The 71620-nt window shown below is 43.3% G+C and overlaps 1 protein-coding gene and 1 long non-coding RNA gene across 17 annotated transcripts; both read left to right on the top strand.

The window, feature by feature from the left end:
* Positions 1-13767: 13767 nt before the first annotated feature.
* On the top strand, positions 13768-18732 carry LOC102121644 (uncharacterized). Its single transcript, XR_001488116.3, has 3 exons — positions 13768-13892; positions 16903-17003; positions 18532-18732. It is a non-coding gene; the product is annotated as an uncharacterized lncRNA (long non-coding RNA).
* Positions 18733-23588: 4856 nt separating this feature from the next.
* Positions 23589-60009, top strand: HEATR6 (HEAT repeat containing 6). 16 transcript variants are annotated; one of them, XR_012426423.1, is made up of 22 exons: positions 23589-23820; positions 26303-26410; positions 28593-28733; positions 29325-29440; positions 30273-30387; positions 32081-32182; positions 33031-33168; positions 35130-35428; positions 36174-36351; positions 43079-43285; positions 43665-43764; positions 45787-46142; positions 46951-47073; positions 47447-47533; positions 52198-52332; positions 53473-53595; positions 54746-54851; positions 55704-55800; positions 56891-57095; positions 57515-57642; positions 57802-58369; positions 59064-60009. XR_012426423.1 is itself a non-coding variant. In XM_074021154.1 (21 exons), exons 4-21 carry the CDS (start codon positions 28674-28676, stop codon positions 59633-59635), a joined length of 3138 nt encoding a protein of 1045 aa, XP_073877255.1. In that variant the 5' UTR covers positions 23589-23820; positions 26303-26410; positions 28320-28517; positions 28593-28673; the 3' UTR covers positions 59636-60009. The 16 variants fall into 16 exon arrangements, 4 of the variants coding, with proteins under 4 accessions (XP_073877255.1, XP_045231070.2, XP_073877256.1 ...); XR_012426420.1 differs by having other exon boundaries at positions 54727-54851; XR_012426421.1 differs by lacking the exon at positions 57802-58369 and adding an exon at positions 28320-28517 and having other exon boundaries at positions 54727-54851.
* Positions 60010-71620: the final 11611 nt, after the last annotated feature.

The following is a 71620-nucleotide window of genomic DNA, read 5'->3' as shown; positions in this document are numbered from 1 at the left end:
TCTCAGGCCTCTCCAGCACACCCTTGGCCCAGCCAAAGAAGAGACTCAGGCTGTGCTTCTGTGCTGTCAGAATAACATAGGTATCTAGTCCATGACCCTGCGACTTTTAACAGTTTCCTCCTGTGGCTCAGTTCTACAGCTCCAGTGACACAAGGTGGCTTTTGCTCAAAATAGCCTTTGATAGGTTAAGTTACTCCTCTGTCACTCTAAGTCTGTGTGGAACAGTTCTATGTAAGAGACATTTATTCCTCTGATCCCAAGGAAGGAACGAAAAGGCAATGACATTAACCATGTGTTGGACTTCAGCCACTGGAAAACCCTGGTGTTGGCTGCTGCCAATGCAACCTGAGATAGTGTCGCAAACATCCAGTGATGCCAGGAGGCCCTGCATCATTCAGGGAGCAGGGAGTCGGGATAGTCATGCATACCTGTTCTTATTCAGCAGAGACACTTCCTCTTTATTTCTGGGTGAAAACCAGCACCATTTCCCTGGTGACAGGGGCCCCAGCTAGGAACCATATAGGGTAGGGGGCTACCCTATATGGTTTGAAATGTCATGCTGGAGTTTGAAATGTTCATATTGGACTGCACCACCTTGTGGGTCCTCAAATGATTATGAGTTTCTGCCCTCAGGCTCATAAGGCCCCAGCAGAAGCAACCTGAGAGTGGACCTGAAACGGCATGGGTATGTGTGTCTGCTGGGGAATCCTAGAGAAGGTTTCTATTCAATATGAACCTTAGAGCCAAGTTAGCCTGACTCCAATCCCAGCACCGCAACTCACAAGCCTTGACTGTGAGCAAGTCACTTATATTCTTTGAGTTCCAGCTCCCTTGTTTCTCTAATGGGAACTGGACATCTCACTATAACCCTGCTTTTGTGCAACTGGCACACATGAGTTGCTTGCTAAATGTGAAAATCCCTCTTCTCCTTCTGTTTCCCTGCTGATCAACAGATGTGGCCAAAAGCTGACTTTAGCCAAAAGCTAAATTTTTGCAAAAATTTAATATAAATTTATATTAAATATAGAAATAGAAACAAAAGGGCTAAATCTGCCTATGTTACAGGATCTTGGTTAATGTTAAGAGCTCAAATGACCTGAGTCAATTACATAGTCTCTTTCTCTGCCAAGCCGATTAAACAGCCCCTAAAATAAAGGCTATGGGTCTTGGGTTCTCCCAAAACTTTGAGAAATAAGAGGGGGCCTCTATGCTGGTTTGTGTGAATTGCACCTCTCACCTGACAGTGGCTTGTGGTGTCCCTGGAGTCTAAAAGCTACATGATGCTCCCTGGGAAGTGGCTGCTTTCTGACTGGTATGCTTGGATCTTTGCAATGGACACTCACTGGTGGCCCAGAAATCTTTACTTATTTCAGGCTGGTCCAACTCCAAAAAAAAAAAAAAAAAAAAAAAAGTGTCCAATCCACCATTTTTCTCCTCTTCTCCCTTTCTCAGTTTCATGCTGAAACCCCAAGACTCACAAGTATTACCTTCTCCTATGCCAACAAAATGCACAATGATGTAACCCCAAAGTCTTCCAGCCCCAGCAGCCTATAGGAAGGAATGAAATTACATCTGAAATACAGCATGAGCTGGCACTTCCTAAATGTAATATGATTATAGTACTCCACAACTATAACAATGCCATTTTCTCAGAAAAACTTTATAGTTGTTCCATGGTGGGCAAATTTATGTAAGCCTACCCCCAAAGTACAAGGAAGCTGAAAGACTGAAGAAAGAGGCTGACAAATCCTATCTCTTAAAAGGTAATGTTTAATAGGGACTTTACAAACAGAAGCCATGTCTGTGTCTCTGGTGGTGGAGAGATGAGATGGTGGATCCCTGCACCACTAACCCACAGACCCAGGGCTGATATACCACAGGGAAAGGGTATACATGATTCAGAAGTGATGTGTAGGACAAAGTATGATAACATCAAAGTTGTTTTGACCTAAGAGCAGAATTTACAGTAAGTATGTGCTCTTACACACAGAATAATTGACAAACTGGAAATCTTAATGGTCTTCCCAGAGCAGAGGTTAATCTGAAGGCAACATGGCAGATTAGCATCTAACATGGAGTTGCTTTGGCCTCCACATGGTGACTTCAAGAAATTAAGAATCCCCAAAAGTAGCCACTCTCTTTAGGAGTATAGAGGAGGGTGGCAGCAATGGTGGTAGTGATGGTGTTGGTAGAAGAAAGAGGTTAGGCTGACTTGTCAAAGTCAGCCATTCTAACTAATGAGAATCTGCACTGTCTTAATTAGCTGCTGCAACAAAAGTAAATTGTCCCAAAGCTCAGTGGCTTGAAATAACGATCATTCTCTGTTGTGGGAAATCAGGGACCCCGAACAGAGGGACCGGCTGGAGCTGCGGCAGAGGAACATAAATTTGAAGATTTCATGGACATTTATCAGTTCCCAAATAATACTTTTATAATTTCTTATGCCTGTCATACTTTAATCTCTTATTCCTGGTATCTTCGTAAGCTGAGGATGTATGTCACCTCAGGACCACTGTGATAATTGTGTTAACTGTACAAATTGATTGTGAAACATGTGTGTTTGAACAATATGAAATCAGTGCACCTTGAAAAAGAACAGAATAACAGCGATTTTTAGGGAACAAGTGAAGACAACCATAAGGTCTTACTGCCTGCGGGATCAGGCAAAAAGAGCCATATTTTTCTTCTTGCAGAGAGCCTATAAGCAGACGTGCAAGTAGGAAAGATATGCTAAATTCTTTTTCTAGCAAGGAATATTAATATTAATACTCTGAGAAAGGAATGCATTCCTCGGGGGAGGTCTATAAACAGCCGCTCTGGGACTTTCTGTCCTATGCAGTTGAGATAAGGACTGAAATACGCCCTGGTCTCCTGCAGTACCCTCAGGGTGGGAAAAAACCCAGCCCTGGTAAATTTGTGGTCAGACCGGTTCTCTGCTCTCGAGCCCTGTTTTCTGTTGTTTGTTTATCAAGACAGTACATGCACTGCTGAACACAGACCCTTATCAGGAGTTCCACTTTTGCCCCTGTCCTGTTTCCTCAGAAGCATGTGATCTTTGTTCTGCTTTTTGCCCTTTAAAGCATGTGATCTTTGTACCTACTCCCTGTTCGTACACCCCCTCCCCTTTTGAAATCCTTAATAAAAACTTGCTGGTTTTGAGGCTTGGGGGGCATCACGGTCCTACCAATATGTGATGTCACCCCTGGCCACCCAGCTGTAAAATTCCTCTCTTTGTACACTTTCTCTTTATTTCTCAGCTGGCTGACACTTATGGAAAATAGAAAGAACCTACATTGAACTATTGGGGGCGGGTTCTGCTGATATCTGGCGTGCCAATGTGGTTTTCTATTTCCTAAGTGCATGTGGGAACCCGATTCCCTTTGGAAGGTGCAGAGAAACGTTCATCCATCCAGTCCACAGAAACGCTTGTTTGGCTCCCTGACGATTGGTGAGTTGTCTGTGTATTGTCTGGGGTAACTATGGGTCACGCGGAGTGTAAACATTATGCTTATCTCTGCTATATTAAACTCCTGTTAAAACAGGGTGGAGTTCGGGTGCCTTTGGAAAATATCGTCACCCTATTCAGGGTGGTGGAAGAGCACTGTCCTTGGTTTCCTGAAAAGGGAACATTAGATATGGAACCATGGGTCATGTTGGTGCAAAATTCCGGGAACTGGTCCTGACAGGAAATGATGTTACCATCACTGTTTGGAGTGATTGGGCCTTGGCACGTGCCATCCTAGTGACATACCAATCCTGTGACCCCCTGCAGTTACCACAAAAAAATTGCACTGTGAAAAACTTAAAAGCGGCCAAGCCAGCTCAACAAACATGGCCAAATCCTCCTGCTACTGTTTGCCCTCATTGTCGTAAAGGTAAACACTGGGCAAGTACTTGCCACTCTAAGTCTGATATAGATGGAAATCCCTTGCCACAGAACCAGGGAAATGGGAAGCGGGGCCAGTCTCAGGCCCCAATATCAAATGGGACACCTCAGACTCAGACCAATGTTGCATTTCCACTTCAAGCCATCCCAACACAGCCCCCAGCGCAAATAAATTTACCTACAGCCAACCCAGATAGGCCCCAGCCTCTTCTTCTGTCTCAGTACAATGCTTGTCTACCTCCACAGTAGGGGGCAGGGCGGTCGATCTCTGTAGTACTATTCCTCTAAGTTTACTACCTAATTCTTTGCCTTTAATTGTCCCCACGGGGGTCACTGGCCCTTTACCTCAAGGTTCGGTGGGCCTGGTGTTAGGTAGGGCATCCACCTCTGCTAAAGGAATCACTGTTCATACTGGTCTCATTAATTTTGATTCCTCTGATGAGATTAAACTTATGGTGTCTGCCAAGGTTCCTGTTTCCATTCCAGCCGGTGAGTCAATTGCTCAATTACTTTTACTACCTAATATTGTTTTAAACAAAGGAGATAAGACATAGAGCCCTGGGATGGGCTCCGGTGGTGAAAAAGCTGCTTATTGGATTAACGTAATTTCTAAACAATGGCCCACCTGCACTATACACATTCAAGGAAAAAAGTTTGAGGGCCTAACAGATACTGGGGCTGATGCTTCTATTATTTCCTCTGATTTATGGCCTTCCTCCTGGCTTAAACGTCCTGCTAACATGGGACTAGTAGGTGTTGGAAAAGCTGATGAAGTTCACCAGAGCACATTTATCTTGCCTTGCACTGGCCCTGATAGTCAAAAGGGTACAATTCAGCCTTGTATCATGCCAATCCCCATTAATCTTTGGGGTAGAGATTTGCTGGCACAATGGGGGGGCTGAAATTAATATTCCACATAACTCTTATAGTGCTCCCAGTCAACATATAATGGAAAACATGAGGTTTGTTCCCAGACTCGGTCTCGGTCCAAAACATGAAGGAATTACTAAACCTCTTCAAGTTACTGTAAAAGAAGACAAGGCTGGTTTAAAAGCATAATTCAACCACTCCCCACTCCCAATTACATTTAGCTTTGTTTACTTTAAACTTTCTAAATTTTCCTAAAGACAATACTCTGACTGCAGCTGAACACCATTATACAGGTGAAAAATTCTCCCTAAATGAAGGCAAGCCAGTGTTATGGAAAAACTCCCAGACCAATACCTGGGAACCTGGAACAATTTTAATGTGGGGAAGAGGGTAGGTTTGCGTTTCACCAGATCATCAATTCCCTGTCTGGGTGCCCACTAGAAGACTTAAACTTCATGTGAATACTGAAAATGAAAACTACCAGGAAAAGACATCGGCGTCAGAGACTGCCTTCATACCTGGTGAGATCTGTGCTGACTCCTCAGAAACTGGCAGGCTGAATCAAAATGTGTCTGGTGGCCGGGCGCGGTGGCTCACGCCTGTAATCCCAGCACTTTGGGAGGCCGAGGCGGGCGGATCACAAGGTCAGGAGATGGAGACCACGGTGAAACCCCGTCTCTACTAAAAATACAAAAAATTAGCCGGGCGTGGTTGTGGGCGCCTGTAGTCCCAGCTACTCGGGAGGCTGAGGCAGGAGAATGGCGTGAACCCGGGAGGCGGAGCTTGCAGTGAGCCGAGATCGCGCCACTGCACTCCAGCCTGGGCGACAGAGCGAGACTCCGTCTCAAAAAAAAAAAAAAAAAAAAAAAAAAAAAAAAAATGCGTCTGGTTCAATCCTCCCTAATGGCATGGATACCCCTCTAACTAATCCCACTTCTCCTAATTCCCTTTTTCTCCTTATGAACCTAAAAATCTCACCATTTCTGTTAGCCTGAAAATAACATCCCTCTCTTCTTCTCTTCCTCTTTCAGCACTGGATCTCACTTACAATAGGTTTTATTTAATCATTCTCCTCCTTATACTTTCTGTCTCACTAGTTTCCCCTCAAACGGATTTACCTGCTACACAAAATTATTATTAGGCTTCTGTGCCTTTTCCTCCACTTATTCAACCTCTTACCTGGATGGCTGCTCTGCAGAAATCTACTAATGATAGTGTGTTGTTGCCTGGAGCTATAGATGACCGTTGCCCCACTCAACCAGGAGAAGAAGGCCCTGCATTTAATGTTACTATGGGTTATAAATACCCTCCTCTGTGCCTGGGACATGCACCTGGTTGTATCCATCTAGAAACTCAAGTCTGGGCTGCTTATCTTCTGGACAGATTAGCTACAGGATAATGGGGACATTTGGTCTCCGGCCTCTCCCTTTCTCCTTTAGGACAAATGAAAAGGGGAGTAATAGGAGATACCCCATACTTTCAATATAAACCTGTAGGAAACCCATGTCCTAAAAATTTTGAGGGCCCATCTAAAACTTTAATTTGGGAAGATTGTGTTAACTCACATGCAGTAGTATTAAAAAACGACTCATATGGTTTAGTAGTAGACTGGGCACCAAAGGGGCTATTTAAAAAACAATTGCTCCTCTGGGGGAAAGGAATGCCTGGAGGCTACTCATTTTATTTCTTATTGGGAAGACAAGGATCTTCATCCTACTTGGCATAGGAGGTTCAGCTCATTCTTTCCCTTAAAAATGGGAAGATAAGGGCATTACCCCCCTCCCCCGCCACGGCCTCATATGATATTCGCCATTTGGAAATTGGCTATTGCCATGTCTGGACAGCGAGTATGGGAAGGGGAAACTTTTCTGTCTGTTGTCCCCACTACCGCCATGATAAATCCCCTTTGGACCCTTTTCCTCTTTTTGATTCCCCTTTATGGGACTCCAATTGGCATTATGATAATTCTTCTCAACCCAGGTATGCCCCTCTACCTCTTCAGCATCCCTGGTCACCTCGGATTGCTTCTTTATGGTGGAGATAATCTGGTGTGACCACCACCGCTTCTCTCCCTCAGTATCAACATGGATTCAAACATTCTGCTTTGTTTACCTCCAACCTAACTATTCCTATGCAGAGCTGTGTTAAGCCTGCTGTTAGTGGGAAGTATCAAAATTTGGACAATCAAACTGTCCAATGCATTAATTGTCACTTATACACTTGTATTAACTCCCGTTTTGACTCCAGGAAAAGTGTAACATTGGTTCGAGCTCGAGAAGGAATCTAGATACCTGCAACTTTACTTAGACCTTGGGAATCTTCCCCCTCAGTACATTTAATTAATGAAGTATTACAACTAATTCTCAAAAGAGCTAAGAGATTTGTTTTCACTTTAATTGCTGTGATCATGGGCCTAATTACAGTCACTGCACTGGCCACCACTCCCAGAGTGGCATTACACCAATCTATTCAAACAGCTCATTTTGTTAATGATTGGCCAACCAATTCCACCCAAATGTGGAATTCTCAACAAGGCATTGATCAAAAATTAGCTAATCAAATTAATGATTTAAGACAGTCTGTTATTTGGCTTGGGGATCGGCTAATAAGTCTCAAACATCACATGCAAATGCAGAGTGACTAGAATACCTCTGATTTCTGTATCACCCTGTATTCCTATAACGAGACTGATCATTCATGGGAAATGGTCAAAGGACACCTGGGTAGGGAACATAATTTATCATTGGACATAACTAAAGAAACAAATTTTTGAAGCCTCTTAAGCTCATTTATCCATTGTGCCTGGAGCCGAGGCATTAGATCAGGTGGCAGAAAATATGGGTTAAACCCCACGACTTGGATTAAGTCTATTGGGGGCTCCACTGTAGTAAATTTTGGAATTATGTTTTTCTGTTTAATCAGCTTGTCTTTAGTGTGCTGGACCAGTCAAAGAATCCTGTGTCAAAACTGAGAGAATGAACAAGCCTTCATCGCCATGGCACATTTATATAAAAAGAAAGAGAGTGTTGCAGGAAGTCAGGACCCCAAGCAGAGGGACTGGCTGGAGCCACAGCAGAGGAACATAAATTTGAAGATTTCATGGACATTTATCAGTTCCCAAATAATACTTTTATAATTTCTTATGCCTGTCATACTTTAATCTCTTATTCTTGGTATCTTTGTAAGCTGAGGATGTATGTCACCACAGGACCACTGTGATAACTGTGTTAACTGTACAAATTGATTGTGAAACATGTGTGTTTGAACAATATGAAATCAGTGCACCTTGAAAAAGAACAGAATAACAGGGATTTTTAGGGAACAAGTGAAGACAACCATAAAGTCTTACTGCCTGCGGGGTCGGGCAAAAAGAGCTATATTTTTCTTCTTGCAGGGAGCCTATAAACGGACGTGCAAGTAGGAAGGATATCACTAAATTCTTTTTCTAGCAAGGAATATTAATATTAATACTCTGGGAAAGGAATGCATTCCTGGGGGGAGGTCTATAAACAGCCACCCTGGGACTATCTGTCCTATGCGGTTGAGATAAGGACTGAAATACGCCCTGGTCTCCTGCAGTACCCTCAGGCTTACTAAGGTGGGGAAAAACCCAGCCCTGGTAAATTTGTGATCAGACCAGTTCTCGGCTCTCAAACCCTGTTTTCTCTTAAGATGTTCATCAAGACATTACGTGCACCGCTGAACATAAACCCTTGTCAGGAGTTCTTTTGCCCTTGTCCTGTTTCCTCAGAAGCATGTGATCTTTGTTCTGCTTTTTGCCCTTTAAAGCATGTGATCTTTGTGCCTACTCCCTGTTTATACACCCCCTCCCCTTTTGAAATTCTTAATAAAAACTTGCTGGTTTTGAGGGTCAGGTGAGCATCATGGTCCTACCGATATGTGATGTCACCCCTGGCAGCCCAGCAGTAACATTCCTCTCTTTGTACTCTTTATTTCTCAGCTGGCCGACACTTATGGAAAATAGAACCTACGTTGAAATACTGGGGGCGGGTTCCCCCAATAGTTTTCATGAATCTGTCAGTCAGCTACGGGATCAGAAGGGGGTCAGCTGATCTGCTGGTCAGCTAGTGGGTCAGAAACCCAAATCTTACTGGTTTAACTTGTTATCCCGGCTGGGCGCGGTGGCTCAAGCCTGTAATCCCAGCACTTTGGGAGGCCAAGACGGGCGGATCACAAGGTCAGGAGATCGAGACCATCCTGGTTAACACGGTGAAACCCCGTCTCTACTAAAAAATACAAAAAACTAGCCAGGCGAGGTGGCAGGCGCCTGTAGTCCCAGCTACTCGGGAGGCTGAGCCAGGAGAATGGCCTAAACCCGGGAGGCGGAGCTTGCAGTGAGCTGAGATATGGCCACTGCACTCCAGCCTGGGCAACAGAGCTAGACACCGACTCAGGAAAAAAAACAAAACAAAACAAAACAAACAAAAAAAAAACTTGTTATCCCTTACTGGTTATCCCTTCCCGTGTGAAATCCAAAACTGGTGTACTTGAGCAGCAAGCAGCTTTCCTCCTCCAAGTGGTGATTCCGGGACCAGGCTCCTTCCATCTTGTAGTCTTCACTAGCTTCAACACGTGGCTTCCAAGACAGCTTGCTTATGTGCTTCATGCCAGCAATAGGAAGGAGAGAGTGGAAGGCTGTGCATGGGGAGCAGGGGAGTTCGGGGGCTCACCCTGGAAGTGGGGTGCATCACTTCTGCTTATATTCCATTAGCTAGAACTCAATTGCTTGGCCGTAGCAAACCAATGGCAAAGAAAGCTAGGAAATGTAAGCTACTGTGTCCTCAGAAAGAAAAAATGAGTCTGCTAAACAGTCAGCCAGCCTCTGCCACTCATATAGAGGCTTGCCTCCCCAGCTGCGGCTAAAGTGAAAAAGATTGACCACCTAGTTACCAAACTTAGTGATCAAGCACTCCATGGAGTCATCCTCGTAACATGAATGTTCTTCTGAACATTCAGAGCCTATGGAGCAGCAGGGCTGAATTTGGAGCAGCTTTTGCAATAGGAGAAAAAAAACACAAAACTTAGATACAAAAGATGGATCAACATTTCTGAGAACCTGTAATACAAGAAGACTTAAGTTTTCTTCAAGTTGGAAAGAAGAAAATGTTATCATAATCAAATGGGATTTTCCCTACATCTGAACATGCCAAGAGGCTTTTTACCCTAGGAAGTCTCTACTTGTTAACATTTCAGATACTGTGATTGAATGAGGAATTCCAGATAGTTCTGTGAGGATTGGGGGAAGAAGAAAAGAGGATGCCAGTCCTTGTTCCTAGGCCAAGACCTGAGCCCTGTAATATTAATATTTGGATCTAAAATCTGGTAAATGGGAGTGTGTAAAGAAGAGTCATAAACAGTGTCATGTGAAGGAGAGAGGCTGGGATTTGAAATCAGAAAAACTTGGGGAATTAAGTTGTGTAAACCTGGGCAAGCTACTCTCTCTTCCGGTGTGAAATGAAAACAACCTCTGACAATGTTTTTGATCTTTAAAAGTTGGGGGGTAAAATCTAGCACATAGAAGGAATTGGCCCAGTATATGCCAGTTCCTTTCTCCCTGCCCCGTTTGTCTCTGTCATTCAAAGTGGCTACCATTCCTTAGAAGTCTTAATTATTAGGCGGAAGAAGGTGTTTCCCTTGGCTTAGAAAGCTTGTTTGAAAATACTTAATGCTAAACACAGGTCTATAGAATCCAGAATTGTCAGCTTCCTATTGTGGCTTAAGCTTCCAAATACCTGTGTCATGAGCCAGGACGCACATGCTGGGAGGGAAGACGTAAATCTCAGCCCATCTCTGCCCATCTGTGTTGTCATCAAAGGAAACTTCCCCCAGCAACATGATGTTGGGGTTAACTTGTCCTCGGTCATGCAGCTACTAAGATGGAGTCAGGATCTGAGTCCAGGTGATCTGGCTCCTGAGCTCAGATTCTTAGGCTTACCTGCTACACTATCTAGATCTGGTACAAGATGAAGAGGTGTAGGTGGAAGGATGCATACTTACTGTGGTGTCTAGCTATCTCTTGCAGGCCCCTCCCAGAAACTCAGGTCTTGGTCTCATGCTCTAGTTTCAGAGCATAAGGAGCAGTGGAACTGATATTTGGAAGAGCTGAGTACTCACAAGCCATTGCTGATAATGACCCTCTCATGTTGTAAAGGCTCTCACTGGGAGCAGAAGCCCTTTGGGTGGTGACAGTCCCCTGTAGATAATTGCTATGCTCTTTGTCACCTTGTGAGGAAATTATGTAAGACTGTGATTTTTTTGACCCTCCCCTGGCTAATCACTCTATAGGCAGAATTGGTCACATACGAAGCTTCCTGATTTCCATATGGAAATCATGAGCCCACACAGAGCTATGGAAGTGACAGTAATACTAGCTTCAGCCTTGGAGTCTCTTCATGGTTCAGTTTACAATATCCAGCAGAATAAAATAGGGACAGGTTCTGAGTTTTATCTTGAGATATTTCCTTAATGAAATGATACAGTTTGCATGAGCTGTCTGTAGGTGCCCCGCTCTAGGGAATAGAAAGACATGCATCCCCTTTCACAGAAATCCACAAGAATAGTAGCTGCTAGTGTTGAGGGCTCTGCGCCAGGAGTATGTACGTGTACATATATGGTAATTTGGTCTGTCCAACATTGAAGTAGGAATTATACTCCCCACTTTACAGAAAAGAGAAGTGAGGCTCAGAAAGGGAAGTTAATTTTCCCAAGGTCAAACAGCGCAAGTAGTGGAGCCAGATGCAAACCAGACCTGTCACACTCCGGGGTCCTCACTCTCAGCCACTGTGCTGTACTTGGATCAGGCTTCTTTTCACAAGCTCGAAACGGCTTTAGTAAACAGCCAGCAATAAGGGCCACATGCTGTTCCTCAACTCACTGAAATCCAAAGTAACAGTTTTGGGTGGATGGCACCTATTTTTAATCTGATTGAGCACTCAGAAGCCTCTAGAGCGAGTTGCTTTGCTCAAAGCAGTTATTCTACGCTAATGAAATCGTGATGATGAGTGCCACACTCGATACAGCAGAATTCTCTGACCTCAAAAGCTCATTTATCTGTACCCAGAGATGAGTCCAAATTATTTTCTCAGAATTTGGATGTAGCCTGACAGTCATGTGGACTAGTTTAGACCACTGTCTTTGGAGTTTGATTGTGGTTCTGCATTTAACTATTATTTCGGGCTACTAAAACTCTCCGTGGCTTAGTCTCCTCAACTGTAACATGGCAATAATAATGCCTATCTGTATGGAAAGCCATGTGAGTGTCTTCCTAATTACAACGGCTCTCTGAATTCTCCTCATCCTCCCAAAACACACATTATTGAGGGCAATAAGTGCCCATGATTGAGCGCTGAGGACGAAAGATCAGTAAGACCCCATGCTAGCCATCAAGATACAGGAGAGAAATGTAAAATCATCATAATAATTAATTAAAATAGAGTCTGATAAGCCCTATGACAAGATAAGTACTAAGAGAATGTTACTCTCCTAGGGGTGGAGGTTGTGTAAAGTTTTGGAGGTGACATTTAGGCTGGGTCTTGTTAGATAAGAAGGATTTGCAGAAAAGGTCAGCTGTTTGCCCAAAGGACCTCTAACTAATAGCATTTCAGGAACTGTGATACATGAAGTAGGACAGAGGGGGTCTCTTCCTGTAGCCTCAGAATTAGGAACCAGAAGTGAAACAGCAACTACTTTAGACTTACAAGTGAAGTCTAAAGTTGACTTCACTTTAGAAAGTGGCCCAGGGGGACTATCACAAGGTTGCAAACTTATCCCACTACCCTCTACCAGCCCAGGTATCCTCCTTGTCTCACATTATATATCTTTTGGGACACAGGACACATGGCCAAAGGTTATACATGTCTCCAGCTTCCTTGCCATTGGAGAGGGAAGAGGGCATATTTCTCCCTACCCGACACCACCCCCACTCCCTCCAAAAAAAAAAAAACCACAAGGGTAGTGTGTTTAAGAAAATCATTCGTCTAGATTAGGAGTGCTACAAGGAGGGGGAAATGAAACCTCACTCCCCAGCAGGTTGGTTACTATGGTCCCACCCCCACTCCCACCCCAGAACTGCAGGATGAGAGATATCCTAGAAGAGTTTAATATGCATAACTTGAGTTTGGGTTCTCAGAAATGAAGCTGGATGAGAGGAAGCAGAGCTTTATCTCAAGAAAATTACATAGCTCCTATAGGCAAAGACCATCACTGCCTAGGTGCCCAGAAGCAGAGAGAATCAGACCAAGGCAGTGGGAGACTGAGGTCACCTCTGTACCACCAGCAGGTGATAAGGAACATCCCTGCCTGTACTGTACTGCTTTTCCCTACCCTCATTTCCAGAGGTGCTAACCAGACCTGTCACACTCCGGGGTCCTCATTCTCAGCCACTGTGCTGTACTTGGATCAGGCCTGGAAGTTGGGGGTGGGTGGGTCGGGGGAAGAAGGGAAAGAGCAGACTGCACCCTTGCTACTTGGCACCTAGCTCTCAGACTGTAATTTCTCTTTGGGATGCTCTCATGCCGAGCCCATGTCTGGCCCATAGCAGACATTCAATACTTATGTTCAATACTTATGCCAGCCCTTTTCTCAGTCACTCACAGCTTTTTTGATTTAGGAATCTTTTTATTTAATTTTTTTTTTTTTTAAATTTTGTAGAGACAGGGTCTTGCTCTTGTAACCCAGGCTGGTCTTGAACTCCTGGGTTCAAGTGAACCTCCTGCTCCGGCCTCCCAAAGTGCTGGGATTACAGATGTGAGCCACTGCACCCGGCCTGGTGTAGTAGTCCTATCTGTCTGTCAGAGGAGGGTGTTACCTTGGCTCAGAGCCTTGCTTAGGTAACGTGGAAGGACCCAGGGTACACAAGGTAGGTGGCTGTTCTCCGGAAATGTCAGTTTCTGGGCAGGGCTTAGGTGTCTGCAGTCCCTAGTCCCACCCCTGGCCTTGCATTCCAGCTCAGCAGGTGGAAGGTATAAATTTCAGCTGCTCTCAGCCCTGCTGTGATTTCTAAAGCCTTCTAACAGCAACATGAAGTTGGCAGCCTTCCTCCTCCTTGTGATCCTCATCATCTTCAGCCTAGAGGTACAAGGGCTTCAGGCTGCAGTGAGACCGTTGCGACTTTTGGGTAAGTCCAGGCAAAAAGTAGCCCAGTTCATTTTTCCTTGAATGAGGGGGCCAGAAAGTAGGACATCAGGGACCAGTGTGTGCTGGGAAGGAGAGGGGAAGAAAGGAGAGAGGAAAAGGTCTTAAAGGGCTACTGCAGGGACCCTCCAGTGCTACTCAGCTCCCCAGAGCAGAATCTCTTTTCTTCTACCTCCACTTTCCCCCACTCCTTTCCCTGGGTCACCGCTCCATTTGGACTCTCTGTACCTCCCCTCTTACCCCCTCATCAGCCACCCTCTGACTCCTGCCATCTCCCTCTCCATAAGCTTCTTCCTCTCTTGCTATGAATAAATTGGATCACCTAGAGAAAATATTTTCTTAATCATGTTAAACATTAATCATCTCAATCTCTTCTTTTCCTTTTACCAACATTCTCGAAGGAGTAATCTTAGTTCTCTGTCCTTACTTCCCAATAAGTCATTCCTTGACCCCTTGAAGATGGCCTACAGCCTCCAGCCCTGCCCCATCACTCTCTTGAAACTTCTCTTCCAGATTCTGTGGACAAATCTCATGACTCCTCAGTCGCCAAGTCTTTAACCTCTGTAGTGTCTGACACTGCTTGCTACCTCCTCAGTTCTCAAACTTTCTTTTCTCCTGCATTATCCTTCATGGTATTTTATTCTTCTCTCTAAACATTATTGGATTCAGTTATTACTTTCTTTTCTTCTTCGCTCTCCTTCCCTCAACATTAAACTGGTTGCCAAATACTGTCCATTCTCTGAAAGTGTCTCTTGCATATGTTCTTTCGTTCCCCTGCCATCTCCCCTTGTCACGCAGTATTTCCAGCCCCGATGATCTCATGTCTGGGCCATGCCAGGAGCTTCCTAACAGCTCTCCCTGCCCCTGTCTTTCTGCTGCAGTTTGCTTGCTTGTTGCATTCTGTTCCATTCTAGGCTCTCCTACCAGAATAATCTTCCTAATTAAACATCAATCACATCCCTGTCTTGATCTATCAAATGAAATCCAAACTCCTAAGGCCCTCAAGATCTGCACCCCCCACACCCCGTAACTTTATCGATACCCTACTTACTTTTCCTGCTTCATTTCCAGCTATTCCCTAACACTTACCCAGCCCTCCATTTGCCACTCCTCCTGTGTTCCTTGTATTTCAGGGTGAGGAGTGAAGTGGATGAGGTACCCAGGGTGCAAACATTAAACGGGTACTCACCGCCAGCATTGTGCAAGGGCCTCCTGGAATCGCATGCCCTAGGCACCTCACTTGCCTCACCCTAATCCTGGCCCTGCATTTCCCCTTGTGAATTGTTGTTAGTAATTCTTTTTTCTTCTCACAACACTCCACCCATGCCCCTCAGTTCTGACTTAAAAAGATTCCTGCACTTCAAAACTCACCTTTTCTGATTAATCTAATTGGAAGTAATGTCATATTCTCTGAGCCTTTTTTTTTTTTTTTTTTTTTTTGGCAGGATCTTGCTTTGCTTTGTTGCCCAGACCAGAGTGCAGTGGCACAATCATGGCTTACTGCAGCCTAAATCTCCTGGGCTCAAGTGATCCTCCTATCTCAGTCCCCCAAGTAGCTAGGACCACAGGCATGTGCCACTAAGCCCGGCTAATTAAAAAAAAAATCAAAAACTGTAGAGACTGGGTCTCAAACTTCTGTGCTCAAGCGATCCTCCCACTTCAGCCTCCCAAAGTGCAGGGATTACAGGCATGAGCAACCACGCCCAGCTGAGACTCTTCAATTCTTCAAATATACCACTCTTAGGACACTTGTTACATATTGCTTTGTTTTTAGTACTTTGAATATGTCTTATCCATATTGTTAGACTCTAAGCTGTTTGTCTTACATCTTTGTATTTGCTGAATAATTTCCTCTGTTTTATACATAGTAAGAAATCAACAGATATATACTTAATAAGTAGATATTATTGATTTAATAAGTCAAACTGCTGTGAGTGGTGAAGAGGGATCTTCAGCCTGCTCACCACAAATCAACAAAAGCTACGGGAAGCATGGGGGGATGGTATTGATTTTCTCTGAGGTCTACAACTACATTGAAGATATCCCACCAGGTCCCCTTCTTACACCCCTCAGATACTGCTAATCAGTCCTAGCACTCATTCTCTTTGAACCTGGACAAGGTGTCTGACCCTTCTCAAAACAGCATCAGACAGCCACCTCCATTGACTGAAGTTGACAATGGAGAATAAAACTCATTACCCCTGCTGACTCCAGGGGCCTCTTTTTACAGATGAGAAAAGTCCCAGAAAGATCCAGAGACATAATCAGGTAAAGAAATTCCTGCTAACAGCTGAGTAGCCAATCAAAGTACAGTACATATTCATCCAGAGTTCTGAGTATGTTTTCCTAGAAGCCTGTGCGATCCTAACCAACTCTTTGAACCTACTTCATTGGTCCTCAAAGAGCTTGATGTTCTGGGAACTTGGGAGCCTCCAATCAGGTCCGGAATGACTCCTTGAAATTTGGAGATATGTACTTATGTCAGGATGAGCTTCACCATGTGGGATAGCAGAAGGTGCTCAGACCGAGGAGCCAGGCAAATTTCAGTTGAATCTCACTTCTGTACCCACTGGCTAGCAAGTCACCTCTTTGAGCCCCAACTGCCACACCTGTAAAGTGGGCCTAGTAAGACTCACTGCATGGGGTGACTGCAAGGGACTCCCGATGACACGTGGTAAGTGTGAGTCTCTTCTTCTCCACTCTATTCCCTGCAGAGTGGGGAGTGAAGACGTTTAAGTGGGCTTCTTTGCACTTCCCCTCCACAAACACAATTATCCCCATCTCTAAAGTAGACCTTACTTTTTTGAGATCATGTGAATGCATTGCCTTTAACTGGAATGTATAAGATGTTAATGATATTATTCTGCAAGTAATAAATCATATTGCATAATGAATGAAAAGAAAAATGTAGAACTGACTTCTTAATCAAGGACTGTTCTTGTCGCATCTGTCTCAAAAGTATGGTGGTTTTCAGCACATCTGTTCTTCCATAGGTACCTGCGTCGAGCTCTGCACAGGTGACTGGGACTGCAATCCCGGAGAGCACTGTGTCAGCAATGGGTGTGGTCATGAGTGTGTTGCAGAGTAAGGACAGGTAAAAACACCCGGCCCTCTCTGCTTTCCCAAACGTTGTTCAGTCTAGGTAGGTTGTGCACTTAGCCTCAGTGGGACTTTCCAGAAATGAGTAGGACAGAAACCTGTCTCCCTCTTCCCCCAACCTTCCCAAGAAAAAGATGCATCCATCACAAGATGGTGGTTTCCAGACCTTTAAAATAATTCCCTAACCCAGTATGTCCTGGAGCAAAATCAGACTATTTATTTAAGCAAAATGATAAAAATCACACATAATCCCCCACCTCAAAACAACGTCTGCTTAACACTTTGGTGCATATTTTAAACATACACAAATATATAATATTTATATAAAAATGAGATAATCTTGTGCCTTTTTTTTTGAGACGGAGTCTTGCTCTGTCACCCCAGGCTGGAGTGCAGTGGCATGATCTCAGCTCACTGCAAGCTCTGCCTCCTGAGTTCACGCCATTCTCCAGCCTCAGCCTCCTGAGTAGCTGGGACTACAGGCGCCAGCCACAGTGCCCGGCTAATATTTTTGTATTTTTAGTAGAGACGGGGTTTCACTGTGGTCTTGATCTCCTGACCTCATGATCCGCCCACCTCGGCCTCCTAAAGTGCTGGGATTACAGGCCTGAGCCACCGTGCCCAGCCTCAAACAACTTTAATGTCAATACTAATGCTTCTATCCCATCATCTTTGATAGAAGTTCATCATCTATGCTCAGATACTTAGCAACCTTTAGTAATACATGTTTAAGATATTTCTTATTTTGATATTATGAATAGGACTGTAACAAGTACTAAACTGTATACATATTTGTCTTGGGACAAATTCTAAGATGTAAAATTGATGACTAAAGAGTATGTTCATTGGCCGGGTGCGGTGGCTCATGCCTGTAATCCCAGCACTTTGGGAGGCTGAGGCGGGAGGATCACGAGGTCAGGAGATGAGACCATCCTGGCTAACACGGTGAAAACCTGCCTCTACTAAAAATACGAAAAAATAAATAAATAAATTAGCCGGGCATGGTGGCGGGCACCTGTAGTCTCAGCTACTCAGGAGACTGAGGCCGGAGAATGGTGTGAACCCGGGAGGCGGAGCTTGCAGTGAGCCGAGATTGCACCACTGCACTCCATCCTAGAAAAGTATGTTCATTTTAACCCTGTGATGTACACTGCCATGTTGACTTATGAGAACCCCTTTTCTGTGAAAATGTCTCGGGGGCCTCACAGGATAATTTATTTGTTTTCAGTAGCCATTAGTTGAAAAATGCGTAATAAAAAGCTACCATAATTCAGTTTTGATTATAAACTAAGTTGCACTAAACACAAAAGAATCAGCACACACTTTAAATAAAAACCCTTTGTGTTCAGAATGTATTATTTGGCCAATCCACCTGCAATCCTTGGGGTGCTTAGGGCCTGGCTGGCTCTTTGCAGGTGTGATTGATTTCCCAAATCAGGAACTGTTGCCTCTTGATTGTATTCTGTGGACCCAGGTCCCCAAACCAGCAGGTCTAGGGCATAATTTTTTTGTCTTTTTCTCAGATGAAGAGTTATCTTAAGGATCATCTTTCTCTAAGATAAGCATCCCTTCTTGGAGTTCCTATCTTCCAAGATGTGACTGTTTGGAGTACCTTGACTAAGAAGATGGATGAAAATGGCGAGCCTGTGGATAGGGACTACAGGGGATATGGGAGGCAGGGAAGAGGGGTTGTTTCTTTTAATAAATCATCACTGTTAAAAGCACTCATACTATTTGAGTTATTTGGTTAAAGGTGAGGAGGAGGGGGGAGAAGGACAGATGAAATTTGTTGCGTACTGACTATCAACAAGGACCATGTTAAATTCTCCCTAGACATTATCTAAGTATCCTTAACAATCTTTTGACTGCACTTCTTTTTTTTTTTTTTTTTTTTTGAGACGGAGTCTGGCTCTGCCGCCCAGGCTGGGGTGCAGTGGCCAGATCTCAGCTCACTGCAAGCTCCGCCTCCTGGGTTTACGCCATTCTCCTGCCTCAGCCTCCCGAGTAGCTGGAACTACAGGCGCCCGCCACCTTGCCCGGCTAGTTTTTTGTGTTTTTTAGCAGAAACGGGGTTTCACCATGTTAGCCAGGATGGTCTCCATCTCCTGATCTTGTGATCCGCCCGTCTCGGCCTCCCAAAGTGCTGGGATTACAGGACTGCACTTCTTATCATCACCATTTGAGGACACTGAGGTTTGGGGCAAAGTCATATAGCAAGTAAGTGTCAGGGCCTAAACTATAATCTCATGTCAAATGCCACATAAGGCCTATAGTATGGTAGTCAGGAGCCCTGACTCTGAATTTCAAACCCAGGCCCACCACACAGCCATGTTACCTTCAGTGAGAATCTTCGTCTTTCTGTGATTCAGTTTCTCATATATATAATAGTACCTCATAAAACTACAAAGATAAAAGAGGGTCATGTATAATAGTGACACATAGAAAGCATTCAGTAAGTGTTAACTACAATGATTATTAACACAGTAGTACCCCTAATCCATGGGGGATATGTTCCAAGACCCCCAGTGAATGCACAAAACCATGGATAGTATCAAACTCTACATATACTGCCATGGATAGCATCGAACTCTATATACATGTGTTCTGTCCTATACATACATACTTATGATAGAGTATAATTTATAAATTAGGCATAGTAAGAGATTAACAATAACTAATAATAAAATAGAACAAATAAAACAATATGCGAACATCACTACTCTTATGCTTTGAAACCATTATTAAGCAAAATAAAGGTTACTTGAACACAAGCACTGGGACAGTGGATCTCATAATTGAGATGGTTATTAAGTGACTAACGGGTGGGTAGCATATAAGGCGTGGGTATGCTTGACTAAGGGATGATTCACATTCCAGAATGAAGTGGGACGGCGCAAGATTTCATCACACTACTCAGAACAGCAGCAAGTTGAAATGTATGAATTATTTCTGGAATTTTCCATTTCGTATTATTTTTTTTTTTTTTTGGACAGAGTTTTGCTTTGGTCACCCAGGCTGGAGTGCAATGGTGCGATCTCGGCTCACTGCAATCTCTGCCTTCCAGGTTCAAGTGATTCTCCTGCCTCAGCCTCCCAAGTAGCTGAGATTATAGGTGTGTGCCACCATGTCCGGCTAATTTTTGTATTTTTAGTAAAGATGGGGTTTCAACATGTTGGTCAGACTGGTGTCGAGCTCCTGACCTCCAATGATTAGCCGGTCTCGGACTCCCAAAGTGCTGGGATTACAGGCATGAGCTACTGCGCGCAGTGCATTTCATATTTTCATACTGTGATTGACCACGGGCAATTGAAAAGGCTGAAAGCAAAACTACCGATAAGGGGGGGACTACTATATAATCAAATAGATAGTCTGATGACCCTGAAACAGAACTCAAGGCCAATCCTCCTTCCTAGCCTCTCCTGGTTCAATGTGTAATCTGGATACTGAAATCAAGCTCCTCTCTTCTGGTTTTCCCCATTACAAAATGTGGGAGGTAAAAATCAATGTGTTTATAATTTCTTGTCTATGTTCTTCACAATCACAGCCAGCCTGGGCTGCAATCTGATTTCAACCAATTTGCTGCCTGTGCAGCTTTGACCAACCGTTTATACTCTTTGGCACCATTTTCTCAACTGTAAAAGGGAGAAATAATATCTACCTCATTTGATGCTAAGACTTATAAAACTTTATAGTTTACAAAGCATTTTCACAAAAATCCCACTTGATTTGCACATCAACCAATGGCAAATAGGGGACCCTGAATAAAAAGTTAGTGAGTTCATTCACATTCCAGGGGCTGTGCTAGCCCTGGGCTACAACAGCGAATGAGACAAACGGGATCTGTGCCTTCATGGAGTTAACATTCTAGAGGAAGCAACAGATGATAAAGTAAGCAAATAAACAAGATAACTGCAGGTTATGGTAAATTTTCTGAAGGAAATAATCAAAGATGTGAATTAGAGTGAAATGGGGGCATGCAAGCCTATGTGAGTTAGGATGACCCAGACTCTCATGAAGGGATAAAAATGAAGTCTTGAGAGGTTTCCAAACACGAAAGGAGTGAAATTCCACTGAGGTTCCAGATCATCCGATGACAATGTGCTTAGCACCGCTTAAAGCCCCTCAGTCACTGTAGGACTATGAAAATGTGGAGAATTGAGGAGGAGATAGGAGATTTTCTTGGAAGAAGGCTTTTGCCATGGTGTGTTTCCACAGTTTCAGTGTGGGAAATGGGAGCAGGAGTGCTATTGTATAAACTCAAGCCAATGCAGGGTGCCTTCCAAGACCTTCCTCAGAGCTTGAGATACGTTTCCTTTAGTTGGTAATCATTGCAGAGTAGGGATATCCATTTCCTTAAAGGAAACACACTAATTCACAAGGGTATTTTCTACCAGAACTCAACAGACCGGTATCAGTATACTGTATTTTACAATTCCTGGACCATTCCAACCTGAATAACACAATACCTAGGTCATCCATATTGCAACTTAAGGTCAACCACACCAAACCCAGATCCTTCCCACAGTCTCTTTGAACCACCTGCATTGTGAAAATGACCACTCACATCCTTCTAGCCCAATGTGTAAGACAGCTCTTTAGTACTACTTCACATATTCTTGGTCTTACATTCTTATTCTAGCCTTTGCTACAGCAAGTAGTTTATCACAGGCATCTACTAGCTTAGCATAGGTCTAACTGGTGAGAGCCTTGCCTCAGATATGCATCCTAGTTTCCTCACTGTTGCCTCAGGGCTTCTTTGACTATGCAACATAGGACTCCTGCAGGAACCAAGCACAGATACATGCTCAACATAGGAACACCAGTGAATTAATGCCTTGTGGGCAACTTTTGACAATAGAGTCCAAAAGCTGACAGATAAATGCTTCCCCTCTCTGTTCCTTCAGAAGAAGGGTTTTGAGAGCTTCACAAGGCTTCTCAGAAACTCCTGAGGACTGAACAATCAGTCACCCCTTGCAACGGCCATCTCAATAGCACATATTGGTATTAATTCTCCTTCCTTCCTTGTTCATTCCTGGATAAACCACTCACCCATCAACGTCGTCTGAGGCTCTGATTTCAGGGAACCCAGATTAAAATATCCAACGACTAGGTTTCAGCTCCTGATCTTCTCTGAACAAATGCTTGAATACATTTCTTTACACGAATACACACACATACATGCACATATACCATGCACATATGGACACAGACCAGGAATAAGAAATAATATACCAGCACAATGGAATCTAAATCCAAACAAAAAAATTAACATTTCTCTCCAAGCCCAAAGTCTTCAGAAAACTACCTCTGCTAAAGTATACCCCCAGTTTTCATTCCTGAACAGAAATGTTTTATTCTCAGGATAAAATATACATTCAGGTGACTTCAAGGCTTTCCCTAAGGGCCAAGGGTGAGGTTTTGCTTTATATTTGCATAACTCAAAGGCCCTAGAGACGGTTTTCCCAATCTGCCCAACTGTGAAAGCCAAGCCTCCACTTCCTGGATGACTGAAAACTGATCACAGGTTTTTAAATGGCCATTGTATTCTCCAGCTTCTCGACTTCAAAAAATCTTGGGGTGTCTCAACTCAACCCGGTCACCCTTGGGCAGATTATGTTTTACATGATTCAGTTGAACTCCAAAATTACTCTTCTAGTGGGGCGAGGTGCCTCATGATCTATGACAGGATTCACACTGGGAAAAGGGGAGAAAAAGGAACCAAGAGTGCAGCCAGCTGTCACTTAAGTAGGGAAAGCTGCCCTATATTCCACTGGCCAGATTGTAATCACATAGCCACAGCCAACTGCAAGGAATGCTGGGGAATGTTGCCTTTATTCCGGGTGGTTTTGTGCCTGGGGCAAGATTTTAGAAGAGTAGAAGGGTGTCTTAGAACTAGCAGTTTCTGCTACTGCCATCCATAGCATAACCTCTCCAACTCCAGCCCGAATCTGAAACTCTAGTACTTAATAGAGTACCTTCAGCCCTGTCCAGGAACAAATTCTGGGAGGGCAAACTTTCTGGAAGCACAAATTGAGAACTCACTTTTCAGTCAGGGCTCAAGAAGGAGTGGCCAGCGAAAAATCTCCAAGTCAATTCTTTCTGTAGCCAATTTCCTCTCTTTTCTCTCCTCTCTCTCTCTTTTTTGAGACGGAGTCTCGCTCTGTCGCCCAGGCTGGAGTGCAGAGGCGCGATATTGGCTCACTGCAAGCTCCGCCTCCCTCAGCCTCCCGAGCAGATGAGACTACAGGCGCCCGCCACCACGCCTGGCTAATTTTTTTTTTTTTTTTGTATTTTTAGTACAGACGAGGTTTCAACGTGTTAGCCAGGACGGTCTCCATCTCCTGAGCTCGTGATCCGCCCGCCTCGGCCTCCCAAAGTGCTGGGATTACAGGCGTGGGCCACCGCGCCCAGCCTCCAAGCCAATTTCTGACAAGCATTTGTAGGGTACTAGTCGGAGTCGTCCCGCAGTCACGGAAACCCCTCTGAGTCCCAGTCCGGTCCAAAAAAAGTACTTCCGGAAATAGCGCGCGGAGTGGGAGGATGCCCCGGAAGTATTTCCCTGGGACCTCCCCCCTCCCCCACACGTAGAAAAGATGGCTGCTGTGCAAGTTGCGGGCTCCTTGCCTTCCGAGCAGCCGCGGGAGGCACCGCGGGAAGCAATCCCTGAGCGAGGCAATGCGTTTCGCCGCTTGTCTGCCAGGCTCTGCGCCCTTCGCCCGGATGACAGCAGCTCCGCCCGCACCGAGATCCACCTGCTCTTCGATCAGCTCATCTCCGAGAACTACAGCGAGGGCAGTGGCGTGGCTCCGGAGGTAGGCGGCGCGCCCGGGAGAGAGCTGGTGCGGCGCCTGCTGGCCCCAGCCCCACCCCTCCGGGAACCCAGCTGGTGGCCTCCGGCTGCCTTTCCCTGCTGTTCCTACTCTCGCGCCTGATAATTTAGTTTCAGGCTGGCGTGCCCCCTCCTACCTTGGCATATTCTTAGTTCTCCATTTGGAAGACCCTGCAGTGCTTGGCACGCTCGACTCATTCAAAACCCAACTTGACGACTCCTGCTCTGATAATGCCTCGGGTTTCTTCTCTGATACCACCTTTCCATCTGTCCGCACCCTCCTTCACTTCCTCTCTATGCACCCAGAACACTTTGTTGACAAAATGCATTAGTACTGTTTATTGCGTACATGGTACACGGACCACGTGGGAATCTTACAACTTGAGTAGTATTAGGTCTTTTTTTGCTGATGAAAATACTGAAGCTCATAAAAATACAGTATACAAAACTTTGCCACAAAGCCCCTACGTTTTGTGTTCCTACATACTGGCTCCTCCCCTCTGCCGTCTTTTTGAGTAATCTTACACACATAAGGCCTTAAATTAATGAATTCTCTGAACTGTTGACACCATGGCCTTCTGGCCCTACGTAGGAAAGAGGGAAGTGGTGCAAGTTGCCTGCTTGCACAAGCATTTCAAACTAGACAGTTCCTAAAGATGAAATTCATCAGCTCCAAACTCACATTCCCGTCCCCAACCCATCCCACCTTCCAACACACATGCACCATCCACCAAGTCACACAAGACACAAACACTGTTTCTTCCCTCCTTCATCCCAGATCCTGTCCAATTCAGATATTTCAGAATGTGTCTCATATATATTTCTCAGTTCATCCCCTCCTGTCTGTTCCCATAGCGAGTGCCTTAGACCTCAGGCAAGGCGTCTTATGCCTGGACTGTTCCACTGGTCTCTTCTAACTGATCTCCTGCCTCCTGTCTAGCTCCTCTCCAAGCCAGTCATTCCTCTGATGCTAGAATGATCTTTTCTTTAGGAGGAAAAAAATTTGATCATAAAATTTAAAATCTGCTTTGGAAAAGTCTTCAATACGTATCGGTAAATGGTTGAAGCAAGTTGCAGAACAATTCATACAGAATGAGATCTGTATGAAGCTGGAGGAGGGATTTTAAAATATGTGTGTTTATGTATGCAAAGTAAAAGGTCTGAAAGAATTGACAACAGAATAATAGTGTATGTCATTAGGAAGCAGAGTGAGATTAAGGCAGTAGTCGGGGACTTTTGCTGTATTTGTATAATTTGATACTTTTGCAACAAAACTTCATACCTTTCCATTCTCTCCTGTTACTCCTTTTGTTCCTGTGTGCAGTCATTTAAAACTTGCTGTTCTTCAGGCACCTGCTGGTGTTTCACACCTCCAGGTTTTTGCATACTCTGACCACTTTGCTTGCAGTGTTTTTTGATGCCCTATCTGGCAAATTTCTCCTCATCCTTCAAATCATTCCAGGTTCTGCTTTACAATCACCTCCACAAGGCCTCCCTAATTACTGTTTCTGGACAGAGTTTGTACTTTATTCTTTCAGCACTTTATTCACCTTATTTTAATTATTTGTTGTGTTTCTTTCTGTCACTAGTTTATGAGCTCTTTGAGGTTCGGGAACATGTTTGTTTTTACCTTTGGAGCCCAAGGACCTAGCACACTATGGCACATTGTGGGTGCTCGGAACCTTGTCATTCTGTAAACATCGATGGATGAATGAAAAGTGTGACTTGCAAATAGGTCCCTCTTCTTTTTTTTTTACGAATTCCCTAATTATGCATAAAATCCATAGAAGTGTTAGGTCTGATTTTTCCCAATGACATTGAAAATCTGGTTCACTTACCTTTTGGTATTTTTAACTTGCAGTTTGTGCTTTTACGCCCTAGAAGCCTTTCTTTGGTTGTTTAATTATATTGTCTCTACATATATAGAGAGTAGAGTCTTCAGCCTGACCAAAACCATGTTGATTCTTTTCTTTTTTTTTTTTCTTTTTTCTTTTAAGAGACAAGGTCTCACTCTGTCATCCAGACTAGAGCGCAGCAGCAAGATCATAGCTCACTGTGATCTTGAACTCCTGGGCTCAAGCTGTCCTCCCACCTCAGCCTCCCAAGAAGCTAGGACTACACACCACCATTTCCAGATAATTTTTTTTTTTTAAGTTTTTTCTGTAGAGATGGAGTCTCACTATGTTGCCCAAGCTGGTCTTGGACTCCTGGGCTCAAGCAGTCCTCCCGCTTTGACCTACCAAGGAACTGGGATTAGGTGTGAGCCACTGTGCCTGACTTTTTCCTTCTTTTTTAGCACGTCGTATTTTTGTGCTGTCACTTCATTTTTTTCCTTCCTGCCTCACATTTTCTTTCCCCATTTGAATGTGAATATTTACTTTTGTTTTCCCATTTGGCTGTGTTTTGAGGATCTTCACTTGACTAATAAGTATTTTACTTCTTCTTTGTTTTCTTTTTTTTGGTAGGACGTCAGCGCTCTTCTTGTCCAGGCTTGCCGACTGGTACCTCTTAACCAGAATCATCTTGTCAGCAAAGTGTCCCAGCTTATCCACCATTTACTTAACAGATTACAGGTAATCATGTGTGTAACTCTAGAATTCAGATCATGAACTTTTGAGACTAAGCAGATACATTTGAAATACTACATCTGTAGTAGGTATGATAGATTGTTTTTTGAGATGCTATAGGAAAAGCAAATGCCTTAATAAGAATACTTTTAAAGCAAATATAACTGATCCAAAAAAAAAATTATTCTGTAGAATTCTAGTAGTTTGTCTATTAGAAGTATGCCTTTCTGTTTGGTTCAGTTAACCAGTATAATTCAGGCCCCCCAACCTTATAATTTCTTTTTTTTTTTTTGAAACAGAGTCTCACACTGTTGCCCAGGCTGGAGTGCAGTGGCGCTATCTTGGCTCACTGCAAGCTCCACCTCCTGGGTTCACGCCATTCTCCTGCCTCAGCCTCCTAAGTAGCTGGGACTACAGGTGCCCACCACCACACCTGGCTAATTTATAATTTCTTATGGAAGATATATTTGAACAAAATATATCTAAGAATAAATTGAAATAACCCCCTACCTCTTTCCCACCAATATTTTTCCCCTTTCCTGAAGCTACCATTTTTGTGGTCTACTTTTGATGCTTCTAAAATATAAGAAGTAGCTTGGGACCAAGGGGACAGAAGGATAAAAAGAGCCCAGTTATTTATTTAAGACTGTTACCACATGAGTATGTGCATATATTTAAGAGCACAAAATATATCAACTAGCATTATGTGAATTAGGATGCTTTTGGCTGCAAGAAGCAGAAAAGCCATCCCAGAGTCACTACACAACTTTTAAAAAAATAAAAAGGAATCACTCCATGTCCCAAGTCCCAAGGGAGGCATCTGTAGCCCCTTAATAATAAGAGGCTCATCTTTCCCTTCACCATCCTCAGCATGTGGGTTACCCTCAGCTAGCATCTCTCACAGTGATAAGATGGCTATGCCAATTCTGGACATCCCCTGCCAAAGAAATGATTAATGTTCAGCAGAAGCTAAATAACTGTATTTTATATTGTGTCTCTTGTACTTAAGAGTAAGGAAATGTGTCCCATAAACTCTCTACTAGACTCCCCAGTATCTTGCTGGAGAGACTAATAGCTCCAGCCAGTAGTTTCAGCCTTCACTACACATTAGAATCACTTGGAGGAGGGCTTAAGCTCCCTCGATGCTTAGAATGTGCAGCAACAATTAGCCTACATCAGGGTTTCTCAGCCTCAGCACTATTGATATTTTGGCCCATATATCATTGTTTTAGGGGCTGTCTTGCACATTGTGGAATGTTTAGCAGCATCCTTGGCCTCTGCCCACTAGACGCCAGTAGCAGCTCTCCAATTGTGGCAGTCAAAAATGTATATAGGCATTGCCAAATGTTTCTTGGGGGTTAAGGTTGCCCCAGGTTGCCCCACTCTCTTAAACTAATTAGCGTTTACCCTTAGGTCTCATGTGGGAGAGGTGGACTTCCAAATTAAATTAGTACTCTGCCAGCAGGGAAGGAAGAAATGAATGCTGGTCGGTAACCAACCAACTCTGCTGCATGGAGTAAGGCTGTTTTCAGTTTAGAATCGTTGAAACTAACATGGGGTAGCTCCTGTATGTTTACTATTCTCAGGTGTATCGTCTTTGTAACACTGGCAATTAGAGATGTTCCTGAACACCTGTGGCACCTATCACCCTTTACCAGCTTTCCAGCATTTGGTGACAGTCTCAACTGTCCATGAATTGACACTTGGATTAGTCTGGTCTGTCCCAACAAGATGATCAGCTCCGTGACAGCAGGGATATGCCTTGTCTTCAGGGGGTATTCCCCAGGTCATGTTAGAGATGCAGTAGGTGTTTAGCAGTTATATTGGTTCACTGTGTATTCGTTGAGTGTATTATGTATAAGGCAGTTTAATTAAATTTCAGTGCATTGAAATACTCATATCTGTGTATTCACAGCTGCCAATGTCTGGTTAGTTCAAGGAAAAGTTACAAGGACTTTATCAAGTTCTACTTTACTAAAGAGGAAGAAGTGAGCAAGACCTTAGGGCGGGGAGAAGGCCCCTACGTTGATCAAACTTTCAGGCCCTTTAGAGGTGATCCTTTTGACACATAAATGACAGACACACACTCTGTCTTTTATACAGCTTGATTCAGGTGAGCATACATGTCCATAAAAGCATAATATCTTTTAAAATTTAGATCAGAATATATCTTTTCCTGTTGTGTTAGGTAATTGTGGATGAACAGCACTTGGATTTCCTGTTGGCGTACACTATTTCGGCTATTCATCAGTGTAGTTCCTGGACACACATGGAAATTCTTCAAGCCCTGGCAGCTCTGGTATACTGCAATGGCTCAAAATGTCAAAAGGTAGTTTAAAGTGCTTTATCCTTCCTTTGAAAGGCCAGGAGCACAGGCTCTGGTGCCAACACTGTGTTCAGGTTTCTATCTTGCTACTAATCTCTAGCAATTCTTACTTAACCACTCTGGGCCTTGTTTCCTCATGTATAAAATTGTTACTCTGAGGATGAAGTGAGACAATACTTGTCAAGTTCATGGCCCTCGGTAAATAGTAACCATTATTCTTAATATTATCATTACCCATCAGCCATTCGGCCACACTAAAGAGCATCAGCTGCTTCCTAGGCTGGGAGTAATGATCCTTATTGATGCTTTTTGGCATATCTTTGCATATCCATCTGAGACATTTATCTAACAGCTAGTCTTTTGGTGCTTAACTGCCATTTAGTTAAAAAAAAAAAAAAGAGAGAGAGAGAAAGAGAGAGAAAAAAGAAAGAGAAGGAAAGAAAAAGAAAGAAAAAGGAAGGGAGGGAGGGAGGGAGGGAGGGGGAGGGAGAGGGGGAGGGAGGGAGGGAGGGAAGGAAGGAAGGAAATCTGTGTAAAACATAATATTTTCCTAGAAGCTTTTCTTTGACCTATGTTGACTCTTACTTGTCTTAGTACCTCCCAGAGCTACTAGGCAAGACCGGACTCTTAATGAAGTTGAGTGACTTGGCTCAGTCTGATCCTGAAGTCAGGAGAGCTGCAGTACATTGTATGGCAAACTTATGTCTCAGGTATGTGGCTCCAGTCAGGTTTCTCAACAATCATAAGATAGTTCCTCTGTTGGGCCTTTTGTAGGTAGTTCCCTCTGCCTGTAGCCGGGGCCGACTTAGACAAATAGCTAACCTTGCATTTCCCATGTACTTTACTAATAAAATCATCTTATGTTGTTTGTTAATTTTAATATTGCTTGTAAAGAAGGAAAAAATAGACTAGGACCATATTCCTAAAATGTGGTAATAGTGACATAATGTGCAGTATGTCAAAATTTTGTTTTCTATTGGTATAACTTCTAAGGATATTAAGTTTTTAGAAGGATATATTCATGCAAATTTCAGTGCTGGCGAGATGTATCTGTAAAGGGCAATTTCTTTTCTTTGAAGAAGACAGAAACAGTCCCAGCTGCTCCCCCTAGATTCTCACAGTAGGCAATTGGAAACGAGCAGCACAAATGTGAACTCGTCTCTGCATGCCACAGTGCTGTCCAGTGAGTAGGAAGGCAGGCACAGATGTGTGATTCTAGCTTGACAGGACCTGTCTGGATTATTTCCCTCTTGGGACTGAACAGCAGAACTAAAACAAGATTTTTCTTTCTCCATACTTTTTCTGCCACAAAATTCTGTAACCTTTCCTTATGGAATCCACCCTTCCTCTTACTCATTCTAGCCCTGTGCCTGTCCCCCAGCAGTAACTAATTAACCAAAATAATAACTTTTCATAGCATAGTTGCATTCAAGGGTATATTCCAACTCTAATAGTCCATATTACTGCTATTTTTAATTAGTCTTTTGCAAGCCTCATTTCAAAAGAGACTGAGTTTGAGTTGTTTTCTCTATACGCATTTAGTGTGCCCGGACAGCCATATTTGGAGGAACCCTACCAAAATATCTGTTTCCAAGCTTTCCTGACTATTTTACAATCTCCAAAATCATCTGATATGGATGATATCACATTTTGCATGGTAAGTGGACTATCATTGCTCTAGTGAATGTCGTGGATATGTCTAGCAGCAGATTGGAAAAGTGTTACTAATGAGTTTAATTTGCACTATTAGCTTTGTCTAGAGCAATACACATATATGAAATGTTTGTAACCTAAAAAGACTAAAATCATACCGTTTCGGTTTAAATTATAAGAAGCTTTTTATTTGCTACATTTTACAATTCTAGCTTTTTAGAGGAAACTATTCTTTTTCCTTCTGAGTATAAAAGCAACAGTTGCAGGCTAGTGACTATCTTTAAGATGGAAGTGAAGAGAGATTTCGGCCGGGCGCGGTGGCTCAAGCCTGTAATCCCAGCACTTTGGGAGGCCGAGATGGGTGGATCATGAGGTCAGGAGATCGAGACCATCCTGGCTAACATGGTGAAACCCTGTCTCTACTAAAAATACAATAAATTAGCCAGGTATGGTGGCGGGCGCCTGTGGTCCCAGCTACTCGGGAGGCTGAGGCAGGAGAATGGTGTGAACCGGGAGGCGGAGCTTGCAGTGAGCTGAGATCCAGCCACTGCACTCCAGCCTGGGCGACAGAGTGGGACTCCGTCTCAAAAAAAAGAGAGAGATTTCAGCAAATATATCTGCAGTATTTTATTTCTTTTTTAAAAATATGCAAATGACATTTGTTAACATCTTTTAGAGTAACACATTTCAAATGTTATGTATCTAAGATAAAGTTCCTTCTAGTCTCCTGCTCAGATATAGCCACTGAAGACAATTTGTGCTGTGTGCTCTCAGTTTTTTTTAATATATGTAAATGAGCATATTTACAACTTTAAATGGGGTCATATTTAACATGCTCTTTTGTAACTTTCTTGTTTTGTTAAAACTTAATATCTCTGGGACATCTATTTGGTTCCTGTTAATATACCTCATACTTTCTAACTGCTATGGCTGGAAGACCTTGGACAAATTAGTTAACTTCTTGGAGCCTCCATGTTCCTCCCTGAAAAGGGACTGATATAACCACGTTGTGGGGTTCTTAAGAGAAGTAGATGAAATAAAGCATTCAAAGGGTCTGCTGTTCTTGTTGTTGAGTTTTACATTTAGTAGAGGGTTAGCTTCTTTTATAATTATTATCATAATCATCATAACTGAAGTTTTTAAAATTTTCCCACTATTTCAAACAAGACTACAGTTCACATCATCCCAACGTAGGAAGTATTTCTTAAGGACAGAGTTCTAGAAATGAGATTACTGAGTCAATAAATCAATCTTGGTCAGAATTGCCCTCCAGAAACCAAGTTTTTATAATTTATCACCTGTTCCCACATACGTCCCCTTGCCTTTAAGAGGGCTGGGTTTGCCATGTTACAGAGCTTCCCCAATTCTGATCTGTGCTATCTCTCTTTTATCCCTTATCACATTTTTCTTGCTAAACATCTTCTCTCTTTTTTCTTACTCACCATTTGTACGTATGGGTTTATAAACATGTACAATAAGACCACTTCATTATTCTTTTCTTCTAGAAAAGAATTCATGGTAGTTTATCAGGTCTCCTTGGATCTTCGTCTCTGCTCTGTGTGTATATGTGTGTGTCTAAAGGTTTTTTTCATTATCCAGGGACTGTCTCTCTTCCTTCCTAAGTGGTGCTAGTAAGTTGATTCCTGGACAACCAGATTTTATTTTGCCTTCTAACTGGGTCTCCCTTTTCCCCCTAGTTACTGCAAAATGCATTAAAAGGTATACAGTCACTTCTAAATGGTGGGAGAATGAAACTAACGCAGACTGATGAACTTGGAGCACTTTTAGCTGTGCTAAAGGTAAGGCAAGTCTTCATATGATCTTTCCTGTTTCAACCCATGGTACAAGGACCACTTTACATCCTGATTCTAAGGCTAACTTTGAGGTATTAAAAGTTCTTACATATATTTTGAGAAAGTAGACAAAAATGTTCATATTCAAAGACACTTAAGAACAGAAAATAGTAAATCTCCATTTAATACATGCATCAACATTTTAAAATTATCTCTGAATCTTAGGAAGGGAATAGGTAGGGGGGTATGACCTGTAGAAAATTTAATTATAGATTATGTTGTACCTGTTTGTACTTGCAAGAAGAGCCAGTGCTTCTCCTTGACTTTCTCCTCCAAGTAGTAGGCAGGCCAACCAAGACGTGTGTCAGTGGGCAGCTTCCGAGCGTGCCAGTCAGTCGGAAAGTCAGGCCAGCATCTCCGGGGACCCAGCTTCTTCAGCCAGCAAAATAAGAAGTAATTCTTTCCTTGGAGCATTCTCTTGCTCCCACATCAAATAGAGAAACAGCTATAGGTAGAGATAGGTAAAAAAAAAAAAATGATGAATTGGTTTAAAAAAATTATAGACAGATAAAGTAGTTGGATAAATTTAAGAATAAATGAGGAAACTAAAAGCAGACCTGATTTGATCTGACCAAACCAGATCCAGCTGGAGGCCAGATAAAAGCTCTTCTTTAAGCCCTATGCCTTCAAGGTATCTATTTTCTGTCTCATTTATATTTCCTTAGTAGGCTTTTGAACATTAATCTGTGAGTGTTCTGATCCAGACCTGGTAAATAGCTCTGTTTTATGATTAATGGTTTTTTTGGTTTTGTGTATGTGTGTGTGTGTGTGTGTCCTTGATTCATCATTATTAGAAGTTCATGTTTCACGGACTCCCCGGACTAAACATAGAGATGCCCACGGTGTTGTACCCAACTCCGCTTCCTCAGTATGATGGGCGAACACCTATCAAACCACAGCAATCAGAATCCAGTGCTTCTCGACCAACTTTGGTACATTTATGTTTATTTTGATTTAAGTTGTGGCTTATTTTTAATAGATTGCTATGTGTGTTTTCTGTGATTTGCATCACTACTACCCTAAAAACCTACCTTGAATTTTATTTCAGTTTAGGGTTGTTAGCATAGTAACTTTAAATTCATCTGATGCTCAAAGTACCAGTTAAGCATCTTATACTTCTTAGAGGTATAGTCAGTGTGACAGCTATAAAAATGAGCATCCACTTTATACCCCAAACCAAGCATTCTCATCCCCATGATGCTCAAGACCAGGAGTCAACAAATGTTTTCTAAACTTTCTCTACAAGGCTAGTAAATACTTTAGGTCTCTGTCATAACTGCCAACTCCATTGTAACAGAGCAAAAGCAGCCATAGACACTATGTAAATGAATGGGCATGACTGTTTCACTAAAACTTTATTTGCAGAAGCAGGCTGAGTGTTGGGCTGGATTTGGCTTTTGGGCTATAATTTGCCAGCCCCTCTCTAGATTGTTAGAAGCCCACCTACCAGTCAGCACGCCATCTCCACACCTTACATTCACCTGATTTCCCAGCCTTTCCAGATAGCTGCCATCTGCCTCATGCTTAGGTTGGAGAACTTGGAGCATACAGATGTATGGCCAAGGATTCACTTCCAGAAATGTCATACCTGATCAAAATGCTTCTTATTAGAAATTATTTCACTCATTCACTCACTCAGCATTTACCCAACGTCTGCTGTATTCCAGACACTGTGCTAAGCACTAAGTATATAGACTGGCTGCTTTTAGGAGTTTGAGGGAGAAGGCAAAGATGGATAAATAGACAACTACAATGCAATATTATTGTTTCTCTCGTTAGAATATTCACAGAGTACTCTGGGAGCACATGGAGGGCACCCAGTCTAAATGGAGGAAGAGGAGGAGGCTTTTTAAAGGTGTGGTAGCTAAACAGAGATTTCAGAGTGAGTAGCAGTACTGACAAGGAGGAATGAGTGTTTCATGCTGATAAAATGAAAGGCGCATAGACATAGAGAATGAAAGTATACATTGCCCATTTGTTAACTAGCAGGACTAGAGTTTCAGTGCGGCAGAGAAAGAGTGGAGCCATTGTGTAGCAGAGGCTGAATGATGAGATTCTTGTACAGGAGGCTGAGGAGTTTGGGTTTTTATCTCGTAGGCAATAGAGATTCATTAAAGAATCTTGTATAGGGGAATGACATTATCAGATTTGCGTCTTAGAAAAATCACTGTGGTAGCAAATAAAAAAGTATGGGTCTGGGGCCACAATAAGTAGTCCAAGATAGAAGTAATGGGAGCTTCCTTCCCCAAGGCCACAGACTTTGAGAACGTGGAGGAAGACCCAGATTCCAGATATACTTGGATATCAGAAAGAGAGTAACAGGGAGAAAGAAAGAAAGAAACTGGCTTCTACTTAGTATCTACTTCTACAGAGACCCAAGGCCCTGAAATGTGCATTGTATGTAATGGACTACCATCTCTTCTATGCAGGCATGTAGTGATACTAGCTATGTATCTTACTTGGAGAACTGATAAAATAGACACTCAAGTCATTTTCTATAGGCTTTAATGCTCTTGAGAAATTCCAATTGAGAAGGCTGAGTACTTTCCCAACACCGGTGCAAGGTAGGTGGTATTAGCTGCATACTTACAGATAAGCAAGGTCAAGCTCAAGAGAGGCTAAATGATTTGCCTCATGTCAGAGAGGTACAATTTAAACCCAGGCCACGTGTTTTACTGTGTCTCATGTATTTCATTCCTTCTTTCTAATAGTAGACAGTCAGCACTTAGCATCGTGCCTGTTGCCTAGGGACTTTTTTCTTTTCTCTTTTCTTCTTTCTTTAAACTACATGTTGGGGACATATTTAGTCACTTTAACATGAAGAAGTAATGATTCAGTGAAAAGCCATTCTGAAGTAGCTATTATGTATGTCTTCGTTTGCTCCTAAAATCAGAATAAAAAGAAAAAATCCAAAGTTAAACCAAAGAAAATCCAGCAAGGAGAGGAGGAGGAAAAGGAATCCAGTGGTGAAATAGAGGCAGCCTCAGTCACTGGCACAGGCAGAGTGAACCTGCATGAAGGGAACACTTGGTCTCCCTCCTCCCTGGGTGTCCAGAGTTTGCCTTTAGATGGAAGTGGAGCTGCAGGAAAAGATGGAGTCTCCTCACCCTTCAGTTCTTCCAGTTGGAAAAGGGTCAGCAGTAGTGAGTCAGACTATTCTGATGCTGAAGGAGGCATGCAGAGTAAAATGAGGTAGTAGTATTTTGTTACATTTTTATATGTTGTATTCTAAGTTGCATGTAAGTGTATAACTTTCCTGAAAAACTTGACTGCTGCATGTGATTTAACTTGAAGAGCCTGATTTCTGGGGGCATGGTGTTATTCAGAACATGACTTGCTGTCTTGATCTGCCATTGCACATGTCATTCCTCTCCTTAGAATATTCTTTTTTGCCTTTTCATCTTGCGAACCACTACTCATCTTTGATATAGGCTCTGAAATCATTTTCCCCGGGAAGCCTTTTCTGCCTTAGTGTTATTCGTGACATATTATGGTTATCTCCTTAACTGTCCCTCGCTGCCTGGCTTGTCAAGGCTGGGGCTTTGTTTATGTCTAGCAGCCTCAGCATGATGCCTGGCACATACACAGGTCATTCAGTAATACTCGTTGAATGGATGGATGGATACTCGGCAGTGTTTCGTGTCGAACACTAGTTTCCTGATATCAAAATGTTGTCCTCTTGTTCTCCAGTTGTGTTTTTTAATTGTCAGCCTTAATAACTTGTTATAGAAACAAATTGTCTTAACATGTTTTGATTGTACTTTGAAAGAAAAATTTTAATAACACATTGACATCTTTAGGAATTATTTAGAATGTTTAATTTTTGTATGTATCTTTTGAATTAGTGGAAATAAATACCAAATACCGTTTCATGTTTGCATTTTGAAAAAAAATTGATTTTTTAAATGTTTTTTTTTTTTTCTCTTGGGTATGAAAGGTCTTACCAAGCCAAAGTTCGCCAAGGAGCCTTAGTTTGTTTTCTTTCTACTATAAAATCGATAGAAAAAAAAGTTCTTTATGGCTACTGGTCGGCCTTTATTCCTGATACGCCTGAACTTGGCAGCCCACAATCAGTGTCCTTGATGACTCTTACGTTGAAAGACCCTTCTCCAAAGGTAAGAGAATTTAAACTCTAAGCTTTATAATAGGAAGAAAAAATGTACAGATCCTTATTGTTTTCTCTGCCTTATCCTATCTGATCTGAATATAGCTCTTAGTAACACTGACCCAAGTTCTGACTTGAGAACCACTGGACAGACAGGAAAATAGGAAGTGGGCTTTTGTGAATAATATGTTGAAGCTGATCATGTAGCATCACTTCTGCCCCAGGGCTTGCTTGAAGCCTGAGCACACTGAATTCTAACTTTGGTGTCTCCCTTGAACTGCACTGAAGCAGCTGTGCTTCTCTTCGTTTTGTGGAAATGTTGATTGCTGTGGTATTTATAATAAGAAAACATCAGAAATGGCTTAAACAACTCAGTAGAATATTACGGTACCTAATGGCTATGAAGGATGCATAAGGCTTGGAAAAATGCTCAAAATGTTCTGTGAAAACACAGGATATAGAATTAAATATACAGTAGGATCCCAAACATGTTTTTTTTCCTTGTAACTTTTCCAGTTTTCAAATCATGTGTAATAAATATTTACATATGTTAATGAGAAAAACTTATTTTTAAAAAAGAAGAAGAAAATGATTGGCAAGCATGGATACCTATAGCAGGATATCTCACGGCTGATCAAATATTTGCCTCTGCTTAAATATGTTAATTCCTCTCCAGAATTTAGCCACTTAACCAAGTAAGGAAAATAGCCTGCTGTTTACAACAGTGAATATTAAAAAGTCATGCCGAATGGCATCTGGGTGTCCTCAGGTAACCAACTACCCACAAAGAGAGGAGTTTTAATTAGGCCAACAGCATATTGTTCCTTTTCTATTTTAAAGATTATTAAGGGGTCAGGGGTGGTAACCCACAATACGTTGGAATTCCATATGAGTCATCTCCTTGAGTAACTTACTATATAAGAACATTTCTGGATGACCCATCAGAAGCTTTTACAGGGTAAAGAAAAATAAGTTAGCTTCAATTTTATACCCCCGCAAAAAAATGACTTGTGGGGTATTTCAAATACTCCTTATCCTAGGAAATTAAACTCGCAGAAATTTTACAAATTAACTAAATCAATAGTGAATGAGAACCTGGGAGAAAAATGGAAAATGAGTGGTGGCAAATAAATCAGTAATGAAGCCATTAGAGTAATTGAAATAAAAGCTGCTAAAAATACTGAGAACATATATTTGAAGACACTCCAGCTAGGGGAGCTGCCAGCAGTGGCCAAGGAGATGGTGCTGTGGAGCAAGCAGCAGCCCAGCTTTATCACCTGTATCACAGCTGCCCAGCCAAGGGGATGCGGGACGTGGGGGTTTGGAACATGAATACATAAAGGTTATGAGGTTGGCCGGGCGAGGTGGCTCAAGCCTGTAATCCCAGCACTTTGGGAGGCCGAGACGGGCGGATCACGAGGTCAGAAGATCGAGACCATCCTGGCTAACACAGTGAAACCCCGTCTCTACTAAAAATACAAAAACTTAGCCGGGCGAGGTGGCAGGCGCCTGTAGTCCCAGCTACTCGGGAGGCTGAGGCAGGAGAATGGCGTGAACCCGGGAGGCGGAGCTTGCAGTGAGCTGAGATCTGGCCACTGCACTCCAGCCTGGGTGACAGAGCGAGACTCCGCCTCAAAAAAAAAAAAAAAAAAAAGGTTATGAGGTCATAGCTGATGAAAATGAATTGGAATAATTTTCCTGACGTTTATATCTTCATATTTTTAAAAATGTTTACATTTCACTTAAAGTGCCATGAGAAATTTCACATATTGCAAAGTGGTCTTATCCATCTCCTTGATTTACATACCTTTTAGACTTGTTCTAGGTATTTAAGTTTGGTGAATGCAAGAAATGTGCTGAGGAAAAAAGATACAGAACTTCCTTCTGGAGATGTCATAGATCCAGTACAAAAAGCCACAAGGAACTCCTGGAGAAATAAAAAACAAAACAAAACAAAAAAAAAAAACAGTTGTCCTACTTAAAGAGGATTTTAAAAGATGAAAGAAATTAAATTAGTTCAGTATAATTGCAAGTGAAATGATTGTACTTGAGAGATTTTTTAAATCAAGTGTTAACTTGGAAGGGTTTAAAAAAGTGTGGAGATTATTGTTTACAACAAAGCTTGGAACATACCTTTGCAGTCTGTCCATAGTGTAAGTAACTGTGCACCAAGACATATACTAGAAGGAAGTGTTGTGGTAGGTGATGTCATAGGACAGCCTTTTTTTTTTTTTGAGATGGAGTTTCGCCCTTGTTGCCCAGGCTGGAGTGCAATGGTGGGATCTCGGCTCAACGCAACCTCCACTTCCCGGGTTCAAGTGATTCTGTCTCAGCCTCCCGAGTAGCTGGGACTACAGGCATGCACCACCATGCCTGGCTAATTTTGTAGTTTTAGTAGTGACAGGATTTCTCCATGTTGATCAGGCTGGTCTGGAACTCCTGACCTCAGGTGATCTACCTGCCTCGGCCTCCCGAAGTGCTGGGATTATAGGCGTGAGTCACCGCACCCAGCCCAGTGGGACAGGCTTTTAAAATAAAGACTTCTAGAAAGTTATGTGCATTAAAATTAAAAATAACAGATCATGTAATTAGAATAGAACAGCATTCTGTATTGACCAGATTAAAAGAGCTGCCATGATTTCAGGCCAAGTGGTCATCTCAGGTATTCCTTGTGCATGTAGAGTTAGATGGCTGGAGTTCCTTTTAGCCAGGATTAAATAAGACAACAATAGTTTATCTTGTCATTGAAGTGCTTAGTGGTTAGTTTTGACTTTATGGCAGGTCTGATATGACCCATGGCATACTCAGCTGAAAGTACAATTTTAACTGGTGTACTGAGAAATTTTCTAAAGACCGATGGACAGAAGGAAAGGTGATTAGACTCTTCCAGTCAGAATGCCAACAATAAACAGAGGCTACTTTTAGGAAATTGAAACATGATATGCTAGAATGGTTAACTGGGGAGAAGAAAACTTAGAAATGTCCATTAGGATTTGGCAGTGTTGTGGTACTTCGGAAATGATCACGTTTCCATGTTGGAAATGTCCTTCAGAGAGCACATCTTAACATGCTTCCAAAAGGGACAGAACAAATTATCAATAAAAAGAACAAGACTAATTTAATAATTTCTTTTATATGATTTCCATAGGTGTTATAAAGGCATATTGTGGAGAATATCATCAAGACTTGTCTAAGAACCAAACTACAGGGCAAACCTTTATCTTGGTACCTTGAGAATTATCCTGATTTACAAATTTTAGGATGATGATTTATTGCTCTTTTAGATTACTATAAAAAGTGAAAACAAATCGAAATCAAGATAATAGATGGTATAACTAGAAAAGAGAATGAAAAGGTTGGAATTGTTAACTGTTATGGAATGGTAGATTTTCTCTCATATGGCCTGCCCAGAACAGGCAATCTTTGCTTAGTGTATTAGCAAAGAACAGGCAGTCTTTAATTAGTGTATCTGTATTCACGCTTCTGATAAAGACATACCCGAGACTAGGAAGGAAAAGCAGTTTAAGTGGACTTACAGGTTCACATGGCTGGGGACGCCTCAGAATCATGGCAGGAGGCAAAAGGCACTTCTTTACATGGTGGCAGCAAGAGAAAATGAGGGAGAAGCAAAAGTGGAAACCCCTGATAAACCCATCAGATCCTGTGAGACTATCACGAGAATAGCAGGGGAAAGACCAGCTCCTATGATTCAGTTACCTCCCACAAGTCCCTCCCACAACACGTGAGAATTCTGGGAGATACTATTCAAGTTGAGATTTGGGTGGGGACACAGCCAGACCATATCACTTAGATAACTCCCAATCCAGAGTCCCTGACACAATGCTGAAATGCCTTTACGTAAAAGACAACTGACTTTGGAAGTTAGATCCAATAAAATAACATGTGAACAGTCAGGTACCCTGTATGGAAACTTCAATGGTATCCACTCCCAGCAGGAACTTCTTTGTCACCCTTCCAGAAATATTCTGAGACCAAACACACATAAAGAGGAAAACAAATTAGGATTGACTAAGCTGCCTCAGCAAACATTTCTGCTACGTTCTTAAGTAGCAAAAAAGGAAAAGTACTTTTCTGTTTTATTAGCTTTAGATAAGCCTTCATGACCAAGGAGATGAAACTATACACTAGTAAAACCAAGCACACTGACTTTTGTAAGACTGAAAAGCCTTTCATTCATCATTTTAAATATTCGGACAATAAAAACTTAACAAAATGAGCTCCCTGGAGAGCTACACCTATTATGATTTACTTGCACATTAGTAATTTCTGCTGAAAGTACTGATTAGAACTGGCAAACAAGATATTAAATATTGATATAAGAATAAACAGGCCGGGCGCGGTGGCTCAAGCCTGTAATCCCAGCACTTTGGGAGGCCGAGGCGGGCGGATCACAAGGTCAGGAGATCGAGACCACAGTGAAACCCCGTCTCTACTAAAAAAAAATACAAAAAATTAGCCGGGCGCGGTGGCGGGCGCCTGTAGTCCCAGCTACTCAGGAGGCTGAGGCAGGAGAATGGCGGGAACCCGGGAGGCGGAGCTTGCAGTGAGCCGAGATCGCGCCACTGCACTCCAGCCTGGGCAACAGCGTGAGACTCCGTCTCAAAAAAAAAAAAGAATAAATAAAGCAAAACTTATACTAGATTCAGTATCTTAAGTAACAATTATAACAACAAAGATATGAGAGTTTAAAGGAAATTAACTCAGAACTGTGAGAAGTACAATATGATGTAGTATCAAATTTCTATGTAGATTTTATAACTTGGTGGAAAAAAATAACGAATTTCTATGACATTTGTTTGCATCTGTGATAGTCGTGATTTTCCCCTTAAGATGCCAAAATTGTGCTAAAATTTTTGACTTTTGGAATGTTAGTTCATTTCTTTCCATTCGATTTTTAATTTTATTCAGTTTGTGAGCTGTTGGAATTGTGAATTGTATTTGTCTTCTAAAGAAATGAAGGTTTAGCATAAGATCTATCTTGTTGAGTTCGGACCAGCCTCTAGTAGGGATTGGCCAACTGTGGCCTGTAGGGCAAATCTGGCCCACCACCTGTTTTTGTATGGCCTGTGAGCTAAGAACGGTTTTTACACTTTTAAATGGTTTAAAAATAAAACAATAATATCTCATGTGAAAATTATATGGAATTCAGATTTCATTGTCTGTAAATCAAGTCTTTTTGGAATACAACCACATTTACTCCTTTACATGTCTGTGCTACAATCATAGAGTTGGGTGGTTGTGACGGAAACTGACCTGCAGAGTCTAAAATATAAAATGTGTACCACTGGCTCTTTACAGAAAAGTTTGCCAGCCCCCGATCTGAGTCCTTTTTGGATCAGCTGACTTGTGTTCATGCTCTTGATGTCTCGTTTTTTCACACATATACACACAGTTTCCTAATACATTGTCAGTTTTCCACCTTAGGGGATTATGCTTCATTCTGAAGTCTGATGCTACTGTACTTCAAATTTCTTTTCAGAGCAGTAAGTCTAGATTTCTACGATTCCAGTCTATAAAAGGCCTGCCTGGTGATTTATCATCTGGTTGTTTGGAGATAATATAATTGAAGGCTTTTGGGAAAAGCTTTTTTGCTCCAAACTCAGATATGCTTCATATTGGGTAACTATCTAGGTTAGATTCTAGAATTGTAATGTTGATTCCCTGCTTTTAAATTTTTTGACTAAAAATGTTAATTGTCATTTTTGGATGAGCTGGCTAAAGAGAGTACAATATTATTCCGTATTAATAGTCCTTTGCTTATTACCTGTATCCTGTTTTTGTAAAGTTGGACTTTCTTTTCCTTTCTGATTTTTAATACTGCAAAATCGTCAGAGTACCAATTGAAAGTAATCTTTCAACCTTATTAAGAAAATCTTGGTGCCAGTGACACCTTTCCTGACAAATATAGCAGTCCATGACAAAGATGTACTTTTTGTCCTTTCCATTCATAAGATTGTACTTAATGGTATTCCTTTTTTGAATTGTCAAATACTGTCACTGCAGGCAGTGTTATTTCCTGTACCTGAGACTGTTTCTAAAAGTTGGATCACTAATGATGTCTGCCAAGTTGTATGTACACCAAGTTCCTAAAGTCCTATTTAAGTTAACATTGAACACATACGTAAGAGTGGAAGATGAGGCATAATGTTCTCAGGAACTTTGATAGGAAACAGACTCTAGGCACATGTATTTTTTCTACCCCGTGGGCTGTTTAGTTCTAACTTTTCAGTTGGCATTCTGCTTGAATAAAGCAGGCCTCTAATCCTTGTTCTCATGCTCAGGATTTCAGATTTTTATGCTATGGTGTAGCTTAGATTTACTTCTTACTATAAGAAATCTAACAGCAATGTGTTTCTAGAGTTTTTTTTAGCCAGGTATGGTGGCACACACCTGTAGTCCTAACTACTTGTGGGGCTGACGTGGGAGGATTGCTGGAGCCCAGGAGTTTGGGGCTGCAGTGGTTATGATTGCACCACTGCACTGCAGCCTAGGTGACAGAGCGAGACTGTGTCTCTAAAATAAAAATAAAATAAAGATTCTTTTCTTAGGTGTGGGATGCAAGTGGCCTAGTTTTTAGGAACTAACAGATAATCCCATTGCCTTTATTCTTCTAATTAAAATGATTGTAAATACTTTGAACATTAAGCATGTATAGGAAGAAGGGAATCTGACTCCTAATTTTCAGCTAATCAATGTGAATCATCCCGAAATTTCAGACACGTGCCTGTGCTCTGCAAGTTTTATCTGCCATCTTGGAAGGCTCAAAGCAATTTCTTTCTGTTGCTGAAGATACCAGTGACCACAGAAGGGCTTTTACCCCCTTCTCTGTAATGATCGCTTCCAGCATTAGAGAGTTGCACAGATGTCTTTTGTTAGCTTTGGTGGCAGAGTCATCTTCACAGACCCTTACTCAGATAATTAAGGTAATGTACCAACTGCGGGTTCCAGAGGGGCTTCTCTGTTTAAATTTTGTATACTGTTTTACATAGCCCAAAAGTAACTTGCCTTAAGAATATAACTAAGTAATAGTTTTATTAAAAATACCCTATTTGGAAGTCTGTACCTACTTGTGTGATCTTACCTATAATCTCTGTATCTCTGTATGTCCTAATAAATGATTTGCTAAAAATACTTCTTTATCTTTAGTTGTACCAATGAGAATACAAGTATTAGTTTAAAAAAAAAAAAAAAAAGAACGAATTTTTAGTTGTGTGAAAACTTTTCTAATTAAACGCTGCAAAATTTGTTTCTATGCTGTGGTTTAATCAAGCCTTTTGATGAACTACTTTTTGTGTTTTACAGTGCCTTGCAAATTTAGTATCAAATGCACCTTATAATCGTCTAAAACTCAGCCTGCTGACCAAAGTCTGGAACCAGATAAAGCCTTATATTCGCCACAAAGGTTGGTAGTGTCTTAAACCTGATGGCTTCTTTATATCAGATACAGACTATTAGTAAAAATACATAGATATAGATATATGTATATATTCAAAGCATTTTTACAACTCTTAAGAGATCTCTGCTTATTCTTCCCAACTTTTCAGGGGTATCAGCTGTTGCAAGAATTGACCCCTCAAGTCCCAGTGGAAGTGAGCTAGAGAATTAATTGTAAAGTGTAATGCCTGTTTAATGTTCAGGGCAGTGACCAGAGTATCCCTTTACAATTAAGACTGAGCCGGGTGCAAGCAGCCCCACTCAGGGGTGTGATAGTTTATATCCCTTAGGCATAAGTAGAGCATGGATGGATGGTTAGATAGACAGACAGACGGACAGATAGATACCATCTACTTTTTGGAAAGAAAAACGAATACAAAATTTAACTTCTTTGACGTTATTTCCTGTAAGTTCAGATAAAATCCCAGAACTTCAAATCTTTACTAACTGCAGCCTTATTATTTCCTCCCACACATAATGTGTATGTGCTATAAACACTTGCCTTTCGTAGATTTGCTTTTCTTTTGTTTGCAAGCTTTCACATCACACCACATTCTGATGAGTTCAGTTTTTCAGACAGGATTGTAACAAGGAAGGAATAGTGGCTGTTTTCAGTGACATAGTGGGAAGAGCATGGGACCTGAAGTCAATCCAAGGGTCTGGAGCCCACTCCCATTTTTGCCACCTCATGGCCATGGCCCTCTCTGAACCCTAATTTCTTGCTAACAGCAAGAATTATAACTATGTCATAAGATTTTTATGAGGCTCAAATGAGATAAGAGGTGTAAACTAAGTCCAGTTCACTACTTACATTAATGTGTAAAAAAGGGACCCAGAAAGATAAGTCTTACCCTAAAGTTTCCCATCACATTCATGGCAGAAATAAGATGAAAACAACCCCTGCTCATTCCACCGTACCCGCTTTTCATTATCTGCATCTGCAGCTGAAGAGAGTGCACCATGTCTTAAAGGTTCCTTTCAAGTATCTGACTTTATCCTCAAGTCACTTTTTTTCATTAAAATGTTCAAACCCTGAAATTCTTAGGTACGAGCCTAACAAAATATGTACAAGATCTATATGAAGAAAACTGTGAAACTCTGATGAAATAAATCAGATAACTAAATGAATGGACAGAGATTCCATGTTCATGGATAGGAAGGCTCAATATTGTAAAGATGTTACTTCTTCCCAGCTTGATCTATAGATTCATTGCAGTCTCAATCAAAATTCCAGCAGGTTACTTTGCAGATATCAACGAACTGATTCTGAAATGTATATGGATAGGCAAAAGATCCAGAATAGCCGACACAATATTGATAGAGAAGAACGAAACTGAGGGACTGACATTCCCTAACTTCAGAATCTACTATAAAACTACATTAATTAAGACAGTGTGATATTGGTCAAGGAAGAGACAAACAGATCAGTGGAACAGAATAGAGAGCCCAGAAATAGACCCACATAAATATAGTCAACTGATCTACAACAAAGGAGCAGATACTTTTCAACAAACGGTGCTGGAACAGCTGGACATCACATGCAAGAAAAAAAAAAAATGAGTCTAGGCATAGACCTTTTATTTAGCTTTTTAAAAATATTTCTTGTTAAAATCCGGGGTTTATTCAGTGTACATGCATTGCATTTAGTTATCATATCACTGTAGTCTTTTTAAATCTAGAGTCCCCCCACCCATCTTTTTTACATCAAACTGACTTAGGAAAGAATCCAGCCCAATTGTCTTATAGAATGTGAACTCTAAGCTCGTCACCAAAGATAACAAAATAAACCACATTCTCAATTTGTCAGATTGTTTCTTTATGGTGTTAACTTATTCTCCTGTCCCATATATTTCCAAACTGGAAATGAGGTCTAGAAGTTTGATTAGATTCAGGTTACACAAGGAACTATTCTTAATTGCCTGCAGGGATAACTACCATCTTTACGGTAGCTGTTCCCATGGTGATAAGTTCTTACTGCTTCCTTTGACAGATGTTAATGTTCGCGTGTCAAGTCTCACACTCTTGGGAGCTATAGTGTCCACCCACGCACCTTTACCGGAAGTCCAGCTACTTCTGCAACAGCCATGTTCTTCTGGACTCGGTAATAGCAATTCAGCAACCCCTCACCTCAGCCCTCCTGATTGGTGGAAGAAAGCCCCTGCAGGACCCTCTCTGGAAGAAACGTCAGTTAGCTCACCTAAGGGGTCTTCAGAGCCCTGCTGGCTCATTCGACTCTGCATTTCCATTGTCGTACTGCCCAAGGAGGATTCCTGTTCAGGTAGCGATGCTGGCTCTGCAGCAGGAAGTGCCTACGAACCATCCCCCATGCGACTGGAGGCCTTACAGGTAGGAGGTTTCATTTCCTCATGTCTGAAGTGGAAGTAACCATTCTTCCTTCAGAGTGCCCATGAGGAGCCAGCAGGTAAAACCAAGCCATATGTCAGCTGTGTTTGTGGGAGTCGTATTTTAGGTATGGGTGGTCTATTGTTTTTGTTGTTTTGTTTTGGGGAGGTGTTCCTTGGTTGCAAAATAGCAGATTCGTTCCTTTTTGTTCTTTGATTGCCAATTATTTTAGTCACTTCAGGTATTATATGACAGGTGGATGTAATAGATGGTAGAATAATTCTGAGTGAAATTGTACAGTTAATTTTCGATTTTTGCAACTTAAATGTTTAATTCTTTATAAGCTTCTCCTTGGTCTTGTACCTGCTTAGAGCAACAAAATAATTGTTCCTTCAAAGAAAGAAAACAATCCTAGATAAAAGAGCTTACTTTTTCTATACAAATATGATCTGAGACTAGGCCTGGTCCTGGGGTCTGCTGCTAAGTAACTGGACAACATGAAACATGTCCTTTAACCTTGTCAGGCTTAGTTTCTTTAGCTGTAAAATTCAGTTAATACCTAACTTAAAGAATAGTTCCAAGACTTAAATGAGATTACATTAATGAAAAGCAGTCATATACTAAAGCACCATAAAACTATGATACAGTTAATTGATGTTAGTCATGAAATAAAGATGATAGTTCTTAATTTCATTTGACAGTTTTCAGCCCCTGTTAAACATAAGCGATTTCTGAAATATTATAACACTTTTCTGCATTTTGCAGCCTTGCACTCAGGTCTTAGAGGGTTAATTCCGTGCTCTCTCTGCAGGTATTGGCTCTTCTGGCAAGGGGCTACTTTTCAATGGCTCAGGCCTACTTGATGGAGCTTGGAGAGGTGATTTGCAAGTGCATGGGGGAAGCAGATCCATCCATTCAGCTTCATGGAGCAAAGGTAATGTTCATCAAAACCACAATGCTTTTTCCTTCTCGTCACTTTATATCCCTCCTTTTCTTCACTTTATATTCTTCTGCCACATGTCCTTCAATTCTGAGATTTCTTAAAGAGATTTCAGGTGAGGAAGACTATACATTCTTCTGTTTTCAGCTCTTATATGTAAACCCCAAGAGTTGATTCGGTAACAAATGAATAAGATATAGCGGTTGATTTCAGTCCTTGAAAGAATACCTCTGTTAAGAGTGACTAAAAAAAGGAAGAAAAGTAGTTGCAAATTATGTTTCCCCTTGATTTGAGGTGATCTCCAAACTAAAGTGAAGTTGTTTGTTAGTCCTAATACTCTGCTTTGGTAATTCTTTTTTCTTGGCAGCTTCTGGAAGAACTGGGCACAGGCTTAATACAGCAGTATAAACCAGATTCTACTGTAGCACCTGAGCAGAGAGTGCCAGTCTTCTTGGTAAATACATGTCAATTCATAGTTTTCTTTTATTAGTGCTTCAGTTGCAATTTTATTTTGAAGCTCAGTGATAAGTGGAGTAGATGATATGGTGTCTTCCAGTGTCAAAAATTGTGTTTTATAATCCAGGAAAACATGAAACTAGTATAAATGGGTTTTATTTTACATTTCAGGTTATTTGCAATTTAGTATGTGGTAGGCTTGTGTATAACATATAACCAACAATAGTAAAACTAGTATTTCTTTTGCATAAAACCTAGTCTGGTTACTCAGCCTGCCCAAGAGACAAAGAGCCAGGAATTTTGTATCCAAAGCCATGGGATCAAATTTAGGGAACATGCTTGTATTAGTCCATTTTATGTTTCTATAAAGGAATACCTGAGGCTGGGCAATTTATAAAGAAAAGACGTTTATCTGGCTCACAGTTCTGCAGGCTATACAAAAAGCATGATGCCAGCATCTACCTCTGATGGAGCCCCAGGAAGCTTTTAATCCTGGTGGAAGGCAAAGGGGGAGCAGGCATGTCATATGGCAAGAGAGTAAGCAAGAGGGAGATGCCAGGCTCTTTTAAACAACCAGCTGTCATAGAGTGAGAGCTCACTCATTACCACAAGGACAGCACCAAGCCATTCAAGAGGGATCCGCCCCCATGACCCAAACACTTCCTATTAGACCCACCTCCAGTGTTGGAGGTCACATTTCAGCATGAGGTTTCGAGGAGACACACATCCAAACCATATCATTCTGCCCCTGGCCCCCGCAAATCTCATGTTCCTCTCATTGCAAAATACAGACATCTCTTCCCAATCGTTCCCCAAAGTCTTAACTCTTTCCAGCATCAACTCAAAAGTCCAAAGTCTCAGCTGTGACTCAAGGCAAGTTCCTTCCACCTGTGAGCCTGTAAGATCCAAAACAAGTTATTGATTTTTAAGATACGGTGGTGTACAGGCATTGGGTAGACATTCCCCTTCCAACAGGGAGAAATCAGCCAAAAGAAAGGGGCAACGAGCCCCACACAAATCCGAAACCCAGCAGGACAGACACTAAACCTTAAAGCTCCAAAACAGTCCTTTGACTCCATGTCCCGCATCCAGTGCGCACTGGTGCAAGGGGTGGGCCTCCAAGTCTTCTGGCAGCCTTGCCCTTGTGGCTTTGCTGGGTGTAGGCCGTGTCCATTCCCAGAGTTCCACTAGGCAGTGCTCGGTTGGAGACTCTGTTTGGGGGCTCCAGCCCCATATCTCTCTTTGGCACTGCCCTAGTAGAAGCTCTCAATGGGGGCTCTCTGTCCCTGTGGCAGGCTTCTGCGTGGGCACCCAGGCTTAGGGAATCCTCTGAAATCTAGGTAGAAGCTCCCAACCCTTCTTCACATTTGCATTCTGTGCATCTGCAGGCTTAACACCACATGGAAACCGCTAAGGCTTACAGCTTGTACCCACTAAGCAGAAAACCAAGCAGTATCTGGGGCCCTGTGAGCCAAGGCTGGGGATGCTGGGAGCAGTGTCTCAAGGCTGTGCAGAGCAGTGGGGCCCTCCGCCTGGCCCCCAAAACCACTTTCCTCCTAGACCTCTGGGTGTGTGATGGGAGGGGTTGCCTCAAAGATTTCTAAAATGCCCTCAAGGCTGTTTTCCCATAGTCTTGGCTATTAGCGCCTGGCTCCCTTTTAGTCATGCTAATCTGTCTAGCAAGTAGTTGCTCGGAGGGAGCTTGGATTCCTTCTCCAGTACAGGGCCAGGGTGCAAATTTTCCACATTTTTATGCTCTGCTAACCTTTTAATGGTAAGTTCCAACTCTTAAGTCATTCCTTTGCTCCCACATCCGACTATAGGTTGTGAGAAGCTGCCACATCACCTGGTGAATGATGCTTAGCATTTCTTTCACCCGATACCCTAAGTCATTACTCTTTAAGTTCAACCATATGCAAATCCCTAGGACACGGGCATAATGCAGCCAAGTTGTTTGCTAAGGTGTCACACAGGTGACCTTTCCTCCAGTTCTCCAAACTTTTTTATTTCTATCTGAGGCCCCCTCAGCCTGGCTTTCACTCTCCATATTTCTATCAGCGCTTTGGTCACAACCATTTAATCAGTCTCTGAGAAGTTCTAAACTTTCCTTTGTCTTCCTATCTTCTGAGCCTTCCAAACTCTTTCAACCTCTGCCCAGTACCAAGTTCCAAAAGTTGCTTCCACATTTTTAGGTATCTTTATACCAACACCCCATTCCTTGGTACCAATTTTCTGTATTAGTCTCTTTTCTGCTGTGTAAAGAAATACCTTAGACTGGACAATTTATTTTTCAAAGAGGTTTGTCTGGCTCACAGTTCTGCAGGCTATACAAGAAGCATGGCGCCAGCATCTACTTCTGGTGAGGCCTCCAGAAGCTTCCAGTCACGGTGGAAGGCGAAAGGGGAGCAGGCATGTCACACGGCGAGAGAGGAGGCAAGAGAGATGCCAGGCTCTTTTAAACAATTAGCTCTCGTTTGAATATCAGAGTAAGAACTCGCTTATTACCACAAGGCTAGCACCAAGCAATTCAGTAGAGATCGGCCCACATCACCCAAAAACTTTCCTCTAGGCCCACCTCCAACATGGGAGGTCACATGTCAACATGAGATTTGGAGGGGACACACGTCCAAACCATATCAGCCACTTAATGGATATGTGGTTATAGGCATGGTTTCCTAGTTGTAAAAAGGAATAATAAACCATAACCCCTCAGTCACAAGGCTGTTGAAAAATCGAATGACATGTAAAGATGCTAACACATAGGAGCTGGTACCCGCGACCTCCCTGCCCCCCATCAGCCCCACCATGGTTCTACTAAATTCCTGTGATTTCAGGTTGTTTCTGCTACCCCCACACTGTGCCAGTTCCAAAGATGGAGGAAGGGCACGTGACCACACCAGAAAAGGCTTCTACTTAGTGCTAAAGCCAAATCAGCTCAGTGCTGGTGGTCTTTGCTCCCTCTGCCTCCACATGCTGCCTATTCTTTTCTTCTTTTCCGTTCACAGTTTCTGCCATCCTTTCAATGAGTTAAAGATTCTAACCCTAGTCCCTGCCTTAGACTGCCACTAAAGCTTCCATGTAACATATGCAGGGAGGTGAGCTGAGCTTTGTTATCAGACAGAACTAGGTTTGAATTCAAACTTTTCCCTTTGCTAGATAAATGACTTTAGGCAAGCCTCTTTAACTGTTCACACTCAGGTATTGTTCATCTGTGGGGAAAAAAAAAGACATGTTTTCTATATTGCTTGTCTATTAGTGAGTAATAAATTAAACATTTAGCAGCTTAAAGCAATGTACGTTTATTTCCTCACAGTTTCTGTGGGTCAGGAATTAGCTTGACTGAGTGATTCTGGCTTAGTTCTCACATGAGGTTGGGATCAAGATGCCCCCAGGGTTGCAGTCAACTGATGGGTTGCAAGACTTGATGGGGTTGGAGGATCTTCTTCCAGGGTGGCTCACCCATAGACCTAGCAAATTAGTGTTGGCTGCTGGCAGAACCTCAACTCATTTCCTCCCCAGAGGGCTGCTTGAGTATCCTCTTGACGTGGCAGCCAGCTTCCTTCACAGCAGGTGATCCAAGGGAAAGAAAGCAAGACAGCTGTGGTGCTTTATATGAGCTAGCTTTGGAGGTTTCATGCCATCATCTCCACAACATCCTATTGGTTACGCAGGTCAGCCTGTTCAGTATGGGAGGGGACTACACAAGGGTGTAAATATTAGTAGGTGAGTGTAATTGTGTGCCATCCTGGAGACTGGCAACCACTTTTTGTCCACATTCTTCTGGAGTGGGGTAGGGAGGGCCCAGACTGGGTTTCCAGGAGCTGAAGTAGGAGAAAGACAGAACTGGTGCGTGAAATACACAGCAAAACCCTGGACTAGGTCCATGGGACAGAAACAAAACATACCAAAATCACAGAGATTCGCAAATGAACATGAAATCACAGGATATGTATAAAGCATGGAAAGGAAACTGTTCACATGGCTACTTTAGAGGCTGTGAAGTGAGATAGTTCTTCAAAGTGCTGAAAACAGAACCTGCTGCCCAGTTTAAGAGTGTCCACTGTGTATCAGACCCTGCGCTAGAAACCTCACACAGAGTATTACATTTTATTATCACACAGACTCTGCAAAGTAGTTGAAAAAACCCCAGCCGAGTGTCAACTGATCTGGATTCTAGTTCACTCCTGCTGCTGATTAGCAGTTGTATTGTCTCTTTGTGCCTCAGTTTCCTTCTGTGAAAAAGCAGGGATAATGCTACAGACCCCATTTATTTGTGCCAAGGAGTAAAATGAGTTGATACCTGTAAAATACTTAGAGCAATGGCTTGCATGGGATGAGCTCTCTGAAGAACATGAGCTGTCGCTGCTGTTGCTTTTACTGTCATCACCCTCTTCAGCCTCCTCTTATTATCACTGTTGTTGCGTAACTTTATCAGACCACAGTCTCCTAATCAATAGGAGTTGAAAGGAAGGCTTAAACACTGCAATTGTTTTCTAAAGTCCTTTCCATCACTGTGGAAGAAGAGCCCATGAAAACATTTACAGAAAGCTGCTACGTTAAGGAAAAATGTTTCACTACTAAGGCCATTTCTGGTAGGCTTAGCTCCGAGTTGGTTCTCCTGCTATGTCTTGGGCTGCAGCTTTTCCTTTGCCTCTGTTCCAGGTGGTGATGTTCTGGACTATGATGCTGAATGGTCCTTTACCCAGAGCCCTGCAGAATTCGGAGCACCCAACTCTCCAGGCGAGCGCCTGTGATGCCCTGTCTTCCATCTTGCCAGAGGCCTTCAGCAGTCTGCCGGTAACGTCAGGGTGTTTTCTCACCCTTAAGTCATGGCTGGAGCACCAGAGCTAGAATTTGATGCTGTTGCATTTTGAACCAGTATTCAGCATCATCTCTGATGAAAAGGTGCTAATTCTACCTGAGTTGGAGATGAGAGCACTGAGGAACAGCAAATAGGAAAACTTGAAGCCTTAATATATCAGGAAAGCTGTTTCCCCCTTGCGTTAGAATGTAGGTGGTAGAGGCAAGGGTAGCAGAAGCTTGGAAAGCAGAGAGATTTCAGGAGGATTTCGTATCCAAACTTTGAAAGGCCTGAGTTAAAGCCCAGCTCTTCGACTTGCTAGCTCTGACTCTTAGCCTCTCTAAAACGTGATATTATCATCAATAAGATGGCAGTCATGTGAAAAATAGCAAAGTATGTGAAAACACAGATTCGTTGTCCAACATATACAGTATTTGTCTTAGTCTGTTTGAGCTGCTGTCATAAAATACCATAAATTGGGTGTCTTCTAAACAACAGAAATGTATTTCTCATAGTTCTGGAGGCTGGAATTAAGATCAAGTCACTGACAGACAGATTTGGTGCCTCAAGGAGGGCTCACTCTCTGGCTCACAGGTGGCACCATGTGAGCCGTGTCCTCATGTGATGGAAGGGGCAAGGCAGCTCTCTGGCGCCTCAGTCATAAGGGCACTCATCTCTTTCATGAGGGCTCTGTTCCCATGACCTGATCTCCTCCCCAAAGCCCCACCTCCTGATACCATCACCCTGGGAGTGAAGATTTCAACATAGGAATTTTGAGGGAGCATAAACATTCAGACTACTGCTATTCAGAATAGCGGTATGCAGACTGCTCTTTTTCTTTAGTCCTCAGTGACATTTGCATCCATTCTTATTTATATAAATGAGCTTCTATAAAGAAGGCAACTTTAATAAAGGTTAAATGTGATGAGATGCTGTGTGTGTCTTGCACAAAGTGGGTGCTCAGATAATCATGGAATCTGCATTGAACCTGCTCTTTACCAGGGTAACCTCAAGGTCGCACTGGTATTCAACTCTTGAATATGGTCTCAGACACAGATATTTCACATCTTTTATGGAAGCCTTTGGCTCGTAGTTATTTCATTCTCATTTTTCCCTTGTCAACCTTCTCATTGCAGAATGACAGGCAGATCCTGTGCATCACAGTGCTGCTCGGACTGAATGACAGCAAGAATCGCTTAGTGAAAGCTGCAACCTCACGGGCCCTGGGAGTCTATGTGCTTTTTCCCTGTCTCAGACAGGTCAGAGTGAGCCTATTTAGCTCTTCTGTGCCCCTTTATTGTCCATGACACCCCTATTTTGTGGATATAGAGCTCCTGCATTGGACAGTAAAGGAAACTAAATTGCTTTGTAATCTGATTTCCTTAATTGCTACTAAAATACAGTCATGGGCCAGGCATGGTGGCTCATGCCTGTAATCCCAGCACTTTGGGAGGCCGAGGCAGGTGGATTGCTTGTTTGCCCAGCCTGGGCAACTTGGCGAAACCCCGTCTCTACAAAAAATAAAAAAATTAGCCAGGTATGGTGGTATGCGCCTGTAGTCCCAGCTACTTGGGAGGCTGAGATGGGAGGCTCACTTGAGCCTGGGAGATGAAGGTTGTAGTGAGCAGAGATCACACCACTGCACTCCAGCCTGGGTGGCAGAGCCAGACACACACACACACACACAGATACACACTCTCTATATATAGTTATACATAAATATAGTTGTATATATGTAACTACAGGCATTACCATACATAGATCATATATATAAATGAACTGAGGCATTACCATATATAAATATGGTATTTATTTTTAATTTTTAATTGCTTAGCACACTGCCTGGGACCTTAGGCACCCAATAAATGCTTAAATTAATGAATGATATAATAAAAATGAAATGGGACATAACCAGGTGGTAGTCATCATTTAGAAAGCTGAGATAGTTTTTACTCAAAAGGACATAATGTCCTCTTTCACTCTTACTTGTGACATTTATCTCACTGAGAGGTGTGTGGGATGTGTTTTGGAAATAAATGCATTTCTTTTTCAGAACATTATTTCCTGAAATGGAAATCAGCCAAGCACAGAGTTCACAGATAACTGTCCCAGGCCAAGTTATATATTCGATGTTCATAAGGGCAAAATCCGTAGGCTTCTCGGGTGTCCATGGCACATACCAAAATCATAGGAGTTTCCCCTGGGATTTTTTTGAGTGTCCAAATTGTAAAATATAAGAAGAACAGTAAATTGATTGAGTAGATGAATTTTTATTTCCAAGTAGAAATTTGCGTGAAGGCTTATAGCTGTATCTGAAAATACGTTTGAGAATTTCAAAGGTAGCAACTTGACCTGCTGAAGTAATGGCAGTGTTTTGTTTTGTCTTATAGGATGTCATATTTGTTGCAGACACAGCAAATGCAATATTGATGTCACTTGAAGACAAGTCTCTGAATGTTCGAGCCAAAGCAGCCTGGTCCCTGGGCAACCTGACAGACACGCTGATTGTCAACATGTAGGTGACTCACCTTGCTTTCTCCAGCGGACTTCTGAGACTGAGGGCCCAAGAGAATGTCCTCGATCCCTACCATGAAAGAATCAACAGTAGTTCCCGCTTATTATCCCGCTTCCTGCTTTGTTTTTTTCTGATATTCTTTCAGAAAATAAAATAAGCTGTTCTTAATATATATTAGGACTATATTAAGACATATATGTATTAAAAATACTGTATACCAATATAAGTAATATGTCCACATTATAGAAAACATAAAAGCAAAACCTTAGTAATGGTTACTGTACTTTTAAAATGCATTTTAAAAAATTTCTTAAAGTGGTATATTCACAGGCTAAAAAAAAGCCAAACAGTACAAAGCATCATTCAGTGTGCAGCCTGTCTTCTACCCTGACACCTTAGTTCCCTCCCCAGAGGTAGCTGGTTGTTCATGTGCAAGTGTCCTGCTTTTCGTCACTGCACCATATAAGCGACATGTAACGTGTGTAAGCATTCTCTTTTATTATTGCCTTGTTAGAAACCCTTATTTATGATTACATAATTATCACTGTGTGATGATTAACCATTTTTCTATTTCTGAACATTTGTTTTAGGCTTTAGGCTTGTAGGTTTTTATATTCAGTGAATATTTTTGTGCACGAAATCTGCATTTTGAGATTTTTTTTTGGAGACATTCCTAGGTGGGGAACTATTGGGTCAAAATATATATACTGTAAGTTTCTTGATACAATCTAAGCATTTCTGTTAAACTGTTTTCCTAAACTGTTATGCTTATACTAAGTGAATATATTTCTATATGTATATATTTAAGTGTATTTAACTTTTAACATGTGTTGCCTGCTTTGGGTGGAACAGGGAAACACCAGACCCAAGTTTCCAGGAAGAGTTCTCTGGTCTCCTGCTCTTGAAAATGTTGCGATCAGCTATAGAAGCATCCAAGGATAAAGACAAGGTAGACTCACAACAAAACCCAGTATCTCCCAAACAGATCCTTAATGTATTGTAGCTGCAGTGTGGTAGTTCAGTGTGGCTTGATGCTCCTCAGACTATCCCACCAAATGTACTCCTGTTCAAAGGAGACTGAGCGTGTGCTCAGGATGTAAACGGCCCATTCCACACATGTATGGTTTCTTTACTGTCTCCTGCCTCCCGAAAAATATCAGTGCCCATTGTAATACTACATGACATATTCAGGTTCCTTTTAAATTAACTTTTTTTTATTTCCCCCCCCAAAAAAATTTTAAGTAGAATTGACAAGTCAGAAAAATGAGTAGCTCTTGGCTTTGAATATTACCTGTTAAACTAATAAGTTTAAAAAGCACAGGTCTGGGCTTTAGGTCAGACATACATGGATTCACGCCCTGGCTTGCCCTTTAGTAGCTGGGTGACTTTGGTATATTATGTAACTTCTCTGAAGGTCAGCTCCTCACCTGTAACATGGAAGTTATATACCTCACCGGATATGAAGATGCCTTATGTTAAAGCACCGAGCACAGTACCTGACCCATACCATGTGCTCACTTTAATACTACTTCTGAAAATCTGGTAATCACCCAGGAAGCCCTGCCTCAGAGTAATTCAATCAGAAATTCTGAGGTTAGGGCCTGCAAATTGGTTTTAAAACAAAAGGAAAAACCTCCCCAAATGATTCTGGTAGACTGCAGAGGTTGAGACTCTAGTCTAGTAGAAAAGTATCGGACTGGAATGATGGAACCTAGCTTCTCCTCATCATCTTGCTATCAGCCAGCCTTGTCCGTTGTCCCCGGTCCATATACTCCATCTCAGTAAAACAAGGAAGATGGACCTCTCTGAGGTCCTGTCTAGCACTAAATTAAATAAATAAATAAATAATCAGAGAGAGGAGTTTTGTAGAACGTCACCTTTCTGATGGCTCAGGATGTTAACCAGGGCAGACCTTGTGAGTTCCAAGGACTTGCTTTAAGAAGTTGAAGACCTCCTGGGTTTTTTAAAAGCTGAAATTAGACTTTTGAAAACATCTCTTTGGCAAAACAGATTTCTAAAGCGTTTACATTTTTTTCTAGGTAAAGAGCAATGCAGTCCGGGCCCTTGGAAATTTGCTTCATTTTCTGCAACCGTCTCATATAGAAAAACCCACATTTGCAGAAATAATTGAGGAGTCTATCCAGGCCCTAATTTCTACTGTTCTAACAGAAGCTGCCATGAAAGTCCGATGGAATGCTTGTTATGCAATGGGAAATGTATTTAAAAATCCTGCCCTTCCATTAGGTAAGAAAGTTTCCCTTCACTCCCTGGTGGAAAGCCTCTTGGACAATACACACCAATCTACATTGTTGTTAAAGATGTTTGTCACATGTCATTTATCACAGTATGAGGAAAAAATGGAGATATATTGAAAACAAGTTTAGGAGAACATTGAAATACATCATTACCTATACAATGAGATTTATAATGGAATATTTTGTTGCCATATAAAATTATTGTAAATAATTTTACAATATTACTTACAATAATTTTATAATCTGGAAAAATACTTCTGATGTTAAACAAATGAAAGCAGGTATTAAATCATTTCTACAGAATGAACTCAATCGATGGGTAGAAAAAAGACTGAAAGGAAATTGGACCAATTATTAACAGTGATTGCCTCTGGTTGAGTAGGATTTTTTCTGTTTTCATTTTCTCAGTTGTCTACAATAAGCATATATTGTTTTAATGGTCAAGAAAAAAGGAAGGAAACAAAACTGGAATGAGAGGGGATATAAACTGGAAATCCCCTGTGAGCTGTGTACAGAAGTGGATGCCATTAATAAATGTAAGGAGGGCATCTGTCTCTAAGTAGAGGCATGCCATGCACCTTGATATGTCATTCAGGACCAGTAGCTGCTTAGGTGTGTGGATCGGAGCCTCCAAACCTCGCTCACTTTGAATGCCAGTGTTCACTTTATTGCGTCTCTCTCTCTCTCTCTCTCAGAAGATTTGAGACCTAAGGATGTGTTCCTGGAGAGGAGCTCATGCATCAAGTGAGGGAAGTCTGGCTCTGTTCCCCTTTATTGCCCAGAGCGTCCAGGCCGACCAGTCAGCTGGGAGCAGGTGGAGAAGTAGCCTCCTGGCTTCTTCCACTGAGAAGTCACCTAAGGGTGACCTTTGGGGTTGGAGCTCATTGAGGTGGATGTCCGCCTTCTGGAGAGCCAAGAAGTCCTTGAAACAAGGGCACCTCAGTGGTGGTTGGCTCCTACCTGCCTTCCAGTATGGCCCTTGCCCTCAGCCTACTAGAGAGAGAAGTTGACCTGCATGACTTGGAGGGAAAGGGAAGTTCCAAAGAGGCAGGAAGTTTGAGAACTAGAAAGCATCCAGTAGCAGAGCTATCAAGAGCCACATAAGAAAAGGGAGCCAGAAACTGATAAAGAACTCTGACGGGTCAGATTGTGAGTGTCTTGTAGGTCTAGCAGTGGCCCATTGTCAATGGCAGTGGCATCCACCAAATGGAAAGGGCCTGCCTGCCTGTCTTCGGAGGCAACAGAGAAGCCGGGAGGGGCTGGGTGAGTTAAGAGAAGCTGCATTCTACTCTGTCACCCATCTTGAGGAGTAAGGACACCCCAAAATGGAGTGGGTAGCAGTAGCTCTGGTAAGGAGGAAAGCAGGCTGATTTCCTAGGGCCTACAGGTATAGAGAAAGAATAGAAATCTGGGCATCTTATTCTTGAAACTGTACATTTTCTTTTTCTTTGCAATAAAATGCATGACTTGCTATGGCCAGAACAGTGTCTGGATGCTGTTGCAAGTGAGGAAATAATTCTTTTTGCCAGCATGAACAGCACTGCCACATGCAGTGTGTGCTTTGCACACAGCTCAGAAGGGCCCAACTGAGAGAACAGGTGGGGTTGCAGTTCAGTCCACGCTTTGCCCACGAAGCCATACCCCATGGGACAGAATCCTCCCAGAGAAGAAGCCTTTTTCTGAGTCACCAAAAGCCCTATATCGGGTAGCAGAGGCTCTAAGCATGTCACAGGCTGAGGTAGGGAAAGAGGGAGGTTTGGGGATTGGCACCTGGCCACTTACCTAGGATCCTACAGTCAGTCACCACCGTTGTCTTACAGGATGATTGTGAGAATGAAGTGAACACATAAAATGAGTGTTTTGGGGACTAGTGTTTATGCTGCCTTCCGCCCCTCTCCCTCTCACCCCACCTAGTTCTAAGCCTGCATTTGTTTTAGTGACTGTGGATTCTTTCTAGGGACAGCCCCATGGACCTCCCAGGCCTACAGTGCCCTGACATCGGTCGTGACATCATGCAAGAACTTTAAAGTGCGCATCAGATCTGCCGCTGCCCTTTCCGTCCCGGGGAAGAGAGAGCAGTATGGGTCTGTTGAACAGTATGCTCGGATCTGGAATGCATTGGTCACCGCCTTACAGAAGAGCGAAGACACCATAGACTTTTTGGAATTCAAGTACTGTGCCAGCCTACGGACCCAAATCTGCGAGGCACTGATTCACCTCTTGAGCTTGGCCAGTGCCTCGGACCTCCCTTGTATCAAAGAAATCCTTGAACTGAATGGGAATATGGTCCAGTCCTATATCGTACAGTTTTTAAAATCTGGAGCAGAGGGAGATGACACTGGAGCACCTCACAGTCCACAGGAAACAGACCAGATGGTCAGAATGGCCCTTAAGCACATGGGCAGCATCCAGGCACCAGCTGGAGACACAGCCAGAAGGACCATCATGGGCTTTTTAGAAGAGATCCTGGCCATTTGTTTTGAGTCATCTGGATCACAAGGGGCACTCCCAGGGTTAACGAATCAGTGAGGATCCCACCATACTTTCTAGGTGTCGAAGGTGGCAATAGGAAGACCTGAGCTTGAGCGTAAGATCTGTGGGATTTCATCTTAGGGGCAGAAACAATCCATTCACTATTTAGAATGACTTAGCAGCAATTTAAATTTTTACAGAGGGCTCAACCACCTTTGGAGTGGCTCCATGGCACTGGCCATGGTCAGGGTGGTTGGAACGTCTGACCTGTGCATCCAGGAGCCGAGGAGTCAGGTTATAATATGGGCTAAGCAGACAGGGGCTTTGAGGACATTTAGTCTCAGAAAAAAGTAGAAGGATTTAGGAATTAGAATTTTATATATTGTATCTGTAGTTTTGTAATAAACTAATGAAGAATTATGTGTCCACAATCTCCTGTTGTTACCAAGTTGTATTTCTGGCAAGCTGCAAGCAGAGCTGCAGTGCAGCCGGTTGGTACTGGCACAGCTGCACAGGATGCAAGGAGACTGACAGTTCCTCACAGTGGATGAGGAGCTGCTGCTCTGAGCTGCTGGAGTGCCCGTGCTCCCCTGACCGCCTTCCCTGCCGCACCTCCCCACAATCCAATAACCAGAGTTAACTCCCAGCAAGCAGGGCCCTCTAACCTAGGCCACAACATCGACCTCTACCTCAATTTCCTGATGCCCTTTAGGAGAATGTGATCCCACACACGAAATTTATAGTTCTGCCATCTTTTAATTTGTGCCTTTAAGAAAAGATCATTTGATTAATCTAGTTGGTTACAAAGAGGGGTTTCCAATTATATTTTGATAATGCCCCAAAAGTTATGAAAGTAATTTCTACTGAATATGTATAGTTAAATTTTGCATTTCTCTATTGAGCACCGACAATTTATTGGAATTGATTTCAATTAGAAATTTAGGGATATATAAGAACCAATTAAAGCCCACACTTAACGTGATGTGGGACAATTAAGAAGATACAAAAAATGGGTTTTGGTGATATTTAATCACGGTTATTTAGCTTAACATACACCTGTAAAGGCATGTGTCTTCTGTTTTTCTCCTTTGCCTTTTAGCTGCACTTTTCCTGCCTCTGACATGTTGGCAGCTCAGAAACTGCTCTCTGGGCAGTGACTGGGGAACAGGGTATTCAAGTTCACTAAAGGCTCAATTTTCCATTGATAAGAGTATCAGTGTCCACAGACTTAAGACTGCAAGCACAGCAAAGACACCCATAATGAATGGTCCTTTAAACTGCTTTTCTTTAGAGACGATTCTGAACATAAAGTGTTATAGAGGGCCCGGGAAACTAAGCTGAGCCCACTTGACCCTGTGACGCATCTTGGAACTTCCTTCTCTTGAATACATTCTTAGTAGTAGCTTCTTGGCTTTTCAAAAAAGGAAAAATATGGCATATGTAGCTTATTACTGTGGTTCTTTTGAGTTTTCTCAGGTGAGTTTTGTGATAAAATATTTGCGAAGTGGCCTCATGGTTTCATTTGATGATTCACTCTTGTCCTTTCCTTATCTTGAATAAAATCCCATTCATTTTCTTTTTAAAACTTTAGCTTCTGTAAAGGTTTCCAGATCCTGATGTGGATGTTCATGTTCATGTGCACAAAAAGAACCAAGGCATAACACCTCTAGAAATTTCAGAGGGCAGTGGTACCTGCTGTGTCCCGACAGTACGCTGATTGTCTTCTCTGCAGCGCTGTGAGTGGACGCACACCCGAGGACAGACGCTCCTCAGATGCCTGGGCACGCGCCTCCATAGAGCTGCTGTGGGGAAAGGAAGCCACAGACAATAAAGACACCTGAAGCTGGTGAAAATCAGCAGACAGCCCCACTGATGCAGATTTCTAATGCAGAATACCAGATTCTAAATTATCTTTTGACACTTGAAACTTGGGAGGAAGAGTCATCCAGGCACAGATGGCTAGGGCCCTTGTCCACTAGACTACAGCATTAAGAGACATTGCTTATCTTACTCTTTGAACCTTTTCTGTGACCAGTAAAAAAAAAAACAAAAAAAAAACCACATTAATTCCTACCCCCTTCCAGAACTCAAGAAAAGCACCTCTTCTGAGGTAGGGTGCTGTGGCTCATATCTGTAATCCCAGTAGGCCAAGGCGGGAGGATCACTTGAACCCTAGGAATTCTAGACCAACCCGGGCAATATAGCGAAATCCTGTGTTTGCTGTCTCTTTTCTCCCCACACCAGCCCCTAGGCAATCTCACTGCGGCAGTGGCAGCCAGGCAGGTGCCTAGAGCTTCAAGGGAAGGAAACTCGTCTCTGCCAGGGGAAGAATGGTCCCAACAGCAAGGGAGCCGTGCCCATGGCTTTTTTTTCTCTACACATCCTTCCATGCTTGGCCGTGAGGCAGACAGTCACAGAAACTAGCACAGAGCAGTACAGTTAAAACCCTGACTTTCTAGCCAGAGGACCCAAAAAAGGGACCCCTGAGACTGGAAAGTGTTGAGATTCCAGAAAGGAGGGAAGGCAGGAAGGTAATACCCTCAAGTTGTATATGAACTTCTGGGTTTCACGCCCCGGCTTTACATGTGTGGATCTGACCAAAGGCTTTGAGAACTGAACCATGGGACAAACCACTGCCCAGTCTCGTACCAGCCACTGGGTGGCGCGCACACGGGGCGGATCTGAACAGCGCGGAAAAAGGCTCTGAAGCTTTATTGACATTGAACCACAACACGCAGGAGGCAGGTAAGAACTTGTGAACCGAACCTAACCAGGATGATTGTCTGCTAAAGCAAAAACATAAGCTTCCAACATGGCCCAGAGTCTTATAACACAAAACTCAAATGTTCAAGATACCGTCCATAATTACTTGACATGCAGAAAACAGAGAACCTCAATTTCCTGAAGACACTCCTGGTACTCAAGGGATCTTCCCACCTCAGCCTCCCGAGTAGCTGGGATTACAGGCGCGCGCCACCACACCCAGCTAATTTTGTATTTTTAGTAGAGATGGGATTTCTCCATGTTGGTCAAGCTGGTTTCTACATTTCACGTGAAGCACTAAATATATAATCCTAAATAGACTATAAAAACCTACGTGTTTTGTAATCCCTAAAGCAACTACATTTTCAACTTACACAAAAAGATATGATTAAAAAAATCTGAATTAAAATAGAATTCAAAAAAACTCAAATAATCCAAAGGAAGGCAGGAAAAGTCAAAACAGGAATGAAAAACACAGGGAAAAATAGAAAACAAATAGAAAACAAACAATAAAATAGTAAACATAAATCCAAACATACCAACGATTATATTAAATTTAAAAAGTTGAAATATGCTAATAAAAAGACAGATTGTTGAATGTAAAAAACTAATGAACAAAAAACCCAACACTCAACTATATGTGTCTAAGAAGCTCATTTTAAGTAAATAGTATAGATTAAAAATGAAAGGACAAAAAAAGAAAGATACAAATACTAATCAAAAGAAATCTGGAGTAGTTATACACCATCAGACGAAACAGACCAGAGCAAGGAAATTTGCCAAGGATAGAGAGGGACATTACACAATGATAACAGGGTCAATTTTCAAAGAAAACATTAACAAGCCTAAGTATCTATGTACCTAACAACAGAGCTTCAAAATCCATGAGGGAAAACCTGACAGAACTGAAAAGAGAAATGGCAAATCAGCAATTATAGTTGGAGACCCCAACCTGCCTTTCTCAGTAATCCCTAGAACAAATAGATCACATTCTGGATCGTAAAACAAATTTTTTTTTTTTCCTTTTTAGACAGGGTCTTGCTCTGCTGCCCAGGCTAGAGTGCATTAATGCAATCTCAGCTCACTGCAGCCCAACTTCTCGGGCGCAAATGGTCCTCCCACCTCAGCCTCCCAAGTAGCTGGGACCACATGCTTGTGCCACCACACCTGGGTAATTTTTGTATTTTTGGTAGAGATGGGATTTCGCCATGTTGCCCAGGCTGGTCTCGAACTCCTGACCTCAAATGATCCACCCGCCTTGGCCTCCCAAAAGTGCCGGGATTACAAGCATGAGCCACCACTCCAAGCCCATAAAACAAATCTTAACAAATTTAAAAGAACTGAAATAATACAAAGCAAGGTCTCTGACCATAATAGAATTAAACCAGAGATAGACAACTGACAAAAATCTCTAAATACTTGGAGATTAAATAATATACTTCTAAGTAATCCATGGGTCAAAGGAGATAGTCTCAAAGGAAATGAGAATATTAGAAAATACTTTAAACTGAACAAAAACGAAAACACAATACATCCAAATGTGTAGATGCAGCTAAAGAAGAGCTTAGATGGAAATGTATAGCATTCGATGCTTATTTTAGAAAAGGAGGAAGGCTCAAATCAATGATCTAAACCTCAGCTTTAATAAACTAAAGAAAAAAAGGGCAAAATGAATCTAAAACAAGCAGAAGGAAGGAAATGTTGGTAAGTTAAAGAAGCCACTCTCAAAAGGTTACATATTTATGGATACACGACATTATGGAAAAGGCAAAGCTACAGGGACAAAAAACAAATCGGTTGGTGGCCAGGGATTGGGGTGAGGCAAGCATGCCACGACAGGGAAGCATGAAGCAGTTTTGTGGGGATGATCAAACTGTTCGGAATCCTGATTGGGGTGCGGCTACAACACTCATAGAACAGTATACCCCCAAACAGCCTTTTTATTAAAATAATACTCTCTCTCACCGTTCGGAATCCTGATTGGGGTGGGGTTACAACACTCATAGAGCGGTATACTCCCAAACAGTCTTTTTATTAAAATAATAATCTCTGTCTCGCTCTCTCTCGCTCTGTCTCTCTCTCTCTCTCTCTCTCTCTCTCACACACACACACACAATCTCTTTCTCACCATGCAGATGTGTCTGTTCACCACTGCCAACAGTATGCCAGGTAATAATAAGACTAAGTATGTTTTTTGCTTGAATTAAAGCCATTCATTCAAAATGAATCACTGGTGCCTGAAAGATGGGGTCTAACTTCTGTTTAATTATAATGGGAATAAGTAGCATTTATTGACTGCTTTTTAAGTTGCCAAGTACTACAAAAGATTCAGATACATTATTAAAATGCATTTATAACTCTTAGATCATTCTGATCTTTATAATGGTATATTTTGTAGCCATTTTTATTTCTGGAAATTTCAAGTCTTTTTGGTTCTTTTTTTTTTTCTTTTTTTTTTTTTTTTTTGAGACGGAGTCTCGCTCTGTCGCCCAGGCTGGAGTGCAGTGGCCGGGTCTCAGCTCACTGCAAGCTCCGCCTCCCGGGTTCACGCCATTCTCCTGCCTCAGCCTCCGGAGTAGCTGGGACTACAGGCGCCCGCCTCCTCGCCCGGCTAGTTTTTTGTATTTTTAGTAGAGACGGGGGTTTCACCATGTTAGCCAGGCTGGTCTCGATCTCCTGACCTTGTGATCCGCCCGTCTCGGCCTCCCAAAGTGCTGGGATTACAGGCTTGAGCCACCGCGCCCGGTTCTTTTTGATTCTTTTGGCAAACTGATCTTAAAAGTACAAGATTCCAAGTTGCACAGGTAAATAACAGCAATGTAGGGGGATGACCACCAGATGGAGACAGAGAACACAAAGTTACTCAGACGCAAGGTTTTGCCAGAGCTCAGGCACACCTGGATATGAGGTTGCTCCCATCGGGTCGCTGGTTCTCAAACCTGGCTGCTCATTAAAATCATTTGGGGACATTTACACTACTGATGAACAGCCCCCTTCACCCCACCCCTGAGTTTTGTGGTCTGGAGTATGGTCTCGCCACTGAGAGTTTTAAAGGCTGCAGAAGTGATTCTAGTTGCAGCCAAGTTTGAGAACCACTACTTTCAAACATGCAACAGCAGAGGGCCTCCAGCTGGTGTGTTTCAGAATCATCTGGGGAATTTGTGAAAAACAGAGACTCAGGCTGTTGTAGCCTTCATTCTTTTGAGAACCAGTGTATTCCAAAATGATGACATACTAAACTTACAGTAGTTAAAAAAATAATCAGTACCGAATCTGATACAACGCCAGGTGTGGTGGCTCACACCTGTAATCCCAGCACTTTGGGAGGCCAAGGTGGGAGGATTGCTTGAATCCAGGAGGAGTTCAAGACCAGCCTGATAAACACAGCAAGATCCCATCTCTACAAAAGAAAAATTAAAAAATTAGCTGGGCATGGTGGCACACACCCGTAGTCCCAGCTACTTGGAAGGCTGACATGGGAGGATAGCTTGAGTCCAAGAAGCCAAGGCCACAGTGAGCTGAGATTGTGCCACTGCACCAAGCGTGGGTGACAGAGTGAGACCCTGTCTCAATAAACAGATAAATCAGATACAGTCTCATACTAGATTCTTTTCCAAACTGGGCCAGTGGGTTTCCTCTCCAGAGAAGTGCAGGCCACACATGCTGGCAGGTGCTGGAAGAGTCCCTGAAGCCGGGTTTGGTTGTTCCATTTTGGGATGTTAAGCAAAAGGCCACTCAGCCCAGTAGATTCCCAGCCTTCATGTAATCTACTCCCCAAATTTGTTTTTACTCTCTTTTATCAAAGTGTTTAAATTATTTTATTTTAATTTTTAATCTTTCTCTTTTTCTTTTTTTTTTTTTTTTGGTAGAGATAGGGGACTCGCTATGTTGCCCAGGCTTGTCTCAAACTCCTGGCCTCAAGCCATCCTCCTGCTTTAGCCTCCCAAATTGCTGGGATGACAGCTGTGAGGCACTATGCCCAGAATAAATTATTTTAGTATTACAGCCATTATAGATTAGGTTTCTAAATAACATTTGTTTTTCCATATCATAAAAGTAATCAATCTTCATTGTGAAACATTTGGAAAACACAAGACACATATGTAAGAAAAAATTACCTATTCTCTTACCACCTGGAGATTTTGATATTTTTCATTTTGATATGTTTCATTACAGATTTTTTCATGATATGTGTACATGTATGTATGGGTATATACTCTTAAATGTGTGCTTACACCTGCTCCAAATGTGTGTGTGTGCACGTGTGCACAATCCAATATACATCGTGGGGAATCTACAAAGTTGTGGTCATGGTGTGGAGCCAGCCCCATAGGCCTCCCCAGAGACAAGGCCCTGGACTGCCCCCAAGTCCTCCTGAAAAGGACATCTATGGTGGTGGTAGGGCCACGAATGGCAACCACCTGGAGGCCCCGAGTACTCAGCGTGAACCAGGAAGTGGAGGGGAAGGGGAAGGGCGGAGTGAGAACCAGGAGGAATGCTTGCTCTTTTTTCCAAGCACAAGGGACCCTTTTCTTCATTGCAACTGACCTGATGCTTATGCCGGGAAGGAGGAGGGGCACACTCCGTCCTCTGGGTCCCTCAGGAGGAGAGAGGGAGCAAAGTGGGAGACTAGGGTCTGAGGTCTGAACCTGAGCCTGCACCAGCATCAGTTCCTGTGGGTGGGGTTCGGGGAGGGAGCAGGCAGCCGAGGGCCCTCACCCACTGCAGGGTCTTGTGGGTCATGTCTTCACCTGTGATCCTATAGGAAATGAGGGTTTTGTTCCACGCGGGGTTCACAGTGTTACGGAGAGTTTTGTTCTGAGCTTATTTGCCTGGAGAAAGGAAAAAATGATCTTATTAGCATCAAAGGGTGTGGTAGACAGAACAATGCCCCCAGAGATGGCCATGTCCTCATCTCCAAAGCTGTGGATATGTTATTGATATGCCAAGGGGAACCGAGCCTGCAGATGGAGTCAGGGTTGTTAATTAGCTGACTTTAAAATAGGGAGATTATCCTAGACTGTCTGAGTGGCCCAATGTGGTCACATGCTTCTTAAAAGCAGAAGAAAGAACAGAGAAGAGAGAGCGAGATGTCACCAAGGAAGAAGGTCAGGGAGATGCAACCGGGACGGCTGTGAAGATGGAGGAAGGGGCCACCAGCCAAGGAGGGCAGGCGACCTCTAGAAGCTGGAAAGAGCCAGGAAATGGGTGGAATCCCCAGGCTCCAGAAGGAATGCAGCCCTGCCAACACTTTGACATGAGCCCAGGGAGACCGCTGTTGGACTTCTAACCTGCAGAGCTGTGAGATAGTAAGTGTGCTGCTCTAAGCCTCTAAGCTCATTTGCTGCAGCAGCCATAGGAGACTCATCCAAGGAGGATCCCAGCTCCAGCCCCGATGCCCTGGGGTGGGTTCTGCAGGACGCCTGGTGTGGAAATGAAGTCTCCTTCCGAGGGCATGCCCTGTCTCTGCGGACTGTCCCCTTTGCCTGGAACCCATCCTGTCCTTGGGCATGCTCGTGCAGTGACCTCTCTGAGCTGGAACATTGCCACAACTCCTTCTCCTGTGCCAGTGACTCTGAGCTCCGTGTCTGACTCAGTCTGATGCCCGCCACCCCGGCCCAGGCTTGGAGGTCAGGCAACCCGGGGTTCCAATTCCAGCTCTGTGGCAGCGTCAGGTTCTCCACCGTGGAAAGGACACAGGAATCCCCCTCTCGCACAGCTTTCAGGAGCTTGCCTATAAGGAGACTGCTCTTTATAAAACACTGGGGAGAGTCCCGGGGACTTCCTACAACAGGCCCTGCCAGCTCCAGTCCCACGAGTTAGGGGTCACTGAGCCCCCGCGTTGAGCACACTTCTCTGGTTACACTCGCTCTTGGCTCTCACATCCCTGAGCTCCACTTGCAGCGTAAGGACATCGAGGCCTGGTGTGAGGAGCCATTTCTTCCCCAGGAGTAGGTGGTGGGGCACTGCCGTGTTTCCTACAGCCCTGCCTTCCCCAGAGAAGACGCAATGTTCCCCTCTGGGGTGGTCCTCCTGGACTGCGGTGGGCCCCAGGCATGCACATTTAGGTCCCCAAGTCAACTCAGACTCTGCCCTATGAAATTAAAAATAAAACAACACTGAAGTGTAGGATGCACAGAAGGAAGTAAGTCTAAGAAGTTCTGATTTTTCATGGCTCAAGATCACCTTGATGCTTTTATTTAATAGCATTTTTTTTCTCTCCTCTCCTAGATGCATGTGTTGTGCTGGTGCCTTAACTGCATTTGTGGTTGGCCTTTTGGCCCATCTCTCGTGGGAATGAGGATTCTGTGGTCAAATACATTGGGCAGATGCTGCCTACTTCATCCCCTTTACTGAGAGTCAAGGAACAGCCCATCAGCACATTAAAGGCTCTGGTTAAGTCCTGCAGTAAAGAAACTGGTTTAATAATGTTTTCCAATGTGATCTGACCACAGTTCTTTGTTGGCACATCATAGCAACCTCCAGCTGAGAATGCTTCTTATAAAAAACCAGCCTTGGCCGGGCGCGGTGGCTCAAGCCTGTAATCCCAGCACTTTGGGAGGCCGAGACGGGCGGATCACGAGGTCAGGAGATCGAGACCATCCTGGCTAACACGGTGAAACCCCGTCTCTACTAAAAAATACAAAAAACTAGCCGGGCGAGGTGGCGGGCGCCTGTAGTCCCAGCTACTCGGGAGGCTGAGGCAGGAGAATGGCGTGAACCCGGGAGGCGGAGCTTGCAGTGAGCCGAGATCGCGCCACTGCACTCCAGCCTGGGTGACAGAGCCAGACTCCGTCTCAAAAAAAAAAAAAAAAAAAAAATTAAAAAAAATTAAAAATAAAAAACCAGCCTGGAAATTCTCCAGGGCTTTCTCCAGATCAGCAGGTAGGTTATGCTGGAAGGCATCCCAGGTGTGGGACAGACCGGCTGCTCTGCATGGAGGTAAATGGCTGAGGTCTCATCGGCTTGCTTGGGCTCTGAGGAGGAGTGGCATCTGTGGGCCTCCCTGGGTGCCCCCAGCCCAGTCCAGGCCCCATCGCCATGAGTGGTCACAGCTGGTGGGCAAGCCAGGGTGAAACTCCCTCACCTTCCTCCTGGCTCCTGGCCGCAGGTGCAGCTTGACACAGGGGTCTGACAGCCCATTGTGGTCCACGGGCTTCAGGTCCTGAGTAAAGAACAGCAAAGGCTGTGAACGGGAAATCAAGGAGACGGAGCTGCCAGGGCCTGCAGGTGCCTGGGCCAGCAGATGCCTTTGTCCCCTGGATCTCCTGGCTGGGTCCATTTATGGCCTCTTTCACAGAAGCCCCTGGCCCCACACCTCCAGACAGAAGGAGTGAGGGCGGCCCAATGCCTGTGCAATCTCCCCTCCCCCAAACATCCTGGCCCAGGGCAGGTGTCATGGGGCCTCTGTCAGGGCAGACTTTCTCTCCTCATCATCCTGAAAGCCCGGTGACTGGCATTCCTCTGAGACTCCCTCCCCACCCCGCTTTGGTCAGGCCCTTCCCTGGTCCTGACTCCCCTCCCCCATCTTCCCAGCAGGGCCTCCTGAGAGGCCATGTCCCTTACTGGCCCTAAATCCACGGAACCCCAGGACACCATCCGAGACCAGGCACCATTGCTGGCCATATTTGTCACAACTCCCAGTCAGTTCACAGAGGTCACATAAGCTGACTGGCCACAGAGGGCTCGTCCACAAGACGGCACCCCTCACTCACTCTGCCTTCGCTTCCTTCAGAAAACCCAGCCAAGCGTGTACAGCCAGGGACACAGAGATGGGCTCTCGTCAGCTCTCGCTCGCCTCAGCAGGCTCTTGTTTCTGAAAATTGCATTTTTTTTTCTTCTGAGCTGGAGCACAGGGCTGTAGGCAGGCAGCTGTGGCATCTGTGGGGCACAGCTGGTAACCCCAGAACATTATCCAAAGATGCACCGAAAGGCTTCCACCCAGCCAGGGCGGGGAGGCAGCGTGGCAGCTCACACCAGGCTCATCTCCAAGGGGAGGCTGTCTTCCTCCCAGGCCGACCCCACCTTGGTTTGGCAGAGCTCCGGGGCATCGGGGGGCTTCCAACCACCTAACTACTCTGCCACTGGCAAAGGGCAGAAGCTTGGGGGTCGGCTGGCTTGCTTTCTGGGCTCAGCCCCTGTATTCACTAGCTATGAAGTGGATGAGTACTTTTCACCCTAAGCCTCAGCTTTATCATCATCTGTGCCTGAACTGGGCGCAGTGGCTCACACCTGTAATCCCAGCCCAGGAGCCCGGGAGTTCAAGACCAGCCTGGCCAACATAGTGAGACACCATCTCTACAAAAAATTTAAAAGTTAGCTGGCTGTCGTGGCACATGCCTGTGGTCCCAGCTACTAGGGAGGCTGAGGCAGCATTGCTTGAACCTGGGAGGCAGAGGCTACAGTGAACCATGATTATGCCACTGCACTCCAGTCTGGACAACAGACTGAAACCGTTTCCCAAAATTTAAAAGACAAAAAAGGGTAAGCATGTAGTAGTCCCATCTTCCCAGGGCTGGAGTGAGAAAGAGGGAGACGATGTGGACACAGGGCCTGGCAGGCAGAGCGTTTCCTCCCCTTCCCTGCATGCCAGGCCCCTGCAAGATGCCAGAGAAGTGGCTGAGGTCAGGTGGGCGTATGTGAGCTGTGCCCTGCACTGTGGGACTACATCGTGGACAGGGCCTGGCTCAGTGGCCCCATGTGCGCCCACGGTGACATGGCTGTTCTTCCAAACCCAACTCCCTCACCCTGGCCTCTTGCCTTTCCCACCACGTGCCTGGAGTGCAGAGTTCTGGGAATCTGGTGGCCCACCCTGTGCAGGGGGTGCTTGACCACTGTGTCTTATTCTTACAATTCGTATACATTTGTTTGTTGTAGCTCAGAATGTTTTCACTGGGTCCTGACACATTTCACTTGCATACCTCTGGGCCACCAGAAGTTTTGGCATGTCTGTCTAGTGGCTCTGGTTGTCCCACCTCTGCACCCCAAGAGGCCCCTGGGGGCTAGGCTGGGGGCGCTGCCACACTGGGACAGGAGTGATGCCTGCTCTGTCCTTCAGATCCCTGGACTGTAATGGGCCCTCTGTGCCTCCTCTCCACTCCTTCACCCGGCAGGTCCCTGAGCACCCTGAACAGTGACACATTTGGCCAGAAGCAAAAGGACCAGTGGGCACTTCCTGAGGCCGTGTCACTGTGCTGCCGCCAGCTTCTGTGCCCAAACAAGTGGCTTCCCTGGCCCTGAGCCGGGGCTCCCACCAGTGCCTCCAGTCAGCCCTCTGTG

The sequence above is a fragment of the Macaca fascicularis genome, chromosome 16, assembly GCF_037993035.2.
Source record: "Macaca fascicularis isolate 582-1 chromosome 16, T2T-MFA8v1.1".
NCBI lineage: Eukaryota > Metazoa > Chordata > Mammalia > Primates > Cercopithecidae > Macaca > Macaca fascicularis.
This window is presented reverse-complemented; position numbering and strand designations above follow the sequence as displayed.

Coding starts and splice junctions, on each gene's coding strand:
- HEATR6 (XM_045375135.2), top strand. CDS start 23,602: ATGGCTGCTGTGCAAGTTGCGGGCTCCTTGCCTTCCGAGCAGCCGCGG. Junction 28,734..29,324: donor ATGGCTCAAAATGTCAAAAG/GTAGTTTAAAGT, acceptor TACTTGTCTTAG/TACCTCCCAGAGCTACTAGG. Junction 54,852..55,703: donor GACACGCTGATTGTCAACAT/GTAGGTGACTCA, acceptor TGGGTGGAACAG/GGAAACACCAGACCCAAGTT.